Source organism: Dipteris shenzhenensis, chromosome 26 (assembly GCF_047967505.1).
Source record: "Dipteris shenzhenensis isolate YYH24624 ecotype China chromosome 26, Dip_SZ_1.0, whole genome shotgun sequence".
Lineage (NCBI taxonomy): Eukaryota > Viridiplantae > Streptophyta > Polypodiopsida > Gleicheniales > Dipteridaceae > Dipteris > Dipteris shenzhenensis.
The window spans coordinates 26193991-26266079 of record NC_141621.1 but is presented as its reverse complement, the minus strand read 5'-3'; the positions used below and the strand labels follow the sequence as shown (position 1 = coordinate 26266079).

Here is a 72089-nt window from a genome sequence, read left to right as displayed (position 1 = left end):
CCTAGATCCAATCTCGAATCAGGCTCCTCTTGGGCGTGAGGCTTGTAGATGCGGCCCGTAAATGCTTTATCTTGGAGGGATTGGATGGCATTCTTCACTTGTTAACACCCATATGCGTATGAGAGAGAGAGAGAGAGAGAGAGAGAGAGAGTTTATTAAGTCTTCGGAAGACCGATGGGTCTATGAGACTGTAAAAATCCTGGTACAAACGAGTTGTGAGGGTGGAGCTACTAAATGAGCATCCACACCATGCAGAATGTAAAAAAGGAAAAATGATAGTACTAAGTGAAACATGGTCATGTCAGTGGTCGACTACATATCAATCTCATTGTCATCATGATCACGATCATCATTACCATCATCGTCATCATCATCATCATCATCAGGACATCAGGGTGGATGAGTTAATGGAGTCATGAAATCGGCGATAGAGTGCTGTCGGTTGCTCACGGGTGTGGTCTTGTGATGTCTCATGTTCCTAGTTCTGCGCCTAACAAGGGCTACAGTAACCCCTGTCGGCTGGGCTCTGACTTTGAAGAGAGAGGGGATATTCCCAAGTGTAATTTGTGTGTCAACCCGTTTGTCGAAGCTGTCGAGTCACTGGCTTTGGGTCACAATCATATCGAGGTCTCGTATCATGGGGGTCTGTGTGATCTGGCAGGAAGAACTCCGTGATAGAGCTCTGAGAGGGATCTGCCAAGGAAGAAGTCTGCTCCTATCTCTGTGATCAAAGTATCCTCTCATGGTGCCTGACTGCTTTATCAATGAAGGCCGCCAAGCATTTTGGTCTGGATAGGAGAGGAATTGGGAAGGCCGCTAAGCATCTCTGCTATCTCTGAAGAGGCAGTAGAAACGCCCTCGGATCTCATAGTAAAGAGGACACCTGAGATTTATGAGAGAGAGAGAGAGTTTATTAACGTGTTGAAAAGATCAAAGGGTCTATGAGGCTTAAAAAAACTAGATACAATAAAAGCTAAGGGGTGGGGCCACTAAAGCGAGCATTCACACCCAAGGCTGATGTGTGACATGAGAATAGGAATAGAGAGATACATCGTGTTGTCCTAGCAGGAGAGTACACACATGCCCCGATCAGTTGACTGTTCGATCCACCAATGACAGAACCTGTGTATCTCTCCGTGTCGTACGTGGAGTGTGTGTCGCTCGTCTGACCGCATCCTGGTGGATAGTCCTGCTACTGATCCATGATGCTCTCATCTCATCAAGCTCCTCTCCCTAAGCTACACTAGCAGCTGACTCCGATGCATAGAAGTCTGTGACAAAAGTCTGTGATTTGTCGATGGTGACCTGTGGCATCAGTCCATGCTGCTCTCTGGCCTGTCGCATCAGTCCATGCTGCTCTTCAGTGTGTCTCTGTCGGCGCATCTCAAGCAGTTAGAGCCCAACACAGCGAATCATATAATAGTGCTGGAATTTATGCAATTTCACATTGGCAAATTGATCACTTCAAATAGATTTGACCAGGATATGGATTTCCATTACTCTTAGTGAAATCTTGGTTTTACCAAGAGCAGAGAGGCAGGAGCATTCCTGCAAGGCTTGGCCGGAAGCCAATTTTTACATGTTCACAGATCGAGGAGTGGAATCCATCAGTTTTATAGTTTACATTGGCTGTCGGTTATTTAGTGAGTCGAGATCCTGTGAAGCAGGCTCTAGTAGATAGATCGTGGAGTCTGAAATCTGAGGCAGGACGAGTGTGTAGTTCTTGTCAAGCCAGTGATCAACAATTGAGCAAGTATCTTATGGGTGATAGGGCTATCTGGGTGTATAGGCTGAAGAGTATCCAGTTGTGTAACAGCAAGATAGCAAATGTTTGTAAGAGCTTGTGTGATTTCTTTTGCAGTTTGTGAAAGTGCTCTATCACTATCGGCATGAATTAAGAACATATTTAAAAATGGATGTTTTTTGCATTATGAAGTAAACGTCATCCTCCCTCCTGTAGTCCACATTCTGTAACACCGATTGTTGATCGTAATGATGCCTGCAAGTATTCTGTGGGCTTTATTGTTCTTATGCCATGCATCTTTTGTTCTGTACTCTCTTTTTCTTGGTTGCTTGAAATTTGCTTGCCATAATTTCTGGTTATTGGGCGCCCAGAATGAAGTTGATATTATTTTTGTGCCAAGTTAGCCAGCAGTTAATCGAGTTATCAGTTTTGGAGAACCCAGTATAACCGATCGTGAAGATTTTATTGACAATAAGATAGTTCGTTCTACTCCTACAGGGGCATACTTTAGATATTTACAAATGTAATGACCTTTGTCTTCTTCATTCCTTACAATAAATCAAACACAATTTGCTTGCCTTTGGCAAGAAAACTCACGTGTGTTTACTGGCATTTTCAATTTCTATTATGCTTCATGATTGAATGCAATCCCGTGGTCTTGCTTATAAACCATGATATTACGATAGGATCCTGAATACATGAACCATGCTACTAGAGTAATCTTTGATTGAGTAGCTGTGTGGTAGATCCATGATGACTGCACTAATCTGATTATGGTGTGCAGATGACTCATCTAAGAAACAGAAGCCAGGAGTCCCGCTTCTCAAACGTAATGTGACTCTGGAGGAGGCAGCCGATACGATTTTGTTTTGCAATTCTATAGTTCATGAGATTGTGTATAAGGCTGCTGAGATAGCTATACAGAAGGAGGACCTTACTGCAACACGAAAGTCTCGTCCAAAGAGAGAAACATTCTTTGGTATCTCTGAAGCGGAGCGCAGAAACACAGAAGCACTTAGGGTTGGGAATCGAAAAGAGCAACCTGCCGGTACGGTGGTTCAGCGAACATTCAGATATGTGCAAAAACAAAGGATGGTCCATCAACGAACTCCAGCTGTCACTTTGCAACAAAGTCCTATGGACAGGACAGAAAATGCAATAATGGGAAATCAAGAAGAAGAGTTGACACAACCGGTGTCAAAACTGCATCGCAAGAAGACAAAACAGGCAAAAAAAGTGAAGACCAGATGTAGATGCAGAATAATGTGAGACAGTGCAGGTCATGCTAGTAGTTAGTTTTATTTGCATGGATGTTGGCACTAAGTATTTTGTGACCTTCTGTACTGTATTTGTTGAGTCCCCTATGTCTACAATGAAGCTGACTTTATGTTCTCAGGATCTCAGATCCTCTTGTATAATATTTGAGTTCTATCAGCTCAATGTGAAGTATGTAGATTGAAGGCCCTCTCTTTTATGGGCTAATGAGTAGCCAAATCTTGGGACTTCGAAGTAACCTTCTCTGCAGAAATGTCGTAAATATGAGTTATATCTTCTAACATAAGGCGTGACATTTTTCTTAAGTGATTTGTCTCACATGTTGTTTTTGCAGTTTGTTTTAGTGAGGTATACATCTTGGAATTACAAGCAGAATTATTATATTTCGTCAAAACCTTCCAACTCATATGTCGTGATTTGATCACAATACATGTGCATCATAAAAGCAAAGCTGCAAATTAATGGCAAAGTGGACCGAATTTAATACATTGGATTGGAAAAGGCGATACATGAGCCATTATTGCCCATACTACATGCTAGAATAATCATGTTTTCCATAATGTCATTGTTGATTATGAAATCAAACTTAAAGCACTCAGGTTGCTAGTAGTGATTAATAAGAGCTATCTTCCTCTTAAAGTTTAATTGTGGAAACATCTATTATATGTAGTGAAAAACTTGTTAGCTATCATATCTCTTTGGAAAGAATACAATGTACATGAGGTGCTGAAATTCAAGATAGCCATTGTTCACATAATGGCATAATTCTCTACTTGACTAAAAAATTTATAACATTTTGTAATAATTCCAATTAGCATGATTCCAAGACCAAGCTTTTATTATTTTCCAATAGAAAATTCCTAAGCCCAGTAGAAGATTTGCCAGCCTAGCCTAGCCTAATGTCACCTAGTAGCCTAGTATAGCGTAGCCTAACCTAGCGTATCTGAGCTGAGAGGAAGAGGAGAGGAGAGGAGAGGCGAAGGGGTGAGTTGAGTGGAAGACATGTTGTGAGAGGAGGAAGGGGGGGATTTGAGCGGGAGAGGAGGGGAGAGGGGGAAGGGAAGGAGAGGAGGAAGAAGGGGACCTGAGTGGGAGAGGGAGCTGAGAGGGAAGGGGGAGGAAAGGAGTAAGGGGGGGAGTTGAGTGAGAGAGCAGGAAGAGGGGAGAAGAGCGGAGAGGGGCAAGGGGAGAGGAGAGGCTCTGATAGGAGGGATCACTAATACTATGGGTCTCCTAAATTCCTAAATTCCATATCTCCTAAAACTTTTGCATTCAGTGTGTAATTTTATGTTTCAAATGTCTTGCCATTGGATTGGATTGACAAAAGTTAGAAAATTTGAAAGATTCATGGAAAAAATTCATTGTTCATTTAATTGAACCAATAACCTAAGCTAAAAACCATTAATGTAAGTTAATCTAATTAACGCAATCTAATTATTCTAACCAAATAACTAACCTAACTAACCCTCCCTCCCTCTGCTTCCACCTTTGCCTCCCTCCGCCTCCACCTCTCTGTTGCCCTCGGTCGCCTGCTCCCTCCGCCTTGCCCCCCTCCCTCCGCCTTCACCTCCCCCTCCTTCCGCCTCCACCTCTCTGCCCTCAACCACCCTGCTCCGCCTCCACCCTCCCTCCCTCCCTCCACCTCCCTCCTCTTTGCCCTCGGCCACCTTGCTCCCTCTGGTTCACTGCTCTTTCCTTCGCCACCTTGCTCCTTCCACCTCACCCTCTCTGTCCTTGGCCATGCTCCCTCTACCTCCACCTCGGGCACTCTGCTCCCTCCACCTCAACTCCCTCAAAACTGTACCACGGGTGCATGCTCTGCTCTCCGAGTCACCCTTGCATCGTGGGTGCTTGCTCAACTTGATCACCGATCAATCCCTGGTATGAGCTCCTCCCCTTTAAAAGGCCTTTTTGCCCTCTGTTGTTCTTCTCTATCACCCTTCATACTCCTCACCGTCCTTCCAAGCCTCGTCACACTGGGGGTATCTAACACTGAGCATTTCCAACCCCCGCGTTGTATGGGCTGCTCCCCTTCTCCCAACCCAGGGCTCTGCCACAGTTGCTCTAGGGTATCCAGGATTGGCGGGTGAAGCAACAAACCTTACTCAGGAGCAAGGTAACAAGAAGGTGGATATGCGAGAATTGACGTGGAGGCATGCACCGGGGACGATAGAGGGAGTGAAGCCGAGTGAGTATGGCACTGGTGAGAGGTAGACGCGCAAGGTGATCAGTAGCCTGCTGGAGTCAATTTTGAAGGAGTTCTGGACTTGTGAGCTCTCATCAAGGCACTTGTCACAATCTTAGACCTTGTCACAATCTTAGACCTTGATGTTAGAGATCTAATGGTCTTAATGGTGCTTTTCTTTCGGGGGTGTGAGTACTAAGGGCCTTAGCACATGGATGGGGCTAGCATGGGTTTAGGATGGGAATCTTTTTGTCATCATTACTCCCATCCTACACCAAGTGGTGTAGGATGGATTTAGATTGGGAGTAGCCACTTTTTCTCCCATCCTAGACCATGGCCTCTAGACCTTAGCAGCCAGTTCCCCTTTTTGAGGGATTCAAAAACATGCAAGGATGACATGTATCCTTGTCCCCACATGGTCCCCACCTCCTAAACACATGAAATGATGCCATGTGTCCTCTTCCTAGTTCTTTTTTTGTTAGCACATGGTGGAATAGGATAGACATATGCATGGGACCACTTGGGACCACCTTTTCCCATTCCCATCCTATTTCTTCCCATGTGCTAGTAGTAACCTACAAAACGCGGCCAGGCACACCAATTCGGCGGGTAGTCCCATGTGAATGCCGGGATTTATTTGAGAAGGTGTCTAGACGGTCCGTTTGAAAGCAGTATTATAGGCTGATTCAGAGCTCTTTCATGAGTGAATCAGCTCTTTCATGAGTTGTGTGAGGAGGAAGGTCTGCCTTTTTGTGTGTACGTATGGTTTTGCTGAGATAGTAGACGGCTGCTTGCTCATTGTAGTAAGAACCTGCTGTACGTGATCGAAAGGGCGTGGTTCCAAGTCTGATCTGCAAAGGAAGGCGATGGCTTCCTTGCTGAAAGTATTGGAGTCTCTTGCAGGTGTCGTGTGTGAAAGTAAAAGAGTCGCAGCCTCGTGTGTACGCGTAGTTTTGTCAATTGTGGATTGGAAGGGAGCGTATAATTCAAAGCCCGTTTCTAGTGAGGCGACAGCACTAAATCGGTTTTGTTTGACAGATCAAAGCCACTCGAAATACTAGCGCTGTGCAACCAGGTTGATATCTCTGTGTCTACTGTATGTTCGGCAGTTCTCTAGTCGGCGATTCCTTCTGTAGCGTGAATTGGTTGGAAGCCACGGGTCGTCAATTGGCTATAACTTGAGGATAGCATGGGCACTACTTGTGGGTTGCAATATTATTTCACGATTGTCGCTCTGGATAATTTAAAGAGGTTTCTTTCATACGGTGGACGCGGTGATGCGGCTAGGCAACGTCAACAGAAACAGCGAATAAGGACCAGGGACAAGGTCGATAGCTTGAAGCGGTGGTACAAGATGGAAAAACGAGAGGCGATGAAGGGGAGCACGGTGAGTTGTACATGAGAACAAAAGCTGTGCTGTTGTACGTGAGTGAGAGAGCAATCCCATTACCTTTTTTGCCGGAATTATTGCCTGTGGACAACGTTGAGAGAGAGTAGACAATCAACGTGGGCGCAAGGCTGTGGAAAGAAGATTCACGAAGCAGATTGACGACGACGTAGACGATGAAGGCGAATGGATTCAACGATAAACTTGAAAATTTGGATGTTTCATTGGCAAGGAATGTAAATCTGTTGATTCATGTGGCGCTGTTGATTAATCTGTTGATTCATCTTATAGTCGCTACAAATCCGGTACAAAGACTATAGAAAGGTGTAGCGAATCGGCTTCGGGTGTCGATTCCCTGGGAGGAAAGGTGGGGGCCGGTGACCGGTCGTAGGTCGGAAGCCGGTCGCCTGCATTTCTGATCGGGAATTGGCGACCGGAGTCGCATTCCTAGTTGTCGACAGCGGGGAGAGGCAGTGCCACATGTGCAATAATGATTGGCGAGTGGGGGCGCGTGTCAATGAGTGTGCCACGTGGTTGTTGGTGGGCACAACGATTTTCGAGCAGGAAGGTCGCACCGCCATCGTGAATCCATGCATTACTGGTTGAGTCGATCAATTTCAAGAATTATGCCGGTTCCCCTTTCAGACACGAATTACGATTCGCATTCATTTTCGATCCAACGGTGGAGATCGTTGCTCTGCTAACCTCGCCATTGATGGAGTTGATGTAGTTCAGTCGTATGTTTGATCGCCCCTGACTACCGCGGGGTAGGGATCCCTTGCACGAAAGCAGGTTGCGCAACCCGCTAGCGATGAGCTCGTTCCGTTGGTTTTCGAAATCGCTGACCAGAGGCGATTGCCGGCTATCAATGGATGAAGGAGGCACCACGTGCATTTGACGGTCCACGGATTTTGGAAAGCAATCTGAGTGTCTGTTTGTAGTCACATGATTGAAGTTTTGATCCAACGATTGGCGAATAGCACCATTTCTCCGCCATTGGATCAAGATCGTAATCCTAGGGTAGCGGAGTGGTTGCGTCTGTAGGTCGTCAGATCTCATCTAGATTTTACGGTGTTTGTCCGTTGTCTCGTGCGAGCTGGAAAGTGGCTAGTCGATTTTGACCAGCATACATTCCCATGATTAGAGTTCTTTGATCCAACGGATGGGATCGAGATTCTGTTGACCCCAGCTGTTGACTATGAGCCAGGTAGATGTTCCCTGACTAATTGATAGACGTTTGACGATGCACCAACGAAAGGTTGCGATGGGCGGCAACAACATGAACCATGATGTTTTCAATTAGGTCATTGTTGATTATGAATACAAGCTTAAAGCACTTAGGTCTCTAATTGTGAATACGAGTAGTGAGACCTATCTACGACAGGTTTGGGTCGCATTTTCGTGCGTTGTTTCTTCTTCCCTTCTCTAGTGGATGCACCATTATGCTTCATCCCCATCACCTTTCTTGTTGCTTGCTAGCTTCGTTGTTGCTTTTGGGCTTCCGCTCTCCTTCCCTTGAGCTGCATCCATCATATCGCTCCTCGCATTCACCTATAGTTCCCCCCCAGCTTTTTGTAGTCTCCATCCCACTCCTACTTGCAATATTCCTAGCTCCGCCCTCCCTTACCACCATAAATACGCCTGACTCTTCCTTCTCCACCATTCCCACCTTGCAACTTCTTACCTCTTTCCTCTGCTCTCGAATGCAACGTGCCACCATGTACTTCCTCCTCCCTCCCGCTCTTCCCTCCACCTCCACTCTTCACAAAAGCCTCATCTTTTCTCCCAGCAACCATCATTCGCAAATGCCCTCTCCTTCACAGACCTCCAAGACTCCCTAGTCTTTCCTCCTTCGTACACTGATTCGAGAGTGGTCCTTTAGTTACCATCACACATACAATGCAAGGATTGCTTAGTGTGCGGATCCTTTCATGATGTAGGAGAAGAATTCAGGATCCGTCTATGTGAGGGATTTGATGTATGTGTTTCATTATAGCACCGTAAAACTGTCCTTACCTCCTGAAACATAAATTTTCAGATCTACTATCTCAGGCCTTAGACACCTGAAAAGCTCGTCAACAAAAACTTGTCCAAGGGACCGTGGCAAAATTGAAGGTCATGTTTTTGGATGAAAAGCTCGTCAACACAAACCTGTCCAAGCAACATTGCAAGCCCCCGTAGTCTCACAACAGCCAAAATTTTAAGCGATAATCATCTCGGAATGAAGTTGCTGTCCACCCAAAAGAATGGCGCCATTCGCTTGAAATTGGTCATTGCCAAAAATTAGTTGTTTGAGTTGATGGCTAGATCGTCGAGTCCCAATGCTTCCTAGAGACCTTCGTTGGAGCATATCTTGGAGACTGAATAGGTTGGTAACGGCTTTAGACCTTTCAGTGTGCTAAGCTAGCCTCCTTCTGTTTACGTTTCGAACAGCAAGAGCAAAGGAACGCGCTAACTTGTGTCATGCTTCTCCATACGACCCCAAGTAGACAACGCTCTGCCTATACATCTACTCTCTTTCTGATTCGGTTTGCGTGTCTGGTAAGGGGAGCAAGCACAACCCTATGGCAACCAAGAAGGGTGATTAGAAAAGTTTGAACAACAATTCTTTTCCTCCCTTCTCTCTTTCGCCCGCATGAGAAACGCTTGAAAGTTGAAATGGGCTAGACGGTTGAAAGTTTGAAAGTCCAAACGGGATGAGTGCGCAAGATAGGAGAGAGCTATATGATGGACACGTGGCCAACCCTTTGATCGACACCTCAATCCCTTAAATAAGGAATTGTGAATAAGAAGAGCTATCTCCCTCTTTAAAGCTTAAACCTACTATCTTCCCCCCCCCCCGCCAAGAATGGAAACATCTATTATACATAGTGAAAAACTTGCTTGCTATCATTTCTGTTTGGAAAGGATAGAATGTACATGATGTGCTGAAATTAAAGCTAGCCATTATTCATGTAATGGCATAATTCTCTACTTAAATACAAAATTATAACCTTTTTTAATAATTCCAATTAGCATGATTCCAAGCCCAAGATTTTATTCCTAAGCCTAGTAGAAGGTTTGCTAGCCTAGAGGGGGAAGGGGCTAGTTGAGTGGGACACAAGCTGTGAGAGGAGGAAGGGGGGATTCTAAGAAGGAGAGGAGAGGTGAGGAGAGGGGGAAGAGGAGGAACGGGGGTAGATGAGAGGAGAGGGGGAAGAGGAGGAATGGGGGTAGATGAGAGGAAAGCGAAAGGAAAAGAGTAAGGGGGGAAGTTGAGCCAGAGAGTGGGAAGAGGTGAGAGGAGAGGAGAGGGGGAAGGGGAGAGGAGAGGTTGTGAAGGGAGGGATTACTAATACTAACCATCTATTCACGTTATTGGGTCTGGGAGGGATTACTAATACTACTTAGTTTTTATGGTAGGTCGCAGTTTCCTCTTCGTGAGCTCTCATCAAGGCACTTGTCACAATCTTAGACCTTGACGTTAAAGAGATCTAATGGTCTCAATGGTTTGTTTGAAGGCAGAATAAGGGCTGATTCAAAGCTCTTTAATGAGTTGTGTGAGGAGGCAGGTCAGGAAACACGTGCTAGAGTTGTGGCTTTATGTGTGTTTGTGTGGTTTTGCTGAGATACTAGATGGCTACTTGCTCATTATAGTAAGAACTTGCTGTACGTGATTGAAAGGGTGTGGTTCCAAGTCTGATTTGCAAAGGAAGGCGATGGCTTCCTTGCTCAAAATATTTGAGCCTCTTTGAGGGGTCGTGTGTGAAAGTAGAAGGTCGGATGAACAAGTGTGAGCAGTCACATCGTCCTGTATACGTATGGTTTTGTCAATTGACGGTGGAAAATTCTGCTTGTGGATTGTAAGGAAAGCGTTGATGGAAGAGAGCGCATAATTTAAAGGCTGTTTATAGTGAGGCGAAAACACAAAATCAATTTTGTTTGAGAAATCAAATTCAGCTTGAAATACTAAAGCTGTGCAACTAGGTTGATATCTCTGTGTCGCAATTCTCTAGTAGATGATTCCTTCCGTAGTGTGAATTGGGTGCTCATAGAAGCCATGGATTGTCAATTGGCTATAACTTGATGAGATAGCATGGTGGAAGGCAAGGGCACTACTTGTGGGTTGCAAAGATTATTTCACCATTGTCATTCTGAATAATTTAAGGCACTTCATTCACATGGTTGATGTAGTGATCGGCTAGGCAACGTTAATAGACAACAACATATAGGGTCCACATATAGGGTCCAGGGACAAGGTCAATAGCTTGAAGAAGTGGTACAAGATGGAAAAACAAAAGGCGGTGAATGGGAGCACGGTGGGCTGTACATGAGAACAAAAGTTGTGCTGTTCTACACGAGTGAGAGCAATCCCATTACCTTTAGCCATAATTAGGACTGAGGACGACGTTCAGAGAGAGTAGACAATCAACATGGGCACAAGACTGTGGGAAGACGATTCATGCAGTAGATTCACGCTGTCGAGGAGGCTTAGATAGAGGATGAAGTTGATTCATTTGGCAATGAATGAAAATATGTTGATTGATCTGGCAAAGAAAGCATGTGGAGTTGTCGATTCTTCTGCTGATTGATCTGATAGTCGCTACAAATCTGGTACAAAGACGATAGGAGGAGTTGACATAGTTTAGTCATATGTTTGATTGCAGACGAAGGAGTAGGGAATTGCAATTCCCATGAGGAAATGGGCTGGGTTGGCCGCAGAGACGGTTCAATCGGTTCCAACAGAAATCGCCGATTAGAGGGGTGATTTACGACTGTTGACATATGGGGGATGCACGCATTCCACATGGCATGCATCTAATGGTTCACGGGTTTTGGAAAGTGATCCGATGGTATGCATAGAGCACGTGTTTGTAGTTGCACACAAAGCTTATGCCAGTATCTTATCCGTTTGCGAGACTTATTCTCTGTGCTAATGTTCTTGGTGCTAATATTCTCAATGCTCTTAATCTCGATGCATGGGGAAGGGCCCATTCCTTTGGATTATACTTTGGGAAAGGAAGCATGTCGCCTCCTTACCCACACTATGTGTGGTTAAATAATAATATTATTATATATTATCATATAAATATTTTTAATCGCTCGTCCGTTCAAATTTGCTTGTTTTCAATTTGAATTCTTACAACATTTTTCTCTTTTGATGGATGTTCTTGATACGAGGGAGCAAAGAAACCTAAGCTAGACGTAACATCAAAGGATAATGACACTTTCTTCATATGGTTATAGTCCATATGACAATATTGTATAGACTGCAATGAGGGTCAGTTATGACCTCTTGTCACAATCCCCTTATTTATGTATTTGTTAGGCTTCAACTTTCAAAATATGGACATCACCAAGTCAATAATAATAAATCACAACTCCTGACATTTGTAGGGAGGATCGGGTCCTAATAGACCCTGTGTCGTGTCTCATGTCCATATTTTTACTAATTCATTTTTTCCCTTTATAAATTTGATTAAATGTTACGATTCAAGTTCACTTTGTAGTTAGTAGTTCCGTGCTCGACGATGTATCTCATGTTCATATTTTTTCTCATTCGCTTTTCCCTTTAAAAATTCGATGAAATGCTAGGATTCAAGTTCAATTTTGAGTTAGCAGTTATGTGCTCGATGACACAAAGGCTGCCTGTCACAACTCTAGTTTGATTTTTTGCTCCAAGAGGGTAAATATAGGCTAGCTGCCTAATAGTGTTCTTCTTTGAGATAGAGCTCACGGCCTATGGTATCCAAGCAAGTGGCAACAACCAATGTGGTGTGCCATGTAGCCATAGGTTCCTTGATCAAAGAAAATATCAAAGATGCTTGGAAGCTACTTATAATATTGAATAGAGTGGCACCTTTTGTGCCTTGCTGGCATATTGCTCATAATATATATATGATGTGTAGCTAGACATTGATGAGTGATTATAAGTCTTAGCTATCATCCTCCCATCAATAGGCTACTTTTGTGCTAACCATATGTTTTCCAATGTGATGCGGGAAGCAATCTCCTCGACACTCCTCTTTGGATAGTTTGATAGGGGTTGTTCTATACTTGGGTGTATAGCTATCTCTGGATTCACCTCGCTAGGGGTACCATCTCTATGTGGTATGCATGCCTTCCCTCCAAAAGCAAGGCTACCATATCTTAAATGAATATTGCACCTTAGTCACGCTAGATTTCGTGAGCCAATGGGCACCTCCATGAGCAGTGGGAGATTTTTCTCTTGAACCCCTAGCATGCAATAATTGTTGGAACACTGAAAGGAAAGAGTAGAGTGGACACAAACTCAGAATACTTGCTTATGGAATGAAGAAGAGTGAGGTCCTTAAGTAGGCACCTCATACATGCTCACTGACATCACTGATGACTTCAGAGCTCCACAATCATCTCCTCAATCTGCTCCTAGATTCTCTCAATCATCCTATGTGGCTTTCCACCACCTAACTGTGCTTGTGGGCACCTAACTGTGCCTCTAGCACTCACACATAGAAACTTAAGGTGTGCATGAGGCATACACCTTGAGTTATCCCAACAAACCCCCCCTCAAGGAAATGCCTCAGGCTATGTCAAGGATACATCTAGTCTCATAGTTTCTCATGCCATCTCATGGTGGTCAAGGATAAATCTCTGGCTAGGTTCTCATGCTAGCAAGGGTTCCCTTGGGTGTAAGGTAAACAAAAAGGGATACAGAAAGACCTTCCAATGGTTATCTCCCCTACATGTACATGCACACAATGTCTGCAGGAGGTACCATGGAACAAAACATACACATGGCCTACATCATAAGGTGACCAGAGGTGTTTACAAAACACACAAAACACAATAGTTTATTTTCATTCATTTTGGAGGACTATCCAGGCTGAGTACCTTGACATAAAGAGAGATCTGGAGCATACATAGAGATGATTTAAAATGCATAATCTTCATGGGATGCCTCATCTTGTGGAGGCAAAATATCCAAGTCAAGGCAAGGTCTTACCACATGGACAGTGTCTAGTGCCTTATAAGATGGTACTATGATAGAACAAGTGGATCTGAAAATCATATCCTTCAAGAGAACAATTATCTTGTCATCTCCATAGTTGTGTAGAGAAGCATATCTTAGGTATCTGATCTTCATCTTTTTCTTGTACTTGGAGTCAAAAAGTGCCATGAGAGGGTATATCTTTGGCTTTGTAGTTGCTTCCTTTTTGGCAACCATTGTTTTGGCAATCTTTAATAAGGAAGTCAGGTTGACATTTTCATCCTTTGTAGCATAACAAGACATTGCTTTATGTTTTGGCCTTTCACATATTTTGTATAAGCAAGCCAAAACAATGGAAGTGTCTTCTCTCTTACAGGTGAAATATGAGCAATAAAAGGTAATCCTTTCAAAGAGTAACAATCTTGAAATGCAAGATGTCTAAGCAAGAAATGACCAAGTAGATGCTAGAAAAATGAGCATAGCAGACTGAAAATAAATCTTGGTCAAACTATCAGTCAAACTTTGACTGTCCAAGGTCAAACTTAGACTTGCATAGTCAAGCTTTCATGGCCAAAGAGGCAGCTCAGAAATCTGCTTCAAATCGTTATGCAAAGGTCGGAATTCAGAGTGCTTTTATATTGGAGAGGAAGGTAAATAGGTAGAGCTTCTCCCTCAGAAAGGAATCGCACAGAAAACGGCCACGTCGCCCAGCATTGTAGAGGAACTATGGACTGGTTTTTCGACGAGAACTACCCGAATGCTGCTCCAAAAGAGCTCAGACTTGATGAGCAGGGAGGTCGTGATGTCGCCCAGCTCCCTTTGAAAGGAAATAGACAATGTAGCTCTCCACAGTGAGAACCAGGAAAAAGATCGTCGCAGCTTCCTGAGACAATGCTGCCCAGAAGATGGCGAGATAACTCGTATAGCTCGTTTTGCAGATTCGCCCTGCCCTTGGGAAGACTCTCCTGAAGGATGAGATGCTGAGAATGCAGGTTTGAAGAGAACTTTCACTTCCAAAATAGACTTTGGAAGGGAAGGTGGAAGATGAAGGTGAAGAAGAAGATGATGATGTGGCACCTAACTAGGGCTCAAGGAGGATCAAATGGCTCTGATACCTTGTTGGAACACTGAAAGGAAAGAGTAGAGTGGACACAAACTCAGAATACTTGCTTATGGAATGAAGAAGAGTGAGGTCCTTAAGTAGGCACCTCATACATGCTCACTGACATCACTGATGACTTCAGAGCTCCACAATCATCTCCTCAATTTGCTCCTAGATTCTCTCAATCATCCTATGTGGCTTTCCACCACCTAACTGTGCTTGTGGGCACCTAACTGTGCCTCTAGCACTCACACATAGAAACATAAGGTGTGCCTGAGGCATACACCTTGAGTTATGCCAACAATAATGACGTGTAATCTTTCCTCTTTTGTCTAACCATTGGCTGATTGGGAGATCTTTGCATGTCACTAGCCAAACGAAATATGAAATCTTTTGTGGTTGGAGATTGGTTGTGACACCCCTAGCATGCAATAATGACATGTGCAATCTTTCCTCTTTTGTCTAACCATTGGCCAATTGGGAGATCTTTGCATGTCACTAGCCAAACAAAATATGAAATCTTTTGGGGTTGGAGATTGGTTGATCGTCACGACTAGCATCTACGAAGAAGCTCATGTAGACTGACTTCTCAAGCGAGTCCCTCTCGTGGGATGGTTTCCAAAGGGATACTGCTAACTGTCATCATTTGCCAATACAAATGGTGTTGGAGAAGGTCACCTAAACACTACTCTTGTTTGTACAGGCCAAAGCCAGTCTTGTGGGATGCATGTCACATCCCTGAGGGGAAGTTTATCCCATAGCCAAAGTTGTCAATGTGTGTATTTTGGTTGAGGGACTAGGGTTGATGGCCCAATGTTTTCCTAATCTCTCCATAGCTTTTATCCTCTCCTACTAGCGAATTGAATGTGTGATCATATAAACAGTCTCTTAAGATTAGTGTGAGGAATCATATTGAAACATTCATGGTGGTAAGGGTATGCAAGGTAGTTAAATCAAAGATGAAATCCATTTCTAGAAACTCCCTGCCCATTGTGCCTCTAGGGGGTCCCAATTGACTATTTGAGGCCCTCCCTCCAAGCCCTTGAAAGATTGCTTAGTAACAACATTTGCTCAAAAAGAAAGAAAAAGAAAGAAGATTTCTTCAATCTCGTTGATTGTGCATCCTGCTCCTTTGATGTGCATAAAAGATCTCATGTGCTCCTTTGGCTGCTCAAGTTTCCACAAATTGGGTGGGGTCACTATCCCATCTTGTTTAGGCAATGTGCTTTCGGCCCCCTAGGAAGTTTTCCTTTGCATCTTGTACTTTTGATGTCATATGAGTAGCTGCTTCTTAAACTCCCCTTCACATTGCCGATTGCATAAGACCTGTGCGGAGATGTGTCCACAACCTCATCTAAAGATCCCTTTCTAGTGAGAGGGACGTTTGAGAAAATCTACCTATGGGAGTATTGCCATGCTGCCTGTTTTAGGGGTGTTTTGGAGAAGACCTTGCTGTAGCAAGAGCTTGTAGGGCTCCAATGTTGGAACTAGGCCTTTCACAATAAGGTTGCCCAAAATGCATGAATGCTTCAATGGATCAATGATAGGTAATTGCCCCTTAGCATGCAGTACGATAACCACTTGCTAAGCCATCCTAGCTTTGGTGTTTTGTATACCATCGGATCGTGCTTTTAAGAAGTTTTGGGCTAGTTGTCTAAGTTGTCGCATGGATCCTAAGTAGGAAAATGAGCAATAGAAACATTATCTGACCTTGCTTGTAAGAAGTTTTAGACTAGTTGTCTAAGCTGTCCTGTGGTCCTTAGTAGAAACACCAACAACAACAATGTATCAGGCCGTGGGCAATAACATTTGGTTGGCCACCAATGCTTATCTTGCTAGGGGCAGTTTAATTGAACTCAACATAGCTTATAGTATACAAATATAACATGGGGGAGCCATCTAAAGCCTAGGGATCTCACCCCAAGCGAGAGACCCTATTGCTGCAATGTTAAAGCCTACTAATTTTTGCCATTTGATGTTGGCTCTCAAGCCTACATATTATCTCCCCAAAAGGTAGTATATACTCTTTGGCTAGGTTCTGAGTTGAGAAAATAGAGGGTTGAAAAAAGAGAGAGGCTAAGGAAGAAGCAAGGGAGAAAGAAATTAAAAAAAGGGGAAGGAAAAGGGTTTGGAAGAGAAAACCAATAAGATCAAGGCAGATAGAAGGGCAAGGGACTTTCCCAACAATACCACTGTGATTGCTAACTACTAGTTCCTTCCTTGATTGAGAGTGCTAACTACAAGTTACAAGCGTGTTGTTACTAGTAAATAGCACTTTAAGCACTATTGTGAGTTCTAAATAGCATTTGAAATTCAATTGTGGATGCCAACTAGCATTTCATTCTTATTGTGAGGGCTAACTAGTACTTGTGACTTAAAAAAGGTGATAATTAGCAATAGTATTATTCACTACTAGTTGCTTCTTGTACTAAGAGTGCTCACTAGTAATAGTATTAGCATTAGCAATAGTATTGTTGACTAGTAGTTTCTTCTTATACTGAGAGTGCTCATTAGCCCTTACAAGTTCTTAGTGCTAAATAGCACAAAAAGCTCCAATGTGAGTGATAAATAGCACTTCCAACACCACTGTGAGTGTGAACTGGCACTTTCAATTTGATAGTTTGAGTACTAAGTAGCAATAAATTCTACCTTGAGTAACTAGCAGTTAACGATTATATTGTCAATATTGACTAAAACTTACAACTCTATTTAGAGTTCTAAAGAGTGCCTACAACTCTGTTGTGGGTGCTAAATAGTACTTCATAGTCTATTTTGAGTGCTAGCTTGCACTGGAGACTTCATAGCAGGTGATACCTAACTCTAGCAATATTACTATTATTGTTGACTATAGTTGGGTCCTCGACTACAAGTGTTAACTACTAATTACAATTCTATGTTTACTACTAAATAGCACTTGAAGCACCATTGTGATTGCTAAGTAGCACTTGAAACTCTATTTTGAGTGACAAATAGAACGTTCATTCCTATTGTGAGTGCTAAATAGCACTAGAAGCTCTAATGTGAGTGATAGCTAGCACTAGGAGCTTGATTGAGAGTGCTAACAACTCGTTACAACTCTATTTTTATTGTTAAATAACAATTTAAGCACCATTGTGAGTGCTAAATAGCACTTGAAACTCTATTGTGAGTGCCAACTAGCACTTTCATTACTATTGTGAGTGCTATGTAGCACTAGGGCCTCCAATCTGAGTGATAATATGCACTTGCAACTCCTTTGTGAGTGCTAACACTTTCAATTCTATTGTGAGTGCTAAGTAGCAATTGCTAAGTATTGACTAGCACTTACAATTCTCTATTCAAAGTGCTAAATAGTGCTTATAACTCTTTTCCTTAACCTTCCCTCCCCCGAAATTTTCACTCTTTTCTTGATTTCCTTTATTAATATTTTATTCTTTTCTTGGTTTTTTCCATCTCTCCTTAAAATTTCCTTGTATTTTTAATCTTGTAAATTCTTATTTGGCGGGCTCACAGATATAATGAACCTTGGTCCCAATCCTCCAACTAAGCAAACCGCACGGAAGAGCCCCATCAACCCTCTGTGCCTTGAGATGATTAGATATGAGGAGCCTCTAGTACGAGCTAAGCAAGAGCCTCAGCCTACTGTCTCACAGCCTCGTGAAAAGGAAAAGAGACCAAGGAAAAAGCAGACCCCTAGGCATGAGGGGCCACCTCGAATGACCCAGCAGACACAAGAAGAGGAGTCTGAAGAGGTGGTTCCAAGGGAGAAGAGGTGAAAGAAGTTCAAAGCGGATAAGTGGCCATGGAGCCATGTCCAAAGGCTAGTGCAGGGTCCCCCAAAGATTAAGAGACGCAAAAAATTAGGAGTGAAGGCACTTCAGGAGGTCCACAAGTTCCAAACCAATGTGGACAATCTCATTCCCCATGCACCCTTCCAGCGTGTTGTACGTGAAATAGCACAGCATTATAAGAGTGATGTGCGTTACATTTCACGCGCTATGGGAGCAATTCAGGAGGCAATGGAGCAGATGACAGCAGGTCTTTTTGAAGACGCAAACTTATGTGCTATCCATGCCAAAAGAGCAACAATGATGGACAAGGACCTTGCACTCGCCAGGTGCATCTGCTCCGATCCCTCCCTTAGGCCCTAGATGTTGTTTAGGTTCATTTGGTGTAACTTGAATCATTTTGTAAATCTCTGCCCTTTGAGGCCAATGAATAAAAGATATTTTTATGTTCTATTACTATTCCCATGTTATTATATATGTTACGTGATGCTTTCCATCAGTTTATGCAAGTTCAGTGTGAATTTGAGTGGTCAAATGATGTTTTTTCATCGTGCGGTAGAAGGCAAATGTGTTCGATATCGCGCGAGGAGCCCAAAAATGGCAAAACCCGCTATGGCGCATATGGGGTCTGTTTGACCATACGTGCCATAGTGGGTTTTGCCGTTTTTGGGCTCCCCACCCGATGCCAAACACATTTGCCTTCTGCCGTGCGGTGAGATTCTTATTGGATTGCTCAGAAATAACCATTATAGCGCAAATATTTATCTGATCGCATGCTTTTGAACAGAATAGTGAATGAAAATATTAATGCCAAGAACAATTGAAGTTACAAAATACAATGACAGTATAAAATAAATTTTGTAAAAGAACACAAAATGGGGCACTGTATAAAAAGTATAGTTGTATTCATATAAAATAAAATTTCTATACAATAAGGCTTTAGAGCCTTTCTCTCTTCTTTAAAACACTAAGAACATTGGGCTTTGAATTCCCAAATACACTCCTAGCTCTAAACCTAGTCGATAGAGAGTCATTGCTATTATCGTTGCTAGCCAGGGACATGGCTGCTGCCGTCAATGCCATACCTTGAAAATTGGTTCCAAAGGCATTGAGGGTAGCCATGCGGTTCACCAAAATGGCCTTGTCAACATTGCGATTGATGTCAGCATGACCAATCACTCTTGACAAGGCCTTGCACTTCAGGAGGTCATCAGTGCCATGTGAAGAAAACTTTTTGTGGATAACCACAAAGCGCCCTTTTGCTTGGCCAAGGTAATGTGCCAGTGAGTGATCTTGGCCGAAGCTACTGCGAACAAGGTGTTGCCGAGATGAGAATAGGTCGACCTCAAATGCCTCCTGCAACAGTCCAACATTACATTAGAATTCCATTAAAGCAAAAGTATACCAAGAGAGAAGAAATTCAAAGCTCATAGTTTCTTACCACTGTGGGAGTCATCATGCTCAATCCCTTCCTCTTTGTCAATGAGGATGGATCTAGAGGCCTCCTGCTATGTGGAGTGAGATGTGGAGGCTTCTTCTGGAACATCAGGTAGGTCAGAGTAGATTGATGTCTCTGCATCTTTGATTTGGGCCAGTGTTAAAGTAAGAACCTCTTCTATTGAATCATTTGCTCCCAAAAACCCAGGTTCTTGCATAGTTGTGTCCACCTCGTATCCACACAGGATACCAAGAGCTTCATCCTCTCGGAGACCAAACATAACCTCTATGTCATGGAGAAAGAGGTATTGTTCTCCATCGACAAGAAGGGGAGCAAGAAACCATATCATTGTTGCGGGGTCAACAGAGGTGGTGCCCAAGGTGGATGGAATTTGAGAAGTAGAATGGGGTTCAGGAGGTCGCTGGAGCACTTCCAGGGCCAATGCAGCTTCCTGCTCCTCAGCTTCTTCATCTATGGGCTCTTCATTGTAGATGTTGGGCTCATCTACAGAAATAAGAGGATGGGAAAGGGCAGGGGCAGGGTCAAGGCTTGAGGTTGAGGCATCCTCTTTCATTTGTCCCTCCTGGAGAAGGAAAATAAAGGTCATTTCGTAGGATAGGAACCTATTTCCTATGTTTCCGATGACTCCACATGCTAGGAGGTCATCAGTGTCCACCTCCCTAAACCCTAGGGGTGTGAGCTGGGCTTAAAAGCGATCTAAACGCTTCATGAACCTGGATTCTTAATTGAACAAGTACTTCAAATAATCAATTGGGACCCATCTTTTTGTAGACTCATCAAGTTGATATGCAAAACTCACGATGTAGTCTTGCATGTACTTGATGAGGTCTTCAAAATCACCTCGGGCTCCCAAGTAGGTGCCTAGGACATCTATGCTCTTATCAAAGACTGGAAATAACTCCTCCTCTCTATCAAAATTAATGGAGTACGGGAGATGAAATCATGGAAGGCAGACCTAGCAGAATCCATGGTAGTTTGGTAGCTAGGAGAACTATGGCTATGATAGTGAAACTTTGAAACTAAAGTAACTTTATAACCTATATATACCCAAATGTTCTAAATATCAAAAATAAAAAGAATTATAAAATTTTTGGGAAAAACTTGACATTGACATGAAACAAAACCATTCAAAACATCAAAATTAATTGCACCACTATTAATTGGAAAATGTCAAAATCCACAATTGTTCCACCCCACATTTTCTAGACAATCTTCAATATTGCAAGAGGGATAAAAGTGGCACTATGCATGAGCTTCTCTGCACGCTTTCCTACCTTTTCACCATTTAAGGTAAAGTGAAAGGACTCAGACATGCCATCCTCCATGACCAATAGGTGTTCCCACACGTCCTTGAGAGTCCACTGTGACGTGACAGTCACATTCTTAACATCTCCTAAATGAGAACCAATACATAAACTTACCCCTGCATTATCATCATCGTTAGAGTCAAGGGGGAGCCAATTGTTACCTGTTTTCTTCCAGTGCCTATATTGGAAAGAAAAATATAACATTTGGTGGGAGATGTGGTACTTGACAACCACATTGTCCTTACATACATGGCATAAAAATAGATCACCCTTTTGTTCACCTGACCTGCTTTCCCAATTCACCCCAAGCAATTCCTCAAGGGCATTCTCATGTAGGCACATGCATGACCACATGGTTTTTATTCTGTGCATCTGGATATTATGAAAACAAGAAGCAAAAATGTGCAGAGGCATAAACCAAGACAACCTTACCCATTTAGAGCCAAATGTAAACTTCATGGCCATGCCCACATCCTTTGCAATCTTTTCCTTGTATGATTGCATTGTTCTTGTGTCCACCATGCTGCAATCCATGTCTTCAAGTTGTGGTGTTCCAATGCATTGAAGATGGCCATAGCCTGATGCTGTCCTTGGAGTAATGTACTTGGCATTATACCAATAGATATTTCTTTGTTTCAAAGCAGAGGACTTCTCTCCAGCATGCATTTTCCTTCCTAAATCCTCATGAATGGTAGTAAACTTACCTAAGAAGCACTCCACTGGTTCCCACTCCTCAAAGTCTGAAGGAAATACATCTGCTATGCACAAGTGCTATTTCAAAATACAATTTCAAACTGGGTCATTACACTAGTTCTATTTCAAAATACAATTTCAAGCTGACTCATTATACTTCAAAATCTTACACAAAATGCGGACTTACAATGCGATGGTATTGTCAATTGATTGCTTGACAGAGAAAGGCGCATGTCCTTCCCCATGTAGATGTGTTGCACTTTTGCAAGCAATCCTTTCTTCCCAAGCTTAAACTTCATGATGCGGCCCTTCCATTCATGCAAAAGATCACCTCTTTTGCTCTTGGGAAGCTTATGTGGACCCTTGGCAGATCCTCTCATGACTATCCAATCATTCAAGCTGTAGGTGCAAGGCACCCATTCACCCAATGCATTTTTACTCCTGTGGGGCACAGAGTACATGTATGGTCTCCTCACCATGCTTGTACAGAGGTCACAATAGCAATAGTGGACTAGAAAGTGCAGCCTTGAGGGAGAGAGCAGCTCCGATAGAGGGAGAGAGAGGGAGAAGGTATAGAGGGTGCAACTGAAGCTTGAGAGAAGCTCCAAGAGGTGCTGTAGCTAGGAATGGAGGGAGAAAGAGTAGACAGGGATGAGCGGCTGTTGTAGGAGGTGTTGTAGCTAGGAATGGAGGGAGAAAGAGCAGAGAGGGATGAGCAGCCACTACAGGAGGTACTGTAGCTAGGAATGGAGGAAGAAAGAGTAGAGGGGGATGAGCAGCTGCTGCTATAGGAGGTGCTGTAGCTAGGAGTGGAGAGAGAATGAGCAGCTGCTACAGGAGTTGTTGGAGAGGGAGAAACATAGTGGACTAGAGCAAGAGGGGCAGAGAAGATGCCAAATGCATTCCCACATTTGAAAAATGGAGGGAGAATAGAGTTGGACCAGAGAAGAGGAGGGGGCAGGCCTATAACAAGCTAAGAGGGGGAAAAATTCACCCAAAAGGGCCCACCGCCTTTTGAATAACTTGTAGGTTTGTTTGGGGGAGGTGCATATGGGAGAAGGGTCAAGCATGGGTTGAGGGGGGGGGGATGGTTTGAGTGGTCCCCGGTGTAAGAGGAGTAGCCAATAGGGGCTGTTTGCAGGTCTGCCCACCCTCCACCTCAACATGGCATTGCCCCACAAAAAGGAGCACTCCCATTGGTACACCTCAAATACCTCACTAATCCCTTGAAATTAGGAAACACTAATTGGGGGCCCTTTGGAGACCCCAATTCTCCCCTAATGGCCATGGGTTCAAGAAGACATGCAACTGCGAGGGAGAAAACAATACAAATAGAATGTCTAACTACATATACAAGGAGCAAACATGGACATACAGATGCAGGAAGAGAAAGACAATCCATGCAAACCCAAAAAAGCAACAAAAGGGAATACGAGTGATGGAAGAAGAGCATCTGCTCAATGCATTGCAACTAAAGTGTTGTAAACGTAGATGTTATATGTGCTTCCTTTACTTGCACAACATCAATAAATGTAGAAAAAATATGTGGCAAAGAAGAGGAGAGTGAAAGGTATTAATATCTTCTCATAAGATTTATTTCTTTCTTAAAATTGACAAGAAAAGGTCAGGTTTAGAACAAAAGATCAATCCTCTCATGAATGGGAAGAGAATTTACCACAATGTACATCGCATTACTACTCAATTACCACATGGCACATATTGGGACTTAGTTGGTAAGTCCGAACAAGGAGATAAAATTTAGTATTCACAATAACAAAGGAACGTCGAAAATGAGAAGAACAACAATAACGCCACATGACATTTTGGAAGTCTTTATACAAGAAAATGATTTACCTCCACCCAATTCATCTTGCAAACTTTCTAATGGTGAAGAAGTGACTTAAAAACAACTTCCAATGGGCTTGAGGAAAAAATAAGTGTTTGACTAGATTGGAAAAACACAAATAGCAAGAGGGAAAGCCAAGGCTTCTTTTCATACTTCCTATACTATTTGGCAGAAGAAATTTGGACATGTTAAAATTCCAAAGAAGCAAAAACTCTCAAATTGCACTATGTGTGATGATTTACAATAAGCAATCGCGAGTGAAATTGGTCAAGATCAAAGGGAAACATACGAAAAGAAGTAGGAGTGTCGTCATGGACTTGTTTGGCATTCAAGACAAGAAAATGCATTTTGGAAGGAACCGGCTATTTTTGCATCTAGACAAGTACATGTGCCTAGTGCTGGATGGTGGTCCCTGGCTTTTAGCCCTCTTGAGATCATGCTAAAAACCTGATCGATATCCTTATGTGTATGTCCAACATACAAGAATCCAATTTCAATGTCAGTGAAGACTCTATGAGAAATTAGCATTGAGAAAAATGAGAACATTAAGACATTCTTGTTATCTCACTAGCAATTATCTTAGATCTACAACTATCCTCCAAATCATTGTTAAGTAACCTTTGTCCTATTTGCCTGCATCATATTGTTATAACTTTCTTACTACCATGTGGATGTAAGTAATCAATCCATATGCTTGCAAAAATCTTAAATCCATGCACTATCTCACATAAATGTGTCTTTAACAAGTGTTTTCCTTGTACCTTAGGTGGACTGAACAAAAACCGAGGCAATGTTCTTGTGTTTTGATCTCTAAGCTCAAAGGAATGTACGATTTCCTACAAAAGGGTGGTGATTCTCTCAAAGGTCATAGCAGTCCACATTACTTTTGCCCTTTTTTAAAGGGATGAAAAACAAATAATGCAATGGTAATTCTATTCTATTTGGCACAAAATGGAAACCTGAAGATCCTTAGAGTCTCTTAACTTCAACTTCGAGCAAAGAAATGCATCCAAAATGGGCTCCTATACAAGAATCTACCGATAAATCAAAGTTGGAAATAGATGGCTTGCAACCATTTGTTGAATGGAAAAAGGAAATGATGGTAAAATATCCTTCTTGGTAGGTGAAAAATATAGTTGTAATTGAAAAAACACAAGAATTGATAGAATATCTTGGAAAAATACAAAAAGAAAATGTTGATAAAGAATGCACTTCATTTTGGCTATATGTTGGGAATGCCTTGGATGCAATTGTAGAATTTGGAAATGAGTTCAAATTGCTACTAGCATGCCTATTTTATGGACTAGACAAAGAAAAGAGAGCTTATGCCTTGGGGGGTTCACCTCCAAAAATTTTAATGTACCACGTGCATTCAAAAGGAGGGGTATTTTATTCCCACTTTTGAGAAAAATTTAACAGGATTACAATAACACGAGGGGTTTTTAATTCAACTTTAGAAAAAATTCCATTAGTTTATAAGGAAAGAAGGGTGATTTTATTGGGGGGAAAATTTTCGTTGAGGGGTTTTTTAAATACCCTTTGAACTCACTTGATACCTAGGATTTCTTAATAGTGCAACCCCTGAGGCTTATGCCAGAAGTAGATATAGAAGTCAATTATTTTATTGCAATTCAACCTTCGAATGATGAATGTGAGAATGTAAAGTTTTGGGTAACCAAAGTAGTGGACGTGAAGGGATGGCCATGGGAGAGCTATGACATTTACAATGGTACAGTATGAACCAAAAGGTAGGATGAAGACTATGGATGACAATACATTGTATGAAAAAAGAGTGGGCCTCAAACAATGAACCTCCCTTAGAGCAACCCACACAAGCAGTCATAGTGTCTTGGATGTTAAAGACAATGAAAACCAAGAAGCACATGAAGCAATATTTGGTAGAACCAAAAATAAGAATACGGGAAATGAGTATTGTGAATATACAACTTTTTTAAAAGATGCTTGCCAAGGAGGAAGTAGAAGGAGATAGAGCAAATGATGAATTTCCATGATAAAGATGGGGGAGAGTGGTGGTCAATTAAGAGTTATTGCAGTGTCAAACAAGCGGCAGTTTTGTGAGACAAGGGATAAATAGTACAATAACCAAACCACATCTTGCAAAACACGTGTTGTTTATACTTCAATCCTTGTAAAGATGAAGTTCAATGATTGCACCTGTCGAAATTTGACTATTTTAAAGATAGAATTCAATCATTAGAAAGGTCATGGGTAGTGCTCCTCACCTCGAGTGTCAAAATCTCTTTGTTTAAAAATTGATCGAGTGTAAATGCTCTTCTAAACATAGGTAAAATTACAATCATAGCTATTGCTATTCTTTGAAATGTGAACTAGTCTTTCATGTTACTTTTGTATTTAAAGGTTTTTAATTTGTGCATATACATATTGCGAGTGTCATTGTTCTTTACATTGAAGTTTACATTCGAAGAGACTATTTGCAGTGGAAAAAAAGGAGAAGAAAGAAAAGGCCCAAAGAAAAAAAAGAGGGAAAATAAAAGAAAAAGTGGAGAAAAAAAGAAGGAGAAAGAAAAGAAAAAAAGAGGAAAAAAAGAAAAACTAAAAGGAGAGAAATAAAATCGAAAAAAATGGTATATTGTGCATGTAATTGTTAATTATTTCTTATACATCTTAAATTAAGTAGTGATTTTTTCCCTATATTTTAATTATTCTTATTTATTTGATTTATTATCAAGTTTAAAAAAAGCAAGATATGATTTTTTTTTCCTTGATTTTTTCCACTATGATTGCAAAGCGAATTGTGAGTATGGAAGCAAGCATGGCATTTTTCTAAAAATCAAACTTCGGAGGATTTGGAAATTGTCTCCTAAGGGCTTCTATGCAAGCTTCCTTCGCCCTATTGTCCTGTCGATTCCAAGATTTGTGGATATCTTTTGGGAAATGGGTGCTCACCAACCTTCTCATGTATCTGGTGACTGCCTTCCCGTCCTCATCCTGTATAACCTCCCCAACATTGCTCACTCTGTAGAAAAGGTCCTTGCACAAAACAAAGTCCTCAGGATTCACGGTGGATGGAGTCATAGAGCTAGAGCGAGGGATGGTGCGAGCGCTTAAGGAGCGAGGAGAAGTAGAGGGAGTGGGCTCTAGGGTGCCGCTACTTGTGACTGGAGAGGGCAAGGGACTTGACTAGTACTGCGTCTCATGATGAAGTGGAGACCTGTAGGGATGTGAGTGTGTAGACTCATCTACATCCCTCGAGCCACCACAACAGCCTCAACCCTTACTACTCTTCTTGGACCTACAATGGGTACCGCGCCCAGGTGATGACCCCTTGGTCAAAGGGGCTACAGGGGATGGCTGTTGAGTAGGAAAAGCAGTCAATGGCCCTGATCTACTCCCAAGGGGTGTAGGAGAGGGAATATCTGAGGTCCTCTGGGATAGCAGAGAGTAGAATATTGCTACCTCTGCATCACTCATGGATGCGACAAACTTGTCGAGACTCCTTGACGAAGCCATGGGCTACTAGCAAAGGAGTTCCCGAAGGGGTATCCATAGTGCTAGGCCCGAGAGGAGTCGGTCCATGGGGAGTCCACCTGGGGTAGTCGCAGCGGTAGTCTCAAGGGTAGGCCGTCGAGGAGTCGGCTGAGTGGAGTCAAGGTCCTTTGGAGAGTACAGATCATGACATATCCTCCTACGAGGGACTCCTTACTTTTCGGATGTGTGGCATGATACCATGTCTAATTTAGGGGATTGGACAAATACAGACACAAACACAAAAACAAAAATAAACACAAGAGCAGGTAAGAAGCGGAAAGACAATACTTACAATTTACTTAAAAGAAAAAAAGTGTAAACAAAATTTGTCTCACTTCTATTCAACAAAATATATATATCGCAAAAGATAATATATTACAAAAAGATAATTCTAGGAAACTTTATTGTATCCACTCTCTATTATTCCACAATCTGTGCCAACCACATCCCCTATCACCCTATCCACTTTATCCTCTGCTTTATTCCACAATGTGCACCAATCTTTGTCTTTGCCTTCTCTGCTTCATCCTCCCTCAATCTTTAAAGTCTCCCCTCTCTTCTTTGTCTCACACCACTCCCTTGCTATATCCCTTCTCACACCACTCCTTCCACTCTGCTACTTCTATTCCACAATGTGCACCAATCTTTGTCTTTGCCTTCTCTGCTTCATCCTCCCTCAATCTTTAAAGTCTCCCCTCTCTTCTTTGTCTCACACCACTCCCTTGCTATATCCCTTCTCACACCACTCCTTCCACTCTGCTACTTCTAGTCATTGTCTCGTCGCTCACTTCTAGTCACTCCCTTCTCTTTGTTCTCTCTCTCTCTCCTACTCCCTATGGCTTTTAGTGAAAAAGCTATGGTAGCATACTTGGAGGAGCTGTACAGTCAATGGTACAATATAATGGATAGGGAGGTAATTATACCATTGCTCCCTGGTGTGCACTTGTGTCCAAATGCACACACCGAGGGCAAGGAGCTACCTAACGGCAACATGTACAAATTGATCAAGAAATCCTGGAGGATTCTATTGAGGAGATACAGGAGTTGATCCACGAGGAAGGCCATATGCCTAAGGAAGCTCCTTAGGTAAGGAGCAAAAGAAAAAATAAGTGGAGGAGAAGAAGAAGAAGAAGATACATGACAAAGGGGAGGGTAGGACTTCATCAAAGAAACGATGAAGAATGTATTTATAGTTTATAAAGTACTTCGATTTGGAGAATGTTAGCTACAGTTTTTGGTGTTATGATATATGATGAGATTATGTTGTATCCCTCTCTTTGTTGTTCCATATGGTGTATGTTTTTTAAAACAGAGGAAAGATAGGGGATAAAGTTTGGCATTTACAAAAAAGAGAGCAAGCGAAAGGAAAGAGAGGAGAAGAGATAAGGAAAGAGAGGAGAAGAGAGGAGAAAAGAGGGAAAAAGAGAGAAGGAAAGAGAGGGGAAAAGAGAGGAGAGAAGAGAGGAAAAGAAAGTTCAATGAAAGAGAGGAGGAAAAGAGGGGAAAAGGGAAGGAAAAGAGAGAAGGAAAGAGAGAAAATGAAACAGAGAATGAAAGAGAGAAGGAAAAGAGAGGAGAAAAGAGGGAAAAGAGAGAAGGAAAGAGGGAAAAGAGAGACAGAAAGAGAGAAGGAAATAGGGACAAGAGAGAAGGAAAGAGGAAAAGAGAGGAAAATAAAGAATGAAAGAGAGGAGGAAAAGAGGGGAAAAGAGAGAAGGAAAGAGAGGAAAAGAGAGAAGGAAAGAGAGGAAGAAAGAGAGGGGAAAAGAGAGGTTGAAAGAGAGAAAAAGAGAGAATGAGAAAGAGAGAAGGAAAAGAGAGGAGAAAAGAGGGAAAAGAGAGAAGGAAAGAGAAAAGGAAAGAGAGAAGGGAAAGAGGGGGGAAAAGAGGAAAGGAAAGAGACGAGAAAAGAGAGGAAAAGAGAGAATGAAAGAGAGGAGGAAAAAAGGGGAAAAGAGAAGGAAAATAGAGAAGGAGAGAGGAAAAGAGAGAAGAAAAGAGAGGAAAAGAGAGGAAGAAAGAGAGGAAAAGAGGGGAAAAGAGAGGTGGAAAGAGAGGAAAAGAGAGGATGAAAGAGAGAAGGAAAAGAGAGGATAAAAGAGGGAAAAGAGAAGGAAAGAGGGAAAAGAGAGAAGGAAAGAGAGAAGGAAAGAGGGAAAAGAGAGAAGGAAAGAAAGGAAAAGAGAGGAAGAGAGAGAATGAAAGAGAGGAGAAAAATAGGGGAAAAGAGGAGGAAAAGAGAGAAGGAAAGAGAGGAAAAGAGAGGAAGAAGGAGAGGAAAAGAGAGGGGAAAAGAGAGGTGGAAAGAGAGAATGAAAGAGAGGATGAAAGAAAGAAGGGAAGAGAGGATGAAAGAGAGAAGGAAAAGAGGGAAAAGAGAGAAGGAAAGAAAGAATGAAAGAGAGAAGGATTAAAAAGGAAAAGAGAGAAGGAAAGAGAGGAAAAGGGAGGAGAAGAGAGAGGAAAAGACAGAAGAAGAGAGAATGAAAGAGAGGAGGAAAAGAGGGGAAAAGAGAAGGAAAAGAGAGAAGGGAAGAGAGGAAAAGAGAGAAGAAAAGATAGGGGAAAAGAGAATAAAAGAGAGAAAAAAATATGAGTGGGGAGAAGACAAGAGAAAAGGGGAGAAGAGAGGATAATTAGTTTCTAAGCCCATCACTATAGCTAGCGCCTTAGGCCAATGCAACGATGAAAGAAAAAATAGAAAAAGAGATGAAGCACGTTCTTACCTGGAAATGACGTGTCCTGGATCTGAATAATCCCGCTCAAAAGAGGTGTTTCGTGTACTGGCCCTATAAAAGAGAGGAAACATACCTATTTTGAGAAAACTAAGTAGTGAAAGGAGGAGTTTGGAGAAGCAACATTCCAAAGGGATTGGATTGAGGAGACAAAGAGAAGCCTACAAACAAGGAGAAAGCACGAAAACAATAGGTAGAGCTTTCATACTCTTCTCTTTCATGATTGTTTTTTATGTATTGTTTCTTCTTTTAGAGAAAGAAAAGGAAAGGAAAGGAGAAGAGAAACTTTAGAGAAAGGAAGGGAAGGGAAAGTAGAGGAAGGGAAACAAGAGGAGAGGTAGGAAGAAAGACAAATAAACCAAAAAAACTTGAAATATTATGGGAAAAGAGGAATTCTTACCTTGAGATGGAGAGGGAGCTGCAACAAGTCTTGTTGTTGCAGAGCGACAATGTAGGAGAGGATGGAGAGGTGGGAGGGGGAGGGAAGAGGCAAGAGTGAGGAGGCAAGGGTTGCAGGCGATCGCGAGCTAAAAGCAAAAGCGAGAGACTAGAAAGAGAGAAAAAAGAAACGGCATCGCGGGGCGAACAATGTGTGGTTTTAGTTCCTAGAAATCGTTGGTATTAGTGTGGGTATATAAAGCAAAGTGTCGGTATGGGCGTGGGTATATACCGACGCCCATATCGAGGGGGGGATGGTTGTGGATGTGTGTAGATGGAGAGGAGGAGTAGTGATAGCTCATAGGATAGGGGGTCAATTCTTGGGAGTTTGGAGTGGATTCGTGAGAGATTGCCTTGTCCTTGCACGAATTGCATGCGAGGGGTTCGTCATCAACGCCGTATTGTCATGCACCACTTGTAGATCTATGGAGAAGCCCCACTAGAAGAGGATGTATGTTGACATGCTAGTGCATCATTGGTAAACCAATCATATTTGAATGATTCATGGATATTTACAAGCTTGCTCTCTATCTTGAATTTGAAAGCAAAGTATGGATGGTCAGACTTAAGTGTCTTAGCCTAGATGGCGTGAACCCTTTCGGGTTACGCTTCACATCTTGGTCGACATGGCCCATAGTCTTGGTGAACTACAGTATTCCGCCATGGCAGCTAACAATAATAAAGAAGGGACACCTCATGCTTGCCCTACTTGTGCTGGGAAGTACAAGGCAAAAAATATGGACGTGTATATGGCACCCTTGATCGAGGAGCTGGAGGCCCTATGGAGGGGCATACGTGTCGTTGATATTTTTCTTATGTAGTAGAGGAATTTCATCTTAGTGTCTCTTTTTCTTGATCCTCATGAAATTTTCCTTACTTTATCTATCTACCTTTCTTGCCCACCATTCCCTGAAATAAATCTTGGCATTATGGATCTTAATCTGCTCGTCTTGTATCCTATTTCCTTTCTTTTATCCAGTAGTTGTTGCTGAGTATTAATGTCATTCATCCTTGCTCTTTATTCAAGTATTTCCATCTCCATCTTCAGCTTATCCATTCCCCTTGCTCTGATAGCAGCCCGTCTATAAGCGTGTCCCGCTTTTTTTTTTTTGGGCAGAACGTCTCTAAGAGTGTCCCTTTTAAGGTCTTATCTGGTACCCAAATAATCTAGTTGCAAGGTCAGAAGATTGACATTTAAAGTAAACTTTCTAGAATGAAGTTAGCCATGATTCCACATTCAAATATAGTTCCCTTTGAATTGATGCAATCATGTAAAACTGTTACCTGTATGACCCCAACCGACGATACTTCTAATATCACAATAAAAAGGCATCGAAACTATGAGATTGCACATTATACTAATCATGGCCATGGTCTATCCGCAAATTATTTACCCATGGACATAGCAATGATTCCTAGATACAATGCTTTGATTATGCAATAGTTTCCAGGTGAGCACTCATTTAATTTCCCATGTCCTAAAAAAACAAGGAGAAACACATGGATTTTGCATGCACAAAAAAAAGAAAAAGAAAAAAAAGAAACATAAATACATGTAGAGGGTTAAGAAGAATTGGACAAGTGGATGTCGATGAAGTATGTGTGTATACCCACATGTCACCCTTGTTCTAGGATCATGTCACCATTCGCAAAACCTATCAAATCTAGTCAATAGAGGCAGTATAGGGTAGTGTTCGAGGGGAAAAAGTATAGGGTAGTGTTGGGGGGGGGAAGCTTAGCGAGCTGGTTTTTGCAAACCGAGAAATTTGAAATTCCTATTGGAAATTGACTGGCGACATACCTAAAAAGTCATAAATTCTGAGTGACTTGTTTCCTGTCCATCCCATCATAGTTCACTCACACTCCCACATAGCACACATGGCGAGCTACGAGGGGCAAAATTGACCATGGCCTAGGGCCTAGGTTGACAGGCAGCAAGGGTACTCCCGAGAATCAGGTGGGCAAGCAAAGGATCGAACCACGCGGCATTAACAGTGCCCTGAAATTTAAAGCCTTCAATGGGCTTTAAAGCCCTTTAGGGAAGATCAATGATAAAATTCAGGTTGCAAATGAAGGCCAACAATTGAACAAGGTTTCAAAAATTTGCATATAAATATATGTATTTACCCCTATTTACTCACTTTTGAAGGCCACTGACAGATAAGAAGGCAAGGGAAGGCGTGGCTAGGGAAGGCCTTCAAATGTGAGGGGGCGGTTGAAAATGTTAATGAGGTGGATGCTAATTTCTAAACCGCGGAGGCTCTCGTTTCCATGTCAAAACCTGATGGAGAGCATCAAGAATCAAGAAGGATTGGACGAGTGGAGGTTTACAAGCGATGCATAGAAAGAATTAGTTAAACCCATCAACTCTTCATGGCCACCTTGTTCCACGATCATGCCACCCTTCACGACACCAATCAAATCCGCATTCCTCACAGTCGATAGCCGATGGGCAATCACAATCGCTGTCCTTCCCCTCATCACCACCTCCAACGCTTCCTGCACTACGTGCTCCGATTCTGCATCCAACGCACTTGTTGCCTCGTCCAACAACAAAATCTTTGGATCCCTTATTATTGCCCTCGCTATCGCCACCCTCTGCTTCTGCCCTCCCGAGATCTGTACCCCTCTTTCTCCCACGCACGTTCTGTATCCTTCTGGCAATTCCATTATGAATTTATGCGCATTTGCAGATTCGGCTGCTGCTACCACCTCCTCTTCAGTAATCGCACCAATATCGATTCCGTAAGTAATGTTGTCTCGAACACTACTATTGAATAGTACTGGCTCTTGGCTTACCATGCCAATCTGTTGCCTCAACCACTTCAACTGCAGCGACTTGATATCGGTTCCATCGAGAAGTATGTGTCCCGTATCTGGATCATAAAATCTCTCTAGTAGTGATATGAGTGTAGACTTTCCACAGCCACTCTCCCCTACAAGAGCCACAGTCTACACAACCAATAACCATGTGAGAGAACGTTGATACGTTGACACGCGCTCAGAATTCTTAAATCGCAAGTTCCAACAGTGTTCTAAACTATTAACATGTTTCAGCTCATGAAAGTCACTGAGTTGCTAGACAAGTCGTCAAAGATGGACTCGAGGTTATGCTTTCTCTCATGAAGCTATCGTTAATTCTGATGATCTTTCACCAAGGTATTTCTAAAACATAGGACAGAGCGTTTGTTAAGGCTTTCGAAGCTGAAAAAGAATTTACCTTTCCTGCTTGTACATATAGGCATAAATCTTTTAGTATCTGAACGCCCGGTCGACTTGGATATGTGAAACTGACACGATTAAATTCAATGTTCCCTATCACCATTTCCGGAATTATCCCAGAATGATTTGAGGAATCTACTTTCGACTGGCGGTCGAGCAATGCGAATATGGAATTTGCTGCAGCTTTGGTAGTTGGGATATCAGGAAGAACTCCGGTTGAGCGTGAGGCACTGAGGGCGCTCATTGTTATTGCAAAGAAGACCTGCAATTTGTAAAGTGTTATGAGAGGTCGTCACAGCCAATTAGCCCGTCTAGGTAGTCTGACTAGAAAAACGAAGCGCAGATCTGCTATAACGCTGCGTTCTCTCTCTCTCTCTCTCTCTCTCTCTCTCTCTCTCTCACTCTCTCTCTTTCTCCCGACGTTTTCAAAATTTACCAACACACGTATACACATATAGTCAAACCATCACTTTCATAAGTGAGGTGGCGACTGTAATTGTGATTGCAAGATACATGGTGTAACACGGACGAAGATGTGAAGGCTAATAGTTTCGTATGGATTGAAGGCAGACGCAGATATCTGCAGCCTGTACGTCTTTAACCATACATGAAGACGTAAAGTATGCAAATTATTGCTCGAATTGATATTTCAGATGAAGATTCCCATGAACGGATACGCTAATTCAGGCAAATAAACTCTATGAAAATCCTATGAAAACTATCTGAAACTACTTGAGGCTTCGAGAAGCATTTACTCAAGCTTTTGCCCATAAAAAATGGACGTGGAACAATCAAATTTGGGTCCAAAGGTGCAGAAGACTAATTCTACGCGTGGCCCAAAATCTGAGGCCAAAACAATGCTTAGTTGCTTACCCTGAACACATCCTTGAAACTTGTCTTCTCGTCCTTAACCAACCTTGCCCCAAACCAAAAACAGAAAGCATAGGCTGCAAACATCACAAAATTTGAGACTCCAAAAGTAAATCCACTTAAAATCCCCTGACGAACCCCTTTCTGCAATGGATACTCGCACTTTTCATGATAGAACCTGAGAACTCTTTCTTCTGCACAAAAGGATGCAACTGTACGGATGCTTCCGACTGCATCAGAAGCGACCTGACTTGCTTCTTCGTACATCACCTGTATAGGATAAAGGTTTTAATGGCTCTCATGCAGAAGTGTTACAACATTTCGAATTGCAATTCAGTATGCATTAATGAGAAATTTTCTGATTAAGTAATTGTTAAGCCTAGGGAAACAATTTAGAGTCTACTTAATTAACATCAGAGGCGAAAGAAAGCATAAAGAAATGGCGATGTATCTAAGGTTCCATGCTTTACGTATAGCATGTAGAAAAAACGTTGATACGTATGTTTGCATGAGTGGAAGGTTTTATTGATTTTTTTTGGGAAGCGTGCATGTGCTTGTGGCTATCTGATCGTCACGATGCAAGCACATATCAGGTTCAAGCTTTCATACTAAGGGAAAGAATTAGAAGAGGCTGATTCACATTCTTTAAATGTCAAAACCATTCTAAACTATTCAAGCAATAGATTTACTTACAATAAGATGAGGTGAAAGAATCAATAAATAGCTATGAGTACGCGAAAAGACGTGATTTCCATAATTTATATAAAGCAAACGGAAATATACGTAACTCATAGAAAACCGAAATCTCCTTTTCCAAGAGCTGGCTACTGACAGATTTAAAGCATCAAACATATGTTGTAAGACTAGGGCTGAGGGGACGATGACCTTTTTTACCTTTGCATCTGCACTGAAACCCTTCATGAACTTGCCATATGCCATGCCTTGGAGGCCTAAAAGAGGAACAGTGGCCAATACCACAAGAGACAATTCCCAATTGGCAGAAAAAGATATAACAATAGCTGCAACAATGGTGGCAATATTTTGCACAGAAAGTGACAAAGAATCCCCTACTATGCTCTTGAGCTGCGCTGCATCCGCTGATAATCGAGCACTGATTGCACCGCTGCAAGCATTAAATTGTATACACTGCTTGAGCCTTTTGCCATCTTAAATTTAGTTCACAGATAAACAGTAAGGAGTTATGCTACTCCCTTGGTTCACGATTATGCGATTCAATGCATCATAAACAGTAAGGACTTATGCTACTCCCTTGGTTCACGATTATGCAATTCAATGCATCAATTCAAAAGAATTGGAAAAGACAGTTCTAACCTTGAGTTTCCACTCTCATCGAACCAAGAGATTTCTTGCCGGAGAACTTTCTCAAATGTAAGCTGTCTCACACGTTGAACAAGCCTGCTTCCTCCAACAGCAAAGCAGAAGTTTTGTATAGGAATTACAATGAAGGCAACAGACGCAAGCAGTACATATATACCTGCCCAGAATCTGGCATGTTTCCGCAGCTCGTGAGGAGGCTCAAAGAAAGTTTTGATTACGCCAGACAACAATAGTCCATACATAGGGAATATAAGTCCATTGATAACAGCGGCTAATGAGCCTAGGAAAAATATAGGTGCTTCAGGTTTGTTCAACGAGGCAAGACGAAAGATGGAAACATCAGCAGCAGACTCCTTTTCACCTATCTCTGGATCTTCTACAACTTGTTTAAAACAACTTAGCAATCCTTTCCGTCGATTGTAAGCTTGCGGCCTGCCAGATTCCATTTCAACAGGCCTAATACTGGCCGATCTGCTGCTTCCATCCAAACTCAAAGTCTTGCTTAATGACCTCCTGGAAGATCTCCAGCTCCCACTTCTCCTAATTCCAGACCCAATTCTTCTTTCCGACTCATGAAGATCTATGGCCATACTTGTGCCTACATCATCATTACCCACATTTCTGCCTTCATCATTGTGGTGGATTTCTTGCAAGCGTATAAGCTGAGCGTAAGCTCCAACTTGGCTCTGTATAAGCTCATTATGCTTTCCTGGATACCACCTAAAACAACTTCAGTATGGTTAAGATTGGACGGTATTATAATGCAATCGAAAGAATAATGATCATCAAATGGTCAAGAATCTGTGATAATGTCTTTGGAATTCAAAAACTACCTGTTTCGACAATAACTCCATGCTGTACCACAGAAATCTGATCAGCATTCCTTATTGTTGTAAGTCGATGAGCAATTATGACTGTCGTGCGGCCTACCATCATTCGATCAAGTGCTTCTTGAACTATGCGTTCAGATTCACCATCTAAGGCACTAGTGGCCTCATCAAGTAGCAAAATGCAAGGATTTTTAAGTATTGCCCTTGCAATTGCAACTCTCTGCTTTTGACCTCCAGACAACTGGGTACCACGTTCTCCCACAAGTGTGTCGTAGCCCTAAAATAACGAGGTATAACATGTCATGGTCGAATAGATAAACAACTGTGTTTACAGTAGACAAGAATGTTCAATCTTCTGAACCTGCTGTGTACCTGAGGCAACTTTGTGATGAACTTTGCGGCGTTTGCCAGCTGTGCTGCAGAGTCAATCTCTTCTAGTGTTGCATCATCCTTTCCATAGCATATATTTTCCTTGATAGACGTTCCAAAAAGGACAGGTTCTTGACTAACAAGACCTATTTGTTGCCTGAGCCACTTCAACTGCAACTGTTTAATATCTACTCCATCCAGCAGAACGGCACCGCATTGGGGATCATAGAATCTCTCAATCAAACTCACTACTGTTGACTTACCACTTCCACTCTCTCCCACTAAAGCGGCAGTTATCCCTTGAGGAATATGAAGTGAAAGCTTGGAGAATATCTGGACATCAGGACGTGCTGGGTAGGAAAAGTCGACATCCTTCAACTCTATGTTGCCTCGTATATGATCCAGGATTTCCCCTTTCATGTCATAGACATCTATTTCTGGCACCCTATGGATGACTTCAAACATTTTGTAAGCTGCTGCTTTGCCAGCTGCGAAAGCATTGATTGCTGGTGAAGCTTGACCTAAAGACCTACACAATAGAGTTTTGCATGAGATGAAGCCTACACCATGATCTGAGAACAAACACAAAATATATTGCATGGTTGGGAGCTGAAGTATAAAAGTAAAGATTAAAATCTTATTAATAGCCAGGTTATCTTTACGGGCTACCATGCATCTAAGTGCATCATGCCAGAAGACAAAACACTTACATGCCTCCAATAAGGACTGCAAACATTACATTTATAACTGAGCCTCCTGAGTACCCTTCCTTCAAAATTAGCTTCGATCCATACCAGATGCACAAACCATATGAGCTAAACATAATCAGTAAAAATGTGCCGAATCCTAGGCCAGATGCCAAGCCCTGAAAAATGGATGCCTTGTAGGCATTGTTGAGCTCTTTATTATAGGCTTCTACGGCTTTCTTTTCTCCAGTAAATGACACCACCTGACCATGTAAAAATGGGCATCAACAATTTGCCTTCCACATACAACAGAAACCCAAACTGAGACTCTTTTCTTTCCTACTGGATGATATCTCAACGCATTTGAAAAAACAAGAGATGAGTAACACTCACAGTCCTGATTGAACCAATCGCTTGCTCTACAATATTGCCTGCCTCAGCATATGATTCCTGTCCTTTGGCTGTAGCCTTAGATATGATAAGAGTCATTGCTGCACCAGCCAACACAATGAATGGAACTGCTACGAGCATCAGAAGCGTGAGTTTCCATCCTTTCACAAAGGCCACAACAAAGCCCCCAACAAACGTTGAAGAGAGCTGTAAGAATTGTGACACCTGCAAAGAGCCCACGTTAGACATAACCATAAAAGGAAATCCTGCAGTAAAGAACAACTCCAATTTCATCATCTGTGCAGGAACCAATTCCACATGCTACAGTGAATTTTCTGGCACAGGAAACTCAAGAGCTAATCTTGGTATATTGGTCCGTGATTAGGAGAATAAACGATAACGCCCTTTCTTGATTTTATTCTTTCATCCCGAAAACGTTGACATGAGGCTTGCACGCAGAAGCATAGCCTTTCGACAGTCAAGTGTACCAGCTTACGTCTCGTAAAGAGGTGAATATCACTTGCGGGCATTGAAGCTGAGATCGATATGAACGATCAGCTTTAGATCTTGCTTATCAAACGATCTAATTAGTACTACCGTGCGACTAGTTGCCCAGATCTAGCTGATCTAAGCGGGCTTCTAAGGAGTGAGTAGTATATGTTTGAATGTCCTACTCACCTTTTCTCCCATTGCTTCTTGAATAAGAAACGTATCCCCAGACATTCTACCTAGAACCTCTCCGGTAGACGATTCCTTATCAAAAAAAGCCACATCTTGTCTTAGAATCGCTTTCAAATAAAGCCCTCGAATGCGTGCTGCCTGCCGCTCTCCCGTTGCCATCCAGAAAGCAAGCTCTGTAGGATACGTAGCAGTGATCAGATGAAAAATATAAAAAACATAGAATCAAGTAATGTCGACAAGAAAAAAAACAAAGCTGAGAGAAAATACGTGAAAATGATGCAACCAAAGCTCCGATTCCCACGTAAATGAAGCGCAGAGAGACCTGCGCAACATGGGGTGACCAAACTGTCCGTAAGCTGATGAAGCATGACTGGCAACCAAAGCTTGAAAATTCGTCAATATGAAATGCAATGGCAATTGTGACTACCCACATGCCTATATTGCACAGGAATGGCACAATACAGCATAGGCATTTTGTGAGGGAAAGCTGTAGCAAATTCAGAATAAAAAATCGAAAAGAGCAATGTCGTCTTTAGGAGAAGAAGAACAGTCGGCAACCTTGGAGACTTCGGGCAACACGGTTGCGCGCGCGTTCTGCCCAAAAGCATCGATGAGCTGCCCCAAGAGGAGGGCGATGGAGGGCCTAATGATGCCGTTGGCGACGCTGCCGATGGTGCCAAGGAGCATGAAGAGCACATCGAGGGGGTCAGCGAAGGAGAAGAGCTTGAGAAAAGCAACGGAGTGGTGACTTTGGTGCGCCTGCCGCTGCTCATGCTCATTGTACTGTTGCTGTGCGGCTACGTCTTGCTCCTCATGGTCAGCGCAGGTGTTGTAATTAGATTGTGCCATGCGATCTATGGCAGATCGCGATGATGTTGCAGTGATTGCTCGGCTGTTGCACCTCCTGCCGATGATGCTGCTGCTGCTGCGGCTGCGCGGCGGCCACAGTCGGAGTCGTTATTATGATTTATCTGATTGCGCCATGCGATCTATGGCTATGATTTCTGTGCAGGAAATGGTTAACGTTGGGATGAGGAAACAAGGAAGAAGCAGGGGGAGCCCGGAAGCAGTCTTGGCCATAGCTTGCGAGCTTGAGAGCTCAATGGCTTCGCACTTAAACTCAAATTTGGGAAGCTGGCACCCAAACTCCTCCCAAGGCGAGTTGACTGTTTTAAGATGTCACAGCGACACCTCCGTCCCAAGCGGAGTTGACTTTTTGTAAGAGCGCGTTTGGCAAATCCAAGCGTAGCGTGAGTGTTGGCAGGCATAAATTTCAAAAATGTTTCAACTTTTAGAAGACAAAGAGCGAATAAGGGAGCTTCAATTAGCCTTGGCCCCGATTTGCCCGGGTGGACAGCCCTTGAATCCGTCTCCAACGGGGCCAAAGAATGCCAGGTTTGGCAACGAAAATTTAGGGGCTTCAAGTGGGAATGTTTGCCTTGATGGCAAATCCCAGCAAATATCCTGAATTTGCTATGCGTGGGAACTCGCTCTAAGACGGCCTTTTGCTTCAAATGGGCAACTCCATTTGACGACCAACCGTCCCATGCAAGGAATCGCCCATGGTCCCATGCATCAAACCGTCCATGGTCCCATCCAAGGAATCCTTGCCCTCCCACGCATCAAACCGTGGGGCGAGCAACCATGTCACGGCCCATGGTCCCTTTCAAGGAATCGTCACCCTCCCATGCATCAAACCGTCGTCGCCCTCCGATCCTCGAATCATGCTTGAATCTTCTCTTCTCGATGCTAGCGGGGATGTATACGTTCGAAATGAGCCCTCACAGTTTCGCACAAGGCTTGCATTAGAAAATTCCAAAGCGAAACACTTGCGCTTGCAAGTTGTAATTGTTCTTTTATGGAATTGCCTCCGTTGGGCCTTTCACTAAATTTGACTTAAATAAAACTAGAGGTTTTTCTGGGGATCTCTGTAACTTTTTTTGGAACTATGGCAACGTTCATGGATATGTTTCACTTAGCAAATTTGCACTTTGAGTAACGATGTCTAATTGTGACGTCTTACACTTGGAAACTTACACTACGACGAAGTCCCATGAGTGGGTAACAATGGTAGGGTCACCATCCCCAATTAATCAATGGGGAGATCAAGGTTTTTATTTACCCCATCTTATATGATTGCAGTGGCCTTCTATGAGGTGAGTCCTTACATCATCGGGCCCAACCCAAGCACATCTATCGATTTCTGTCAAAGGTGGTATGTGGGTCTAATGATTGCAATGGCCTTCTATGAGGTCAGCCCTTACATCATAGGGAAACCCTAAGCCTATCTTTCCGATTTCTCAAAGGCTTTCTTGTTATTTATTTACTCCATCTGACATGATTGCAATGACCTTCTATGAGGTTAGCACATACATCCCAAGCACATTTGTTGATTTCTCTAAGGCAATCTTGGTGTAGGGGTCTAATGTTTGTGTGGGTCGAAGGGTTTCTCAAAGGTAGTGCTAACCTAACATTTGATTAAATTTCTCTTACCTATGCTTCCTATGGATTTTCAGAATGCCACAACGTAAAGTACCATTCCTACATTATGAAATGGCACTTTCGTGTCACCATTTTCACATGCATTATTTTTTTAGAAATGGCAACCAAAAATGACACAAAACTTAATCAAAATGGCACCATGTTTGAGATTAAATGTGAAAGAAATGACAAATGTATGACTTAAAGTTATAATTTAGTGTTTAATATGGCAAAACTTTACGTGTGGGTTTCCATTCTTATGACAAAAAGTGAGAATGTCGTAGGCTTGTCTTATGTTATAATTGGCATAAACTATCATTTATGCAATTTTAAATGGCAAAAAAAGTCAAATACAAGTTGCTATTTCTGATGCCGTAAATGGCATCAATAAAAGTGCCATGTATCATTATTCTAAATTATTCTAAAAGTGCCATTATTCTAAATTGCCATTAAAAGTGCCATTATTCTAAAAATTTTATCATACAAAAGTGCCATTATTCTAAAAGGCAAAAAAGTGGCATTGAACTTATCATTTACTAGCTTGGGGGTTTTTAGTACATGAAAATGCTACTCATCACATAAGGATGTAAAATGTTCCCTTTTTCATTACAAACTTATGAATTTTTTCAAAATCCCCTTTCGTAAGCACATTTCTATTTTCCTCTTTGCTGAGGGACGATGTGATGGGGATTTTTCATTTCTCAAGCTAATGTTGGCCAAAGCCATGGTTATCCAATCGCTCAATTGGAAGCTTCCCTTCCATGTTCGTCAACACCTCCACCGTAGCAATTGGCATGGTATGTAGGAAAGGATGAAGAATTGATACCATTCAGTTTACTATGCAAGCCACCAAATGTTGAAGTGCGATAACAATTATTCGATGATGAAGAAGGAGGTGCTAGGAATGAATCATTCCATCAACATGTTCCAGCACTAGTTGCTCGAAGACCCTTCATATTTCATGTGTATCATTCGGCACTTCCCTTTCTCATCAACAAGCCTAAATTGGTAGGTAAACTTGCTCATTGGATGTTGTTATTTCAAGAGTTTGACTTCACTATTGTTCATACTCTGGGTAGTTTGAACACGGTTGCTAATGTCCTGGCTGGATGTCAGCAAGAACCCCGACCTCTTTGTTGATGACTTCCCAAATGCAGACCCATTCTAGATAGCAATCTAGGGTTTCACGCTAGCCAATGTGTCAGACAGAGCACAATTGCTGCTGTAGGACCAAGAAGAAGCACAAGATGACATCCCACTATTGTATTGACTTGGTATGATGACATGTATTGGTACCTATCAACTAGTATGCTAGGACATCACCTGCCTCAACATAGGCACAATTGAATCACTCTATAGAGCGCATTTTTTGAGATCATCCATGACTCCTTGTACCACCTTGGACTAGACAAGGTGCTTCTTAGATGCATTCCATTGCATGAAGAACAACCAGTCCTGCAAGAACCCCACCAAGATCTAGCTGGAGGTAATTTTGCTAGAGATACCACTTGTTCAAACTTCATGCTATCCTATGGTGGCCTATGATCATTGGTGATGCCTTCTCTTTTTCCAAGCAAGACAATGCACGCTAGAGGTTGGGACAACCCTCACATGCTACATAAACTAGTTCTCCCTCTGGAGCCATTCCAAAAGTGGGGCCTTGATTTCGTTGATCTGATCAAGCAAGCTATTCACTTGTCCGGTAACAAATACGTCTTGATGGTGATAGACTACTGAATTAGGTGGGTGGAGGGATGACCTCTAAAAGACAATTTGACTACCTTGACTGCCTCTACGAAGTTCATCTGTGAGTAGATCATCACACAATTTGGCTATCCAATTGAGATAGTCAGCGACCAAGGTGGCCACTTCATTAATGACATGATGAAGAAGGGAAGACACTAATTATCCATAAGATGTCCACCATCTATTATATACAAGAAAATGGCCAAGCAAAATTGTCTAACAAGATCATCACAAAGATCCTGAATAAAATCATCAATGAGAATCGAATGGATTGGGACTAAAAGTTGTATTGCATGTTAGGGCTTTTGGTATAGCTTATAAGGTAGCAAACCACATCACCCCTTTCCAGAATGTATATGGAATTGAAGTAGTGGTGCCTATGGAGTATTTTGTGCTAAGTCTCTCGATTGTAGTCACGAAGTGGCTGAGCTCGGAAGAATTCATGCTCACACACTGATGGAACAACATGAAGGATTCAACAAATGGAACAAATAGAGTAGTTTATTCAAGAGAGGAGAGGCCCTTATAAGGGCAACTGATACAATGCATGTGCCCTAAAGGAGAGCATCTCCAGATCCACAAATCACTCCATTGATCTCTCAATCAAGCCCATGAATCTCTCAATCACACCTAATAGAACCTTCTACCACCTAACCTGGTCACACTAACCACCATGTGGTGACACAAAAACTCACACAAACCTTGTACCCCTTGGTACACCCCATTACATCAATTTGTCATTCATACCCCCCCACAAATTGATGACCTCACCCCTCAGCAGTAGTACATGGGATGCTCCATGGCTTGCCCACCATCATGTGGCAACACACATGCCCCCAACCTATGACTCAGTCCTAGGACTCTTGGTTTACAATTGGAGGATTGGACAATGACTATGTATGGAAATACCCATGGGTTCAACAAGGTAAAAAAACTCAAACAAAGGACTAATAATCATTTAAGGGGGGCATCCCATGGCAGAGAACCTTATTGACCACACACACAAACAACTTATAAGAAAACATATGGGTCATCACACTTGTCAAGATTGACTTGGGTGGTGAAAGCAGAGAGAGTTTTAACATCCTCTGGTTGTTCTTCTTCTTCTTTCTCTGCTTCTTCCATAAGGTTTGCTGAACATTTCTTCTTTGCATAGCACTCTTTCTCGAAATGTCCAGGTTTTCCACAAAAGTTGCAATTCATCTTGCTCTTACTAGTGGATACCTTGAAGTTGCTTTTGGCCAAATATGCCCCATGTTCTTTGTAGTCATTCCTCTGTTTGATTTTCCTTTCCTTTTCCAAGAGGGATGCCTCAATTTCCACCAAACTAATCTCTTGATGCTAGCTAACTGAGTCAGTATGCTCTTCATGGAGTTTAAATGTGAAGAGATGGATTCTCATCTATCCATTTTTAGATCAAAGAATTTGATGAGCAAGCTAAACTTGGAACACTTCCCCTATGCTCCAAAGACAAGCTCAAGATGACTCCATGCAGCTTGAGTAGTCTCACAGCCATCAATGTGGTGGATAAAAGAATCACTCAATCCAAGAGCAATTATGGCTAGTTCCTTTTCATCCTTAGGGAGCCATAGAGCTTCTCCTTCCCTAGTGGTTGGTTTCTTTTCTTTTCCATTAGCCACATTCCAGATCCCCTTTTTCATGAGAATAAATTTCAGTTTGGTTTGCCAAGTATGAAAACCCTCTCCCTCAAACTTATCTATCTTGGTTTTGGAGGCCATAGGGAAGGTCTTACCACTGATGTGGCAGTGTCTAGTCCCTTATAAAGATAGCATTCAATTCAAAATATATCATAAATGCATTTAGCAAAACTATCAAACTACAGGACAATGCTCCAAAGATCAAACTAAAAAATGCCTTAGATCACTTCCAATGGTCAAACAACCAAAAGCCCAAAGATAACTAAGATAATAATGAAACTTTCTAGCACTTAACCATATTCAATGGTTCACATTAGAAGAAAATATCACTGTTACCCCCAAATTGAATAGTCTGAAGTTGGAGGGTGCAATTAAAGCTGTAGAAGCAAGCAATGAAGGGTCTTTTACAATGAAATGAAGCTCTTTTACCAGAGAAGATCCTCTAGAGAAGAATTGTGCAATGCCACGTCAGAACATCAGTGAAAATAGTGCCATTTTTGACTCGTTTTTCTACCTTTTCTCCTCGTATATTGGACCAGACTTCATCAGCATGCTCCTTGTAGCGTTGCCCAACACTAGCTAGAGCCATTTTATGAATGGTGGCTCCTACAGGGAGAATTACGTGAATCTTTAGTGGCTAGAAAGCATGTCGACACAAGCAACAGATGCGACCATTGTGTACTTCCTCCTAGCCAAGGATTCGCCCCAATGCAAGGATACTTTAGCTTAGAGGACAGGGGAAATGGCTCAAAGAATGGAGAGAACAAGCTTAAGAAAAGTCTGTGGGAAGAAAATGAAGAAAAGCTCCATTTGGGGAAGGTGATTACATGGCACTCAAAGAGGGCTCAAGGAGGGTGGACGTGGCTCTGATACCATATGATGGAATAGCATGAAGGAATCAACAAATGGAACAAATAGAGTAGTTTATTCAAGAGAGGAGAGGCCCTTATAAGGGCAACTGATACAATGCATGTGCCCCAAAGAAGAGCATCTCCAGATCCACAAATCACTCCACTGATCTCTCAATCAAGCCCATGAATCTCTCAATCACACCTAATAAAACCTTCTACCACCTAAGTTGGTCACACTAACCACCATGTGGGGACACACAAACTCACACAAACCGTGTACCCCTTGGTACACCCCATTACATTAATTTGTCCTTCACACACCACATTGACCAACTGCAACAACAACTTGACAATACCTAATTTGTTTTTGCCCACACTTTTGATATAGTGGAGTGCCACCAAAAGAAATGGACTAATTGCATGCGAAGAACCAAATCTTCAAAGAAAAGGATGCAATATTGTTATTCGTATTTAGACAGGTGCCCATCCCAGTAAACTTAAGTTCTAGTGGGCCGGCCCATATTGGCTTGTGATTGTTACAATGATGGCATATTTTTACATAGCATGCTTCAAGGCGAACTTTTAAAAAAGCTAGCTAATGGCTACTGCCTTAGGCCTTATTTTGGCCCTATGCCACAATAAACACTGTATTAAAAATTTTTGGACTTGTCTAGAGTCCAATTTCAAAACTAGACTAAAGAAAAGTCCAAAAATCCTGAATACACTCCCAATGCAATTTATAAATCAAACTTTAAAAACCAAAGTTTAATGAAAATGCCAACTAGTTGAACATTAATAGATAGACCAATTATCTTGTAAAGGTGGTATACATATAATATACCGTATTGGTGTAGAAATACGCTTTAAATATAAAATCAAATTAATAAACAATGGATGTAACATTGTAGAGCCATCAGAGCCACACATGATGAGAATTTGCTACTCCGAGAAAAACAAACTATACTAGAAGTTCTAATATGATATGCTCAGTCCCACCAGGATTGTTGCAGAAAATACAAAATAAGATTATCAACTATACTATTACAGACCACACGGGCCGAGATGACAAAGGTCGAGATATAATGCCACACAAGCCGAGACCACACAAGGCGAGATATGCCACATACGTCGAGACCACAAAGGTCAAGAGATATTGCCACACAAGACGAGACCACACAGGTTGAGATATGGTTCCACACAAGTCATGATGGACTGCATAAAATAATAGGCTCATCACATAGATAAGCTATGAGTTTCTAAGGTGAAGCTGTGACACATGCAGCTGATACAAGAAGATCTGTCAAGAGATGGTGACACATGCCTTCCATACAAGAGAATGTCACGAGACAATTGATATCTTATGAAGACTAGAAGAGAGCATGATGGGAGTAAATGGACATGGCAATCACAAGCCAACTCAGAAGGAAGAACAAGGAAACTCAATGCAAGTGAGTGAGAGAAAGTAGAGCTTCAATTCCATTTCTTGAAAGTACACAATGAAGAACAAGGTCAAACATTTAGCCTTTTATACAAGTCAGTTTTTGAAGGGAGGGCCAACCCCATTCCATATATACCTCTCTCTCTCTCTCTCTCTCTCTCTCTCTCTCTCTCTCTCTCTCTTATAACAACCATTGAGCCCATCTAGTGCCAAGGCATATGCTAATCCTTTCCACACTCCTTTATTTCCAAATGGCTCTTGTGTTATCCTAGCCAATTTGGCTGATCCCAACATGACTACTTCGAAACGGAGCCATTTGTGGCTCAAAAGCCATATGGTTTTGATAGGCCAGATTCATTAACATGCCCCCCTTCCTATTTACAATCCATCTGTGGATTGTGTTCCATGACATGATGTCGGACTTGAGGGCATTTTTCATGATGCATTAGTGGTGGAACGTCCTATGGGAGATGCAGCAAAAGGGATGGAGAGGCTTCCAAAAATGTGTCTCAAACATATCTTTAAATGTTTGTATGGTCCATGAAGATTTTAGATATGTATGTAGAGACGCATGACTTGAGGGAATGAAGGGCCATCATTCAAATTGAAGATGATATTTGCTTGCAACAGCCGGTGGTGCTCCTCTATTGGAAAGGCTTGGGCTAGCAAATCCCTGAGTAGAATGATCAATAGACAAAAAAAAAAGCATATTGGAGACAACGTCTAGATCTGATATTGATGCAAATGTTGAGTTGAACTCTTCCATCTGGGTGACGAGAGCTAGGGAAGAGCCAACTACATGAAAATTAAACTGCGGAAAATTGTATGCAATATTTGGATCTATAGCATGCATCTTTTCAAATCGGGCCAACTCCAGCGGTGGTATAGGGGTATAAATGTGGGCCCTCAATTTGCTATTCAAGCCCCCCACAACAATATGTTGTACAAAAAGTTTCATGCTTTAAAAATTGCATTCCCCATTGAGGTTGGACTTCAGCATCAGTATCTTCTTGGGGCACTAGCTTATAATCTAGCCAGGTGTAGCCTCCCCAAGTATGCTTAGCATGTTCTCACCACCACTTGTGGAAGCTACATTGAATGAGTTTTGTTAGGGCCCTCACCTCCATGATGTCTTTTTGGGAAAGATGAAAGCTCTTTAGCTTCCCTTTCCATCTGTTAACATCCATTACATCCTCAACCAATTGAAAGGAATTGATGGCCTCATACCATGTCTCAAGGTCAAGTGTGGAGTCTTATGGCTAGTTCTACTCTTCTAGTGGCTATTGTGTGACTTCTTCTTCTGGTTCTTCTTCATAGTGCCCTTCAATATCTGAGAAGAGAATGGGTTTGAGAACATTATACCGGTGCTTAGTACCCATGTCTTCATGTCTTTCTCCATCAATAGGCGGCCCCTACGTGTACCCTGCTTCATGCTGTGAAGTGGAAGGCTAAGTGGTGGTACTTGTGCTTGCATGAGTGCCTATGATGGTGGAGCTTGGGCTTGTGCCCGGTACTGTGTATGGATGTGAGGGAGAAGGTGGAGGTGGCATGGAAGAAAAAAGATTCCAAGCCAAGTCCATATCTTGGTCCTGGACTTCAATGGGGTAGGCTATGTGCGAGTCATCAAACTGCCAATCTAAAGCATATTTTGTAGAGCATTCATGATATTATTGTACAGAAAATCGATGCCGGTTGGTGGATACCACTCGCTTGCTTCCCTAAACAAGCAATGGAAAAATAATTTTGCTTCATTGGAACCGCATGCTTGCATCCATTCTAGACTTCGCTGAATTAGTTCAGGATTGCAAGGAAGGAGGGTGTTAGGCTTGAGTGGCTCGAGTAATGGCGTAGTCATAAGATAATTTGTGGAGTCGTTGAGCATTGTGCACAATGCCATAAAATTGTATACAATCGGGTGGTAGCAAAGGGTCAAGATATCCATATCCTCTTCCAAAACTAAGTCATCGTCGACATGACTAGGAGTGGATGTGCTTCTACAGTGGTGGAGTGATGAAAGGCATCATTCTGGTTGTGCAAAGTGAGTGTGTTTGCAAAATCTATATTGTTGGGGAGTAGTGCAGCCGTGAGTATGTGCAGGAAATAAGTGTACGTGTCAAGAACAGTACATGCTGAGATTCAAAGGGTGAAAGCTCGAGACAACGTTTCTTGTAGCCTGTGGTGCATGTAATCCTGATCTTGTACCAAAGGAGAAGAAGCAAAGGCTATTTGAAGGTCCGCCTGCAATTTTTGGACTTGGTGCTCTATTTGCTGGGTAAACACTATATTGGAGAATTTGGGAATCTCCCAAGTCTTTCCAAAGATCAATGTTTTATGAGATAGTATTATGATGTCCCTATGGTAATTGTGTTCTGACTACAACCAACAATAATTTGTTAATCGTATGTGCTATTTTTTTCTTCACAATTTCCTATACAAAGAGGAGGTGAACAGTGAAGGCGAATTGGAGTATCAGTCGTCCAACCATGTGTATCCTAGCTCCTAGCTACAAAAACCATTTCCTAGAGCAACAGTGCAAGCAACGCCAGAAGCGAGTGTTTCCAATGAATGTTATGTAGGAGAGATGGCATGACTGCAGACGTAGACATTCAGATTCCAAAATTTTGAAGGAGTGGGGAATTGGCATCAAATAAGGTGTCATGTTCCCTATCATATGAAATGTAGAAATGGTACATGCGTTGTATTGACCTGGACTTTTGTGATTCAATAAGTAGATTGGCATCAGGCGTGAAAGAATCAAGCAAATGATTGTACGTGATATGCGCAAGAATTGTTATATGCTTGTTGTACCAATGAGCACTTTGTATCTCATCTTGTTCTTGAAATGAATAATTTTTTGCAAAATCTATGATAGATACAATAGTGTCACAAGGAAAATTAGCAAGGCACGTCCTGAACTGCTTATCCTACCAACTGGCCCATGAAATTGTGAAGCACATATTTTGGGATGGATTGAACCACGTGACCTACAAGCTCCCTTGGATGGGTGCTCTTATATGATAGTAGCCATCTCTTTTTATCGGATCCTTTAACAAATACTTATCTCATTTATTTTGGACTCATATGTCTACTCTTGGACTAATCCCAAAAATCCTTCCCAAATGAAAAGTTTACTTTATGAAAATCTCATTCAAGAATCAAAAGTTCACTTTTTGGCACTATCATTTCCACGTAATAAATTTCACAATCTGTCTCTATAATGGTGCACTACTAATTCAAAAACTTCGATTAAATCCTACTTTTGTACTTCTTGTTTTTAACAATCCTATTCATGTTTTAAAAAAATCACTTTCAAATTAAAGACTTATTAATATAATTTAATCCAAAAGAATGCACTTAAAATTTGATGTATAAAACGATAACACTCTTGAAGTCCCAAGAAATTTAAAGGTTAAAATAGACAAGAGGCATGGAAGACTCCTTAAATGTGCTTCGAAAATAGTAATAGCTATGCTTGCAATTTTACATTGTCATATGTTTACAAGAAATATTGCTCTCCATGAGTCTTTATACCAAGGAGTCTGATACTTAGCCTTTTCAATAACTCAATTTTGCCTTCACAAATGTGTTAAGTACAAATGGGCAACTTGTTTGTTTGAATGTCTGATTCATTGTCACTTGTTTCTTGGATGCCATCCTCATTCAATATCTTCTGAAGACCATCATCTCGAGTCTTTATTGATGCTTGAATGGTATTGTCATGGGCATTCTTCATTTGCGCTATCTCCTTTTACTTTCTCCTTAGTGAGCATCTTCAAAAACTCTATAATGTGCGAAATAATGGGTAGCGGTATCCTTATTTTTTCTTCTACATCATATCCCATGTGCTTCCTTGTTTTCTCTGTCCTTGATTTCCAGGATGCTACGACTGTCTCTATGGAAAGCTCTAAAACCACTTCATGGTTTGGGACCCATTCCTTTTTCAAATAGCCAATATACAGTGTATAGTTATCCTTGTTCTCCTTCCTACCCCTTGGCTCATACCATAGTGCTATAAATGTTGCAACTTTTTGCTCATCATTCATGTTCACATCCACGACTTTTACAACCTAGAACTTAACATTCTCATGCTCATCGTCCGATGGTCAAACTGCAACGAAACAGTGGGGATGTCTATGTCTACTTCTGGCATAAGCTCCCTCTTCCTCGGTCCACAATATGGATGTGGGAGTAGCGAATCAAACTCATTTTCAAAGACATCAAATGATGGGTGCAAGTCGTTACCAACATTTGGTGAAAATAAAGGCCGTTTTGCCTTAGCATCATCTGCTCACATTTTCTCAAGGTCCTTTATGAATTGATAGGTCATTTAATTACAATAGCAGTGTGTTCCTTCCAAGAGGGCTTCCAATCAAGAAATCTATGAAGCATTTCCTCTTTGTATGTAATAAAATATTTTAATCCTTATATTTCACCTTTAGATTTCTTGCTAAATTCTTTTATAGGAGCCCATACTGGATGAATTTCTTTGCTCGAGAATGAAGTAAAGAGACAGTAAGGTTCTTCGGGTTCCCATGTTGTATCATGATAATAGTGTTGCCACTGCATCACTGGTTTTTCATCCTTTAAGAAAAAGCAAAACTAGTGGGGAGTGCTATGACCAATCAGGGCATCACCACCTTTTTGTGTGAAAGGTAGAATAAAGCTCTTCCAATCGTACATCCTTTCAACCATGGAGCATACTATACATTCCTTGTGGCCACCAACTTGCCTCCCACATTTTCTTATCAAGTCATCCATCGTCTCCATGTCCTTGTGTTTTAGCTCTCGAGACTGTGCTAAAAACCTGATTGATATCCTCGTGTGTGTGTCCAACCAACAAAAACCCAACTTCAATCTCATTGAATATTTAATGAGCGATTAGCATTGAACAAAATGAAAGAGTACATTCTTATTCTCTTGTTTGCAATAGTTTGAACTTTTTTTGCATGTATACTATGAATTGCCTTCATAACTGATGTTATAACTTGATTGCTATCATGTAGATGCAAGGAATCAATCCATATGTCTGCAAAAAACTTAAATCCATGCACTAACACTCCACATAGATGTGTCTTCAAAAAGTATTTTCCTTCTAGCTTAGGTGGAATATTAATGAATCGAGGTAATATTGTTGTGTTCTTATCCATACCATCTACAATAACGCACATGTAGTCATTTGGATGAGAAATAGCTTGCTCCTTCCAAAATGCATATTTTAGTCTAGAATGCCAAACCAATCCATGATGAAATTCTCTTTTTTGTTTGTATGATTCTCTTTGTTCTGGAGACGTTGTTCTGGAGACGTTGCACTCTCAAGTGCTCGCTTTAGATCATCACAATCAATGCACTTTGACATTTTTTGCCTTTTTGGGATTTTAACATGTGCAAAGCTCTTCTTCCAAAGAGTATACAAATTGTGAAAAGATGTCGGAGCATGCTCTCTTTGCCTCTGTGTTTCTTCAATAGACTTAAACACTTATTTTTTTGTCAAACCTATCAGAAGATGCATTTTAGATAGATGGGGTTGAGGTAAAGCATTTTCATGAATGGAGGCTTTTAAAATTCCTATTGCCAAGACCGTTGAGGCTCTTGTTTTGGGCCTTCTTGTGTTTCCATGAATGTTAAATTTTACTCCATACTTTGCTTTGTTAGCCAAATCCTAGTATGTATCATGTAATAATCCTATAGTAATGCAATATGCATTATTGCAAATACTTTTTCCATTTATACGAGGCTTTATCTGTTGTTTGAAATTTGGCTTTTTCGTGTCATTTACCAGAAAGCAAGAGAGCCTCGTGAGTAGGTATTCATTTCTTTTGCTCCCTCTTCTTTGCCACATGTTCTCTACATCCCTTGATGTTAAGTAAGTTAATGGAATGCATACAACTTCACTTGCAACATGTACATCACATTGCTTTTATCATAATGTCTTCATTCATTACTCTTATTCTCTTTGGTTGCTTTTCTAAATTTGCCTGGACTCACTTTCTTTTCATGCATATTATGTCTGTTTCTTCTATACATTTGTACACTTCTCCCTGTCAAATTTATTTGTAACTTTATTTTTATGGGATGTTGCATCCTTCATCTTATTACAATCAAAGTCAAATACCGAATAGTCCTTGTTTGGTTTCTTCTGTACATCCTTTTTTGTTTTCATGGGATATTGCATCATTTATCTTATCAATATCAAAGTCAAATACCGAATAGTCCTTTGTTGATTTCATTCTTTTTTTTGAAGTAATCTTCAGACCATTTGAGTCAATATCCATGTCGTTCATGTTTGATAAGCCAACACTTTTGAACTCTTTGCGCTCCTTGACAATGTGTATGAATTCATCCACTCCAGCTAAGACATCCCTTCTGAAACCTTTTGCTTTATTGGTACTAATGAACTGATCCACTTAGATATCACTTCTATAGTTAAGTGCATTGAAATCATCCAAGTTTGAGGAGACAACACCAATGATATCTTTATCTTTCTCGACGTGCGTGAATTCATCGACTCCGGATAAAACATTGCTTCTGAAGTCTTTTTCCTTCACAGTACCATTTAACTCACCGATGATATCTTTATCTTTCACAACGTGCATAAATTCATCGACTCCACATAAGACATCACTTCTGAAGTCTTTTGCCTTCACAGTATCACTAAACTCATCCACTCTTGGATAAGATGTCACTTCTATAGATGATTGCATTGAATTCATCTAATTTTGAAGAGACAACACTTTTGATGCCATTGCCTTTCTCAATATGCAATAATTCATCCACTTTAGAGCAGGCATTGCTTCACATGTCCCTTTTTAATCTTCAAAAATTGCATGCTTCACATTGCTTTATCATTGAAGACCACATGTCCCTTTTTAATCTTCAAAAATTGCATGCTCCATCTCAAATCTTTTCGTTCCTCATAATAGGGACCATCCAATGACATTGCGTTATCATCCATACCATCATTAGTAACTTTCACAATCCTCATCTTCCAAATGACAACTGATCCCAGTGTTCAAACCCCAAAACTTGACCTTCCGCTATGTTCTTATAATTTGCAAATGATATCATTTCCAAAATATCTCCCACACTAAAATCCAAACAATTGCACTTTGTATTCCCGATGATATGTGTTGGATAAGTCTCATCTCTATCCCGTGCAATAAATGATTTATTGAAAACATTATAAGGCAAAACATCTCCAAGTACTTCCATATCTGGACCACACTTATGCTTTAGTTCAATATGTGCACTAAGAATATTTGATACAATAACTGCAACCTTATCTTTGCCAAGTCTTTGAAAGTGACAAAGAGAATTTGAATCACTATCATGGATTGTAGCAAATGCAACTACTCTTTGGCAACATAATATCACCTCCATCCCAGAAATGAAATCTGTTGCCATTTTCTTGTGGAACAATTATACAAAATATTAGTCTCTTTTGAATATTTTTTCTATTAGTTGTAACTTTTTATTAAATTACTCTCTTTAATTTTACTTTTATTTTATTTTATTTTATTAAATTTTGGTGGTGATACAAGGATATGGGATTTCAATAATGGATTCATGTTTATTATTTAGCTAATAGAATCCCTAATTTAAATTTGTGATTATACGGTTTAGAATTATAAATGATACTATAAAGAATTTAGTATTGAGTTGCATGCAATGTGGTGCGCCCATCCAATAAGTACGTGTTTGGATAACACACTTAGGAGCGTGTTTTTTTATAGATGTGCATCACACTGAGGCAAAAACGGTGTTTAATGCTTGATCGACCATGCAAAGCATATAGGATGGGCACAATACTCTAAACGTGCCTCAACCTAGGTAGTATTGAGTTGCATGAAAAGTGGTGCACCCATCCCATAAGTACTTGTTCAAATAACACACCTGGGAGTGCATTTTTTGACGGTTGTGCATAACACTAGGGGGGAAATGGTGTATAATGCATGATCGACCATGCATAGCTATCCCATGGGCACAATACTCTGCACACACCTCAACCTACATGATATTGAGTTGCATGCAGCGTCATCTGATAAGAACTTGTTTGGATAACACAACTAGGAGTGTGTTTTTTATGGATGTGCATCACAATGAGGCAAGAACGGTGGTGTTTAATGCTTGGTCGACAATGGAAATCCTATCCGATGGGCATAATCCTTTGCACGCACCTCAACCTAAGTGGTATTTTTTGCATGCAAAGTAGTGCACCCATCCCATAAGTATTTGTTCGCATAACACACCTGGGTGCATGTTTTTTGATAACTGTGCATAACACTAGGGGAAAAATGGTGCACAATGCATTATTGACCATGCAAAGCATATCTGATGGAAACAATACTCTGCACACACCTCAACCTAGGTGGAATTGAGTTGCATGCAATGTGGCATGCCAATTCGATAAGTACTTGTTAGAATAACATACCTAGGATAGTATTTTTAAATGCTTGTGCATGATACCAAGGCAAAAACGGAGTTTAATGCTTGGTTGACCATGCAAATCATATCCGCTGGCACAATACTTTGCATAGGCCTCTACCCAGGTGGTATTGACTTGCATGCAAAGTGGCACTCCCATCCCATAAATACTTGTTCGGATAACACACCGGGGAGCGCATGTTTTAACAGTGGTGCATAACACTAGGAGGAAAATGGTGTATAATGTGTGATTGACCATGCAAATCATATCTGCTAGACACTATACTTTTCACACATCTCAACCTAAATACTATTGAATTGCTTGCAAAGTGAGGCCCCCATCCAATAAGTACTTGTTCGAATAACACACCTAGGACCGTGTTTTTTGATGGTTGTACATGACACTAAGGCAAAAACGATGTTTAATTCTTGATCGACCATACAAATTATATCCAACGGGCAAAATACTTTGCATGGACCTCAACCTAGGTAGTATTGAGTTGCATGCAATGTGGCGCACCCATCCGATAAGTACTTGTTTAGATAACACACTTAGGAGCGTGTTTTTTTACAGATGTGCATCACACTGAGGCAAAAAAGGTATTTAATGCTGATCGACAATGCAAAGCCTTTCCAATGGGAACCATACTTTGCAAGAACCTCAATCTAGGTGGTATTTACTTGCATGCAAAGTGGCGCACCCATCCCATAAGTACTTGTTTGCATAACACACCTGGGAGCGTGTTTTTTGACGGTTGTGCATAACCCTAGGGGAAAAACGTTGTATAATGCATGATCGACCATGCAAAGCATATCTGATGGGCACAATACTTTGCACACACATCAAACTAGGTGGTATTGAGTTTCATGCAATGTGGTATACCCATTTGATAAGTACTTGTTTAGATAACACACCTAGGAGTTCTTTTTTAAACGAATGTGCATCACACTAAGGCAAAAACGGTGTTTAATGCTTGATAGACAATGCAAAGCCTATTTGATGGACACAATACTTTGCATGTGCCTCAACCTAGGTTGTATTTACTTTCATGCAAAGTAGTGCGCCCGTCCCATAAGTACTTGTTCGCATAACACACCTGGGAGCACATTTTTTGACGGTTGTGCATAACACTAGGGGGAAAATGGTGCATAATGTGTGTTTGATCATGCAAAGCATATCCGATATGAACAATACTTTGCACAAACCTCAACCTAGGTGGCATTCAGTTGCATGCAATGTGAAACACCAATCCGATAAGTACTTGTTGGAATAACACACCTAGGACAATGTTTTTTGATGCTTGTCTATGACACTAAGGCAAAAACAGAATTTACTACTTGGTCGACCATGCAAATCATATCCGATGGGCATAATACTTTGGACAGGTCTCTACCTAGGTAGTATTGACCTACATGCAAAGTGATATGCCCATCCTATAAGTACTTCCTAGGATAACACACCTGGGAGCGCGTTTTTTTACGGTGGTGCATAACACTAGGAGGAAAATGGTATATAATGTGTGATCAACCATGCAAATCATATCCGATGGATATAATACTTTGCACGCACCTCAAGTTAGATGGTATGGAGTTGCATGAAAAGTGACACACCCACCCAATAAGTACTTGTTTCGATAACACACCTAGGAGTGCTTTTTTTACCGATGTGCATAACATTGAGGCAAAAACGGTATTTAATGCTTGATCAACCATGCAAAGCCTAACTGATGAGCACAATACTTTTCACAAACCTTTAAGAGACAGACACTAGCTGAGATTCCCAGGAGAGAGGGAGGTCAACCACCAAGGGGCCAGCCCCACACCACTCATAAGCGCGAGTGGAAGAAAGCAATGAAGGTAGTGAAGGAGGACCCTAGTCTATAGCACATGGAGGCACGAAGGATCCAAATGGAGCAATATGCAAACGTGCATTTTGGAGCAGGGGGTATTGCATCATGGAAGCCCCAGTTTGTAAGTATCGATCTCAAATTATATTGTGTTTATATGGTTTATTAGGAGGTTGTTTCTCTGTGCTAACCCCTCTGCAAATTGTGTCATCTTACAACTTGATATCATGGGTAGGTACCCTACTCCTGTTTGAGACAACCTACCATCATGGACATCGCAAAGGACATATATGGAGGCACTTCTATGATCAGGGGTTGATTACTTAGGAGCAGTATCTCCATGCTACGGGAACGCCACCCCAAGTATTTAAAAGTACTTAAATAATGTTAGCGGCACACCAGTCCTTGTTCCCATAACACACCTCGGAGCGCATTTTTGACAATTGTGCATAACACTAGGGTAAAACCGGCGTATGATGCGTGATCGACCATGCAAAGCATATCCAATGGTCATAATACTCTACATGCACCTAAACCTAGATGGTATTGAGTGGCATGCAAGGTGGTGCACCCATCGGATAAGTAATTATTCAGATAACAAACCTAGGAGGTTTTTTTTAATGCTTGTGCATGACACTAAGGCAAAAACAGAGTTTAATGCTTGGTCGACTATCCAAATCATATCCGATGGGCACAATACTTTGCATTTGCTTTTATCCAGGTGCTATTGACCTGCATGAAAAGTGGCACGTGCATCCCATAAGTACTTGTTCGGATAACACACCTGGGAGCACGTTTTTTGATGGTGGTGCATAACACTAGGAGGAAAATGGTATAAAATGCATGATCGACCATGAAAATCATATCCAATGGACAAAATACTTTGTACACATCTCAACCTAAATGGTATTAACTTGCGTGCAAAGTGAGCCCCCAACCGATAAGTACCTATTCTAATAACACAACTAGGACCGTGTTTTTTTATGGTTGTGCATGACACTAAGGAAAAAACGATGTTTAACTCGTGATCGACCATACAAAACATATCCGATGGACACAATACTTTGCATGCACCTTAAACTAGCTGGTTTTGATTTGCATGCAATGTGGCATGCCAATCGGATAAGTACTTGTTTGGATAAGTTTTTTAACGGATGTGCATCACACTGAGGCAAAAACAGTGTTTAATGCTTGATTGACAATGCAAAGCATATCCAATGGGCACAATACTTTGCATGCACCTCAAACTAGGTGGTATTTACTTGCATGCAAAGTGGTGCACCCATCCCATAAGTACTTGTTCACATAACACACCTAGGAATGCGTTTTTTGATGGTTGTGCATAACACTAGGGGGAAATGGTATATAATGCGTGATCGACCATGCAAAGCATATCCAATGGGCACAATACTTTGAATGAACCCCAACCTAGGTGGTAAATAGTTGCATGTAATGTGGCATGCCCATTTGATAAGTACTTGTTCAGATAACACACCTATGAGGTTCTTTTTTAACGAATGTGTGTCACACTGAGGTAAAAACGGTGTTTAATGCTTGATCATCAATGCAAGGCATATCCAATGGACATAATACTTTGCATGCACCTCAACCTAGGTGGTATTGACTTGCATGCAAAGTGTGAGGATTGGATATGATGACGTGGAAGATCTTGATGGATCCCAGGATAAAGATGAAGGTGATGCACAGATGATTGCAGAAGATGACATGGATGATCTTCCTGGCTCACAAGATTATGCAAAGAAATCATGGACATATATCCTGGTATGACCCTTTACTTTTCTTTTACAAGCATTAGATTTAACTCTATAACCTATCAATCTCACACGTGGATCTGAAGTCAGGAAGGCCACAATATTTCCTTCAAGTGAGTGGAATCAAAGTTGTCTAGAAAGTAGAGCCCATGAGCTCTCCTCCTACAAGTAGTCCCATCATCACCCAGAGTCCTCTCTCTAAATGTGCGACATGACAACATGTCTAATTTAAGGGATTAGACAAATACAAACACAAATAATTAAACCAACATAAACACAAAATCGAATAAGTGTTAGATATTAATGCTCCACTCTCGTGTAACTACGCAAGAACTAGCTAACTCTACTTGTAAGCCCCCCATATGAGGAGAAGGCATTTGAGTAGCTCGGTTATCCGGTAGGTCCTGGTTTGGACACCAAATGGGGGCCATGTGTGGCCTGATGGCTGGACGGCTTCAGATAGAGTTGGCACACTACCAACTAGGCTACATGCAAGTGCAGCAAGGCATCCCATGACTGACTGCACTGAGGGTAGATGGAGCATTTCCCGAGACAGCCCACTCTCGGGTTGTGGGGCCTGTTTGGAGCCCCATATGATCCCGGATGGCTCTGGGCCAAACAGCAACCGTAGGTGAGTTGCTCTATTCTGCGGCACAATTCTAACGTGTGGTCGGTGGCCTATTTCGGGACCGACCTCTAGTCGGCCGTTTTGGGCCGACTGGGTCGGTCTCCCAATTGGGTCTAATCAACTATGACTTGTGGTTATATAAGAGCAAGCCCGTGAAGCCCATCATCATCACTGGCTACAACAACCCTGAATCCTTAACATCCAGCCTCCATCCTCTACTGTTTCCAGCATGCCATCGAAGCTTCTCACACAGGAGCGCACGGCTGGGAGGCAGTGCCATCTATTGTATCAGTTTTGCAGTAATCAAATTTTTGATTCTCCATACTATCTACTTTTCTCTCTTGCATACGAGATCCTGTTATCTGTTGAGCACAGACATTGTATTGTTTTCTTACAATAAGAAGTGGAAAAAAAATAGATACTTACATTTTACTCTTCTATGTTTTGAAAAGAGACCACCATTGTCTCTAAGGATGGATAAGAAAGCAAAAAGGAAGAAAAGAAAGAAGGAAGATAGAAGGAGAAAAGAGGAATAGAAGAGAATAATAAGTAGAGAGAAAGAGAGAGAAAGAGAGGAACAGAGGTGAGAGGAAGAGAGAAAGAGAGGGAACAGAGAACGAGGGAAAGAAACAGGGAAAAGAGAGCAAAAGAGAGAGGGAGGAAAACAGAAAGAAAAGGAAGGAGGAGCAAAGTGAAAGAAATAGGAGGAGAAAACTGAATCAAAAGAGAAGCAAAGTGAGGAGAGAAGCGAAGAGAAGCAAAGTGAGAAAAATAAGAAGAGGAGAGAAGAGGGATCAAAAGAGAGAAATAGAGGAGAGGGAGGAGTAGAGAAAGAAAAGAAAGGATGAGAGAAAGAAAAAGAGAAAGAAAAGAGAGGAGAGAAACAAGAAGAGAATAAGAAAGGAATAAGTACAAGAAGAAAGGAGAGACAGAAAAGAAACAAGGGAGGAAGAAGGAGAAAAGAGGAAGAGGAGAGAATAAGAAAACATAGCAAAAGAGAAGAGGAGAGGAAAAGATAGCAAAAGAGAAGAGGGAGGAAAAGATAGCAAAAGAGAAGTAGGAAGAAAAGAAGAGGAGAAGGAGGAGAAACAAGAGAGAAAAGGAGAAAGAAAGAGGAGGTAAAGAAGAATAAGAGGGCAAGAAGGAGAGGATAAGAAGAGGGAGAATAGAAAAGAGTGAAAGAAGAGGAGGATAACAAGACAGAGGAGAGGGAGAAAAACAAAAAAGAAAAGTATCCATTTATGAAGTTATAAATCTTTCCCTTACACTTTATGAGGTAGTAATCTTTTGTGTAATATTTCTTTCACTATTGCCTCATGCCATTGACTACCGGAGAAAGTGTGCTAGGAAAGATTTATAACTTTATTAACTGCTACAAAAGTCCTTGGTGGAAACATGGAAACACGTAAAGAAAAAAGATGAGGAAAGATGAGAAAGCAGAAAAAGGGGGAAAAGAGGGAAAAGGGAGAGGGAGGAAGAGGAAAGAAAGAGAGACAAGAGGAGTGAATAAGAGGAAAAAAAGAGCAAAAAAAGAAGAGGAAGGAAAAGAGAGAAAAAGGGACGAGGGAGGAAAAGAGAAAGAAGAGGAAGGACGAGAGAAAGAAGTAAGAGAAAAAGAGAGGAGAGAAAGAAGAAGAGAATAAGAAGGGAATAAGTAGAAGATGAAAAAAGAAAGAAATAAAAGAAAGAAGGAAAAAAGAGGAAGAGAAGGGAAAGAAAAGGAAGCAAGAACAAGAGGAAGGAGAGAAAGCGGATGAGCAAGAAAAGGAAGGTCTAGAGAAGAGGAGAGAAAGATAGAAAAAAAGAGAGAAAGAGAGGATAGAAATAAAATAAGAGAGGAGGGAAAAAAGACGAAAAGAGAGGAGAGAAAGAGGAGAGAAAAAGAGGGAAAAGAGAAGAGGGAGGGAGAGGAAAGAAAGAGAGATAAGAAAAGCGAGAATAAGAGGAAAGAAAGAAAAGAGAGGAGGGAGGAAAAGATAGCAAAAGAGAAGAGGGAGGAAAAGAGAAAGAAAAGGAAGGAGGCAACAAAGAAAAGAGTGAAGAATAGAGGAGAGAAATAAGAAGAGAATAAGAAGGGAATAAGTAGAAGAAGAAAGTAGAAAGAATGAAAAGAAAGAAGGAGAAAAGAGAAAGAGGAAAAGAGGGGAGAGAGAATGAGGGAAAGAAATAGAGAAGAGAGAAGAGAGAAGAGGGAGAAGAGAAGAGGAAGAGCAAGAAAAGGCAGGAGAGAAGAGGAGAGAGAAAAATAAGAGAGGAAAAGAAAATAGAGAGAGAGGAGAGAAAAAGAGGGAAAAGAGAAGAGGGAGGAAGACGAAAGAAAGAGAGACAAGAGAAGAGAGGAGAGATACAAGAGAATAAGAGTAGGAAGAAGAGAAAGAGAGGAGAGAATAAGAGTAGGAAGAGAGGAGAGAAAGAAGAAGAGAATAAGAAGGGAATAAGTAGAAGAGGAAATGAGAAAGAAAGAAAAGGAAGAAGGAACAAAGAAGGAGAAAAGAGGAAGATAAGAGAATAAGAAGAGGAGAGAAAGAGAGAAACAAAGAGAGGAAAAAGGTGGAGCAGAAGAGAGGAAAAGAGGGAAGAGAGAACGAGGGAAAGAAATAGAGAAACTATAAGAGGGAGGAGAGAAAGGAAGAGCAAGGAAAGGAAGGAGAAAAGAGGAGATAAAAAGCAAAAAAGAGAGAGAAAGAGATGAAAAGAGAGGGGAGAAAGACAGTAAGAGAAGAGGGAAAAAGAGAGGAAAATAGAGGAGAGAAAGAGGAGACAAAAAGAGGGAAAAGAGAAGAGAGAGGAAGACGAAAGAAAGAGAGACAAGAGAAGAGAAGAGAGAAAGAAGAAGAAAAAGAGAGGGGAGTAGGAATAAGAGTAAGAATTAGAAGAGATTAAGATTAGGAAGAAGAGAAAGAGAGAAAGAGAAGAAGAAAAGAATAAGAGTAGGAAGAGACGAGAGAAAGAAGAAGAGAATAAGTAGTAGAAGAAATAAGAAAGAAAGAAAAGGAAGAAGAAAGAAAGTAAGAGAAAACAGGAAGATAAGGGAATAAGAAGAGGAGAGAAAGAGAGGAAACGAGTGGAGAGGAAGAGAGAAAGAGAGGGAAGAGAGAACGAGGCAAAGAAATAGAGAAAAGAGAAGAAGAGAGAAAGAGGAAGAACAAGAAAAGGAAGAAGAGAAGAGGAGAGAGAAAGAGAGAAAAAAAAGAGAGAAAGAGAGGAAAAGAGAGGAAAGAAAGAAACTAAAAGAGGAGAGAAAAAGAGTAGGAAGAGAGGAGAGAAAGAAGAAGAGAAAGAGAAGAGAGTAGGAATAAGAAGAGAATAAGAAGGGAATAAGAGTAGGAAGAGAGGAGAGAAAGAAGAAGAGAAGAGAGAAAGAGAGAACGAGAGGAAAGAGAAGAGGGAGGCAAAAAGAGAAAAATTCAAAGAAAGGTAGGAAAGAAAGAGGAACAAGAAGGGAATAAGAGTAGGAAGAGAGGAGACAAAGAAGAAGAGAAAGAGAGGAGATTAGGAATAAGAAGAGAACAAGAGTAGGAAGAAGAGAAAGAGAGGAGAGATCCATAAGAAGAGAATAAGAGTAGGAAAAGAGTGGAGAGTTCCTATGCCCATCACTACAGGTAGTAATAGGCCAATGTATGTACGAAAAGAAAAATAAGAGAGAGAGAGAAAGCACATTCTTACATAGAAAGTACGTGTCTTAGCCACCATGACCATAGATGATTCCACTCAAAGTTTCATGTTTTTTGCCCTATAAAAGAGAAGAAACATACCATTTTTTAAAAAACTAGTTAGTGAAAGGAGGAGTTCGGAGAAACAACATACCAAAGGAATGGAGAGGAGACAAAGAGAAGCCTCCAAACAAGGACAAAGCATGAAAATAAGAAGTAGAGCTTCCCTACTCCTCTCTTTCAAGATTTTTTTTCATGTATTGTTTTTTGCTTTAGAGAAAGAAAAGGAAAGGAGGAGAGAAACTTAAGAGAAAGGGAGGGAAACTAGAGGAGAGGGAGAAAGAAAACAAAGAAATAAAAAAAACTTGAAATAGAAGTAGATGAGAGAAATTCCTACCTTGAGGTGCAAAGGTAGCTCTTGCAAGTCTTGTAGGTGGAGAGGGAGAATGTAGAAGAGGATGGAGATGTGGGCGGGGGAGGAAGGAGGGAGGAGGCAAGGTTTGAGAGCGATCGGGAGCTAAAAGCAAGGAAGGAGAATGTAAGAAATGAAAACGCAAATGGCATCACGGGAAGGGAAGGCATGGGTTTTGTCCCCGATGCCATTGGTATCAGCCTTGGTATATAGCAAAGGCATCGATATGAGAGTCGATATAGGCATCCGTGTATACTGATGCCCATACCGACACTCATACCGATGAAACAAGGGTTTGGGATTCTGGGGTTTTAGGGTTTAAGATTTTTGGGGGGTTTACGGGTGTTTGAGGGGATTTAGGGGAGCTTTAAGGGGTGTTTAGAGGGGTTTAGGGGGTGTTAGGGTTTAAGGGGGTTTAAGATTTAGGGTTTTGGGCGATTTGGGAGGGTTTAGGGAATTTGGATGGGTTTAAGGGGTTTGGGGGGGTTTAAGGGAGTTTGAGGGGATTTAGGGGAGGTTTACGGGGGTTTAGGGGGTGGGGGTTTTAAGGGGTTTAAGGGGGTTTTGGGTTTTGAGTTTTGGGTGTTCTACTTGACTAGGGGGGATGGTTTTGGATGTGTTCAGGTGGAGAGGATGAGTAGTAACATCTCATCAGATGGGGGGGCATCTCCTGAGAGTGTAGAATGGCTTTCTGAGAGATTACCTTGTCCTTGCATGCATTGCAGGCGAGGGGTTTGTCATGAGCACCGTATTATCACGCGCCAATTGCAAATGTATGGAGAGGTACCACCAGAAGAGGATATTGGTCTTCATGCTAGTGCATCATCGGTAAACCAATGATATTTGAGTGATTCATTAATATTTATATTGCGTGCGTATTGCACACACTAACCTTGTATCATTATATAGGATGAGGACAGCACTGAGGGAGCACATGCACCACCACAACACTTCAAGCCAAATGATCCTCTAGAGGAGGACGAGGGTATGGCAAACATGATGTATTCTATTTTTAGCAACACCATGGGAGATGGGGGAAAGATGTCTGAGCATGAGATCGTGATGCGAGATTTGGCATCAACATGCTGGTATGATGGTGCAAAGATGACAAAACTACGAGCTTGCCTCTTGATCTTGAATTTGCAGGCAAAGTATGGCTGGTTAGACACAAGTGTCTCAACCCTTATGAGGTTAGTGCAAATAATGTTTGGATCCTCGTTCTTAGTATCTCATTCCTAATTTTTTTGATTAGTATCTCATTCTTAATGTTTCTTGGATATGCAAGTCCATTGTGCAAAACTGATGACATATCATACTACACACCAGTCCACCGATGAAACTTTGAGGATCCCTACAAATTGTGCTGCTTGGAAGCACATAGACAACATGTGGCCAGACTTTGCGAGGGAGCTGCACAATTTATGTCTCGGGCATGCAATGGATGGCGTGAACCCTTTCGGGTTACGCTTGACATCTTGCTCGACATGGTCCATAGTCTTGTGGTGAACTACAATATTTGGCCATGGCTAGCAATAGACAAGGGACACCTCATGCTTGCCCTACCATTGCCAGGGAAGTACAAGGAAAAAAATATGGACGTGTACACGGCACCCTTGATCAAGGAGCTGCAGACCTGTAGAGGGGCGTGTGTCTTTGATATTTCTAGAGGCCTAGCTCTCTAAAGCCCTAAGGCAGGCTGCAAACATTTTCATCAAGAGAATTTTGATTTGGACCATGCATGACTATCCAAGATGTAGGGAGTGCACACATATGTGCTTGTGCATGCCTATTGGTACCTTTATGCTTTATTGTGGTGTGATCCATGCATGTCTAATAACCTATTTGTGCATGCATATATGTAGGACTTATAACACAAGGATACAATTCTTGTCCTATTCATGGTCCTAGTTTAAACGCACGACACTCAAAACATATGAGGAAAATGGCTTATGAAGGTCAGGCTCAATACCTTCCGCTTGATCATCTTACACATGAAGGTCAACTTGATCCACTACCGGTCTGTAGGAAGGCAAGTGATTGGAGAGCTAATAGTAAGGAGCCTCCTTCTAGTATGGAACAACTGTCGATCTTACACGAGCTTCCATATTGGGATGAGTTACAAATCAATCATCTCTTGGATCCCATTCATATCTTCAAGAATGTGGGGGCTTCTATTTGGGCACACTTGATTGGTGAAAAAGACACAGGGGGAGTGCAAGAAGACTTGCACAAGATGGGTAGGATGCCTCACTTGTGGCCCCAAGAGTGTGTGCATAGAACCCAAGAGCATTGTTCTACATCTCAAGAGTGTGGTTTAGGAACCCAAGAGCATCCTCCTACAATTGGTCTCCCAAAGGCACCATGGATACTTTCCAAAGTAGAGGAGGCAAAGGTCAAGGCAGACATTGCATCTTTTTGGACACCCACAAGGCACATGAGTTGCCTTAGGGGAGAGTTTAGAAATGACAATAAGCTTAGTGGCCTCAAGTCCTATGATTGGCACGTTTGATAGGTATTCTACATGTTAGCTTGAATGCTTAGTAGAACTAATATTGTGATGCTTTCTGTAACCTATATGATTGGGATACATTGTTATAACTCCTTTGTTTCTTGCCTGGTAGTTTATCCTCCCAATTATAGTGAGAGGATGCTTAACAGGAAATGTTAGAAAAACTATCTATAAGATCAGTGGCATTATCAGGAATGCTTACTATTATATCATCTTCATTATATTTCATACAATTTTAAATGATCGGTATAAAATATTGAATCTTACGGGTGCATGTGGAATAGGTGGATCTCACAAAAAGAGGGCTAAGGTGGACTCTATTGAAGATATATGCTTACTTGAGAAGCACTTTCCCTCAAGCATTATGATGACTCAGGTGCACTTGTTTATACACGTAGTTGATGAGGTCACCATTGCAGGAACCGTTCAGAGTAGTTGGATGTTTTTCCTTGAACGGTTTATGAAAACTTTGAAGGGATTTGTAAGGCAAAGTGCTAGACCCAAAGCAAGCATGGTGGAGGGATGGCTTGTGCAAGAGTCATTTCTATACATCACCGAGCCTCTTGCATCCATGGATACAATGATCATGTCGTTGTAGAGGTTCCCCAAGGTAAAGGGGTTAAAAGAAAGATGAGCGAAGAGAAAAGAGATAAATTCAATAAGTTTTCTATCCTCAATACTCCCAAGATGCAAAGATGGGTGGAGAGGTATGAAGAGGCCAATGCAAAAAGAATTAATGAGAGGACGAGATTTAGAGTCATGCACAAGTGAAGGGTGCCATATCCACTGGACCTTGCTCTTCTCCCAGACACATGTCACATGATTGGCTACAAGAAGCTCTTCCTGAAGCCAGAGATGATGGAGAGGATGTAACCGATCGAGAGAGGGAGCTTGCAGTTGGATATATGCCACATGTAAGTTTCTTACCGTTCTACTTAATTTGGGTATTTATGATCACAATTTCTACAAAATAAATCCTCATTGTTTTAATCATGTTCTTTGTAGTACAAAAGGTACAGTGCATTATGGTCACATGGACGGCATTTATGTGTGGAATGTATCAATTCAAGGAGAGTCATGTATGATTGTGGAGTCATGGCTAACTTTGTACAAGATAGCTGAGAAAATTCTTATGATACTAATCTTCTCTCCTCGTAGTTAGATTATTGTGGGACCATACGTCACATCTATGAAGTTGATTTAGATGATTTAGTATTTTTCAAATGGTTTCAAACTATCTCTAATGGTCCCAATGCTACAGTCAGGAGAGACAATAGTGGTTACTTTGCCATTGACTCCACTAGACCCTAGACCAATGAAAGTGATACTTTTGTTCTTCCAAAGCATTGTGAATAGATTCATACTAATGAATTGATTAAAATCTAATATCTTTGTTTTCAAAATAATTATTGGTAGATGTTTATATATATATATATATATATATATTATTTATTTATTTATTTACTTAAGTATAAATTAATGTAATTAATGGCATCTAATTTGCATCTTCAACGTAGGTGGTCTTTCATCTGGATTGTTTGGATCCAAGATGGCGGTATGTGGTCCAAGTTGCTCCTCGAAGAAAACATATTTTTGAAGATAGGAATGTGGATATGCGAATGCTAGCAAAAGATCCAAATAATGATGCTGATGATCTAGGGAAGAGGATGAAGATGACTATATGGGCCAGGAAGAAGGTGACAATAATGACACTCCAATGGAGGAAGTGGGGATCACAACTTTGGGGAAGAGGAGGGAGAACTATAGGGTGAACTAGAGGATCAAGTCTTACTTATACATTCAATAGGGGATAATGATATAGGTGATCAATTGTATGTAAATCTTGAGATAGAATTATTTGGTGTGCAAGACTTGGCTCAAGACAAAGCCATTGATGTAAATGCTACTGATTGATTGTTTTGACATGGATGAGACTTCCTGTCTTTGGCCCTCACATTTTTATAGTGATGTTTTGTACATTTGTATATTAAGTTCACCATCAGTATATGAGTGTTTTGCTCTCCATTTGATGTACATACTCTTATATTTTTTATCTTTCAAATGATCAAACTTGTGGTCAAAAATTATTTTTGGTCCCTTGGAGACGACATTCTATAACAATGTTTTTATGAAACATTTAACCCAGAATCGGTATTAGCAGACGACGACAGTGGAAGCATTGTCAGTTGTATCTGCATTGGTATAGGCATTGGTATAATTGATGCCTATATTGATGTACATATTTACACTCGTACGGACTATAATTTCATTGTCCACACCGACACCTTCCCCACCCACCAATCATATTGGTAATTTTTGTGCCTGCAAAGCACCAGTAGACAATGTCAGAAAGAGAGCCATGTCTTGTAGTGGGGGAATACATGCTCAATATGAAGTTGGTCACCACAGTTCTTCATCTCCCTCAAGATGGAAAAATATGCTGCCCTAGTGCCAAGGCCAATAATATGGAGATTCTGTTTAGCAAGAAATCCATCCAAGAACACCTGCTCAGCAATCTCACTAACCCTACTCTCATCCCCTTCTTTAGGTTCTTTCTTTAATTGATTTGTTTGAAAGAAAAAGATGCTAACATCTTGGCTACTGCAACAAGACGATTGATGAGGTAGAGGAAAGGAAGACATGGCATGGGCATGGCTATTCTTGGAGCTCTTCCTCAATGAGGCAAAATACCTTGTAGAGTAGGCACATTCTCAAAATTGCATTAGCCAAATCTACTCAATCTTGTTTACCTTCTCAATTCACCAATAGGTGTTGCAATGCAAGCCAACCCAACAGAGACATCCAAGGTTGTAAAGCACCACAACAAAGCGAACACTGGAGAAGAAGACCAGGTGCACCAAAAAGACTGCTAGAGTCATCGAGCTGGAGGACAGTAGTCTCGACAGGCCCCCAGCTTCAATTCCTCTACTGATCAAATGACTTCAAGCCAATCACCTCCTTCTACTTGATGATTGGCCTCAAAATTGTGATGTTCTCTGATGCACCTCCCTCAATTTCCTCAACAAGATTGATGGTGCTAGCACCCCTTCCCTGTGTTTTGACTGCCTTGTCTCTCCTCCCACCTAACCATTCCTTTGTCTATTCCTTAGAATTCTCTGTCCTTGCTCATTGCCTTTATGTTTATTCCCCCTTCCCTAATAATAGCAATTGTGAAGACCACCATAGGGGTGATTTTTCAGGCTCAGCACATCAAGTCACTATTCAAGGAGAAGGCCCAACAAGGGACCATCATTGAGGCATCCATGAGCAACAAGCGACACTCAAGGCTAGACATGGACTAGGAGATGCAATCAAAGCTGGACATGGACTAGGAGGTGAAATCGAAGCTCTCCATGATGGTGCTCCCCACCCAATTGGCCATTCCAATCGAGTTTCCATATCTTCCCCTTCCTAGTAATGTTAAGGTGGCTCCCTTCTCTACCTAGTACATCATGGAATACCTAGTCATTAACCAAATAGAACGTCTTTGCCACCCAAGAGCTAGCATAGGCCAACAATAAATTGATGCAGAAGGAATAGGAGATGGAAACTTTGTGTACTACCCAAAACCTGACTGAAGAGGCAATCCCCCTGGATGACAATGCAGTCATAGAGCTTTGCACGCTCGTCATACAAGAGTAGGTCCAGTTGTGGATGCAACACATTGAGCACCTACAGCTCATCTTGGCACTCGGCTATAAATAGATGGTAGCAAGACAAACCGAAACAAATTGCAGATATGGCTGGAACTGCACTGCACCCATCATCCACAAAGAAAAATAGCAATCACCAAGATAGATGTGCAGTCTTTCGCCCAAGGTCCAAATGCTAGTCCTGCACTAGATGCTAGTAGCTAGAAGCAAGTAGCCATGTCCCACACAAAAGGGAAAGCTCCCATGTCGATTGATCCTTTGTGGGCAGATGCCCTCCTCCTACTCCACCCTAAGTAGAGGATCACTCATAAATATGTAAGCATAGCATGTGGGTTCAGCAAAAGGAGTTTTCTAAATTCCCTTTTTACACATTTTTCACATACAAAAGGGTATCATATTACACATAAGGGGTTTTACAAATGGGCCTTGAATGTATGCGATATATAGGATTTATACATAGTGAACCACCCGAGGGATAGAGTCCCCTCAACTGAGGCTCTTGTAGGAGAAAATTATGGCCTTCCACTGCAACTGGGACAACACCAAGTACCTACTCGGGGCAGCTAGGCTGCATTTTTTTCTGGAGTCAAAGAGCTGGGTAGAGCAAGAGCACAAGTTAACGCTACAGATTTAGATGCTCAAGTAGAGAAATAGGACCCTTTCAAAGAGGAAAGTAAAGACGAGGAGCCAAGTAGGCTCGGATTCTTTGGCAGAGACATTTGCTGATGAGTCGCCTCCTCTCTGACAAAAAATTATAGTCCCTCCCCCCCTTCACCACAGAAGAGAGGAAAGAAGCCTCCTTGTCCCTCCAAGATATAGTTATGCAGACAATGTAGGAGGAGCATATCAAAATCAAAGCAACAGTCTGCATGATGTAGACACCCAACAATGACCTTCTGCTCGAGAAACAACAACTCCAATAGAACCTCATCACTACCCAGTGATAGTTTTTCTTTATTCGGCAAAGTTCTGATGATGCTTGCATGGGAATCCAATGCCTTGACCAGTTAGTGTGGCATGCATGCCGACACCAAAACCATCTTGATATTTGGCACTCTCTAGATTTTAGATACACAAACACAATCGCACTATAAGACACGGGCCTCTTTTTGACGTTGTCTATCGATGCTTTGTGGGTGCAAAAAGTGTCAATGTAGACATCAAAATCTTAGTTGGTATGGTAGTCAATATGTATGTCAGTATAGGGGTCAGTATACACCAACCCCTATATCGACATACATATCGACTACCACCAAACCTTCCACTGATGCTTTCCCCAACTCTCGGGGGGGTGCACTACTAAGAAACCCTATGTGTCACGTGCATTCAAAGGGTATTTAAAAAAATCCTCCACTAAATTTTCTCCCATAATAAAAACACTCCTCTTTACTTATGAACTAAGTGAATTTTTTCAAACATTGAATTAAAAAACCCCTCTTGTTATTGTAATTCTGTTAAATTTTTCCAAAAAGTTGGATTAAAATACCCCTCCTTTTGAATGCACGTGGTACTCTAAATTTTTTTAGATGAACCCCCCAAGCACCAACTTCTAGGTATGGAAAATTGACGTTTTTATAGAACGTCAATTCCAAGTACAAACTAATTTTGGACCACAAGTTTGGTTATTTGAAAGTTTAAAAATATAAGACCATGTACAGCGAAATTGAGATCAAAACACTCATATATTGATAGTGAACTTAACATACAAATGTAAAAAATGTCACTATAAAAATGTTAGGGCCAAATTAAACATAGCAAGTCTCGACGATGTTAAAACAATGAATCAGTAGCATTTACATCGATGGCATTATCTTGAGCCAAGTCTTGCATGCCAAATATTTCTATCTCAAGGTTTACATACAATTGATCACCTATATCATATGCATCATCCCCTATTGTATGTCTACCTAAGACCTAATCCTCTAGTTCTCCCTCTTCTTCCCCAAAGTCATGATCTCCACCTTCCTCCATTACAGTATCATTATTATCACCTTCTTTGTGGCCCATAGCATCATCTTCATCCTCTTCCCTAGATCCATCAGCATCCTTATTTGGATCTCCTACTAGCATCTCTATATCCAAATTCCTATCTTAAAAAATATTTTTTCTTTGAAAAGAAACTTGGACCACGTACCACCACCTTGTATGCAAGCGATCCAAGCCACGCATTGGGCATCTCTGCATATTTGGTTGCATAGGATATTCCCACATAGATGATGACCATCACAAAAAATTGG

The 72089-nt window shown here is 41.4% G+C and overlaps 2 protein-coding genes across 6 annotated transcripts in view; one reads left to right on the top strand and one right to left on the bottom strand.

The window, feature by feature from the left end:
* LOC147884892 (uncharacterized) overlaps positions 1 to 3281 on the top strand; it is a 20481-nt gene extending 17200 nt beyond the window's left edge. Inside the window, exon 6 of the mRNA XM_087397151.1 lies at positions 2529 to 3281. Coding sequence (XP_087253277.1) covers positions 2529 to 3013 — 485 coding nt within the window. The 3' untranslated portion in view covers positions 3014 to 3281. The remainder of the gene's footprint in view (positions 1 to 2528) is intronic.
* Positions 3282 to 32698: 29417 nt separating this feature from the next.
* LOC147884891 (ABC transporter B family member 11-like) lies at positions 32699 to 39470 on the bottom strand. Of its 5 annotated transcripts, XM_087397866.1 has the most exons (12): positions 39342 to 39470; positions 39051 to 39105; positions 38781 to 38956; positions 38106 to 38327; positions 37737 to 37975; positions 37030 to 37555; positions 36661 to 36934; positions 35822 to 36536; positions 35384 to 35612; positions 34493 to 34759; positions 33618 to 33881; positions 32699 to 33349 (listed from the first exon to the last, which is right to left on the bottom strand). In XM_087397866.1, exons 1-12 carry the CDS (start codon positions 39468 to 39470, stop codon positions 32699 to 32701), a joined length of 3747 nt encoding a protein of 1248 aa, XP_087253992.1. The 5 variants fall into 5 exon arrangements, with proteins under 5 accessions (XP_087253992.1, XP_087253996.1, XP_087253994.1 ...); XM_087397870.1 differs by lacking the exons at positions 39051 to 39105; positions 39342 to 39470 and having other exon boundaries at positions 35822 to 36337; positions 36398 to 36536; positions 38781 to 38898; XM_087397868.1 differs by lacking the exons at positions 39051 to 39105; positions 39342 to 39470 and having other exon boundaries at positions 35822 to 36396; positions 36430 to 36536; positions 38781 to 38898.
* Between the last annotated feature and the right edge of the window lie 32619 nt (positions 39471 to 72089).

What these genes read in the sequence shown, in the direction of transcription:
- LOC147884891 (XM_087397866.1), bottom strand. Translation starts at nt 39,470, where the DNA reads ATGCTCCTTGGCACCATCGGCAGCGTCGCCAACGGCATCATTAGGCCC. An exon ending in TTTGGTTGCATCATTTTCAC is followed by an intron (nt 38,957 to 39,050) that starts GTATTTTCTCTC and finishes CGTATCCTACAG; the next exon opens with AGCTTGCTTTCTGGATGGCA. An exon ending in TGGAGTTATTGTCGAAACAG is followed by an intron (nt 36,537 to 36,660) that starts GTAGTTTTTGAA and finishes GGTGGTATCCAG; the next exon opens with GAAAGCATAATGAGCTTATA.